This window comes from Hippopotamus amphibius, chromosome 13 (assembly GCF_030028045.1).
Source record: "Hippopotamus amphibius kiboko isolate mHipAmp2 chromosome 13, mHipAmp2.hap2, whole genome shotgun sequence".
NCBI classification, from domain to species: Eukaryota; Metazoa; Chordata; class Mammalia; order Artiodactyla; family Hippopotamidae; genus Hippopotamus; species Hippopotamus amphibius.
In genome coordinates, this window is record NC_080198.1 from 46311748 (window position 1) to 46383836 (window position 72089).

General features: G+C 40.8%; 1 protein-coding gene across 3 annotated transcripts; it reads left to right on the forward strand.

Moving 5' to 3' along the window:
- Positions 1-1881: 1881 nt before the first annotated feature.
- TCAIM (T cell activation inhibitor, mitochondrial) lies at positions 1882-47409 on the forward strand. 3 transcript variants are annotated; one of them, XM_057706553.1, is made up of 12 exons: positions 10423-10548; positions 11899-11971; positions 15986-16121; positions 18849-19002; positions 21919-22171; positions 31010-31132; positions 34221-34318; positions 34602-34693; positions 38801-39033; positions 39612-39743; positions 44205-44307; positions 45521-45674. In XM_057706553.1, exons 2-12 carry the CDS (start codon positions 11943-11945, stop codon positions 45533-45535), a joined length of 1368 nt encoding a protein of 455 aa, XP_057562536.1. In that variant the 5' UTR covers positions 10423-10548; positions 11899-11942; the 3' UTR covers positions 45536-45674. The 3 variants fall into 3 exon arrangements, with proteins under 3 accessions (XP_057562537.1, XP_057562536.1, XP_057562535.1); XM_057706554.1 differs by lacking the exons at positions 10423-10548; positions 44205-44307 and adding an exon at positions 1882-2055 and having other exon boundaries at positions 45521-47409; XM_057706552.1 differs by lacking the exon at positions 44205-44307 and having other exon boundaries at positions 45521-47409.
- The last annotated feature ends 24680 nt before the right edge of the window (positions 47410-72089 follow it).

Sequence of the window (72089 nt, forward strand, 5' to 3'; positions counted from 1 at the left end):
ACAGTGAAATAACATTGGAAAATGACTCAAACACTGAAATTCTAGAGTACCTTCTGAGTTATACCAGAAATTTTAAATTTTCCTTTACTGTATCTTAAAATACTATATGTATCTTGAAATTTTGTAATTTATGTAATTACATTAGGTATGACTAAAGAAATTAGTATTTTAAACAAATATACCAGAACTTAAATATCCAAACAAGAATTGTACCTTTCAAACCACCTTAGGAAGTTTAAACTCCTTTGCTGAAGCCATCTGCAGAATCTGTAGCAGTCATTTTCCAGAGTGGTCATCAATTTGATTTAGATTCGATACTTTAAACCATAATTTAAATCATTTAGAGAAATGTCTGAGTAAGGGGAGTAATAGAAGAGTAAGTGGTGACTAGGGGGACTGAAAGTATTTCTTAAAGGAGTTCCCAAAATATGATAATGGTAGCATCACTGGAATAAGTCTATAACTTCACAAGAATAAAAAAGTTAAAACCTAACACTTAGCAAAATGGCTTACTATGATAAAATGTGGAATGAATACTCTCGTGAATGGGGTATGGGAAGTAAGGCAGAAGCAGACATCAAGAAGGAGGTTCTTTAGTATGAACAAACTGGATGACTAACTGCCACTACTGAAATTCAGCACCTAGGAAATAAATTGGGTTCAGAGATTACCACTATCAGTTTGGAGGACAAGTGGAGAAAGGTAAGTGGGCAATTATAACCTTGTCTTTTCTATAGCTGATAACTGAAACTCAAAGAAAAGAAAGAAATATGAGACCATTTAGATGCTGGTGAAAGGATGCATTTGAAAGGATGAAGATGCAAAAGATGATAAATTAAGCTTTCAGGAAAAATAGGATTGGTTGGAACGGACCACAAATTGACCAGACTGTTTCTAATGAATGAGAAGTCAAGAACCCTTAGGGCTGGAACAAAGGGAGGTTGTTTTTGTGTGTGTTTTGCTTGTTTGTTTTTCCCCACCTCGGTCAGCAGTGCCAAAAAGTAGGAAAAGAGCGGTTATTGTATTTGCAGTTTAGGGGAATAACCAAAGTCACAGACGCAAAATACAGCTAACAGTAAAAACCCCAAGCTGATGGTGGAGAATGCCTAAGGTTTCAAAAGATCTAGATGTTGAAGGCGCTGAAGTCAAAACGAAAATGCAAGCCGGAGAAAATAAATTGTCTTAATTAGCTATGTTCATGTAAAGAAAGCCAAAGGATATACTTAATATGGGCCTTCAAAATCTGGATCCCTCAAAAAGACGCGTCCTAAAGCGTCACCTCCGAACGCTCTGCGGACTGATCTGCCAAGACAGCCTCCTCCCCTCCCAGGCGCCGGGGTCGGGGGACCGAGAGCGGGGCCGGCGCATGCGCGCGTTCGGCCGCTCGTCTTTCCTTGCTCTCCCCACCAACCCTCGGTCCGGGCCCGGCCACCTGCCGCCCAGTCATCTTCCTACTGCCTCCCACCTAGTCCTTCATATCCATTAGCGCTCGTTCGGGCCTCCTAAAGCTTCCAGCTGAGTGCGCGGAGCCCCCTCCGGGCCGGCGGGGAGAAGACGGAGGGACGGGGGCTGCCACACTGCGAGGAGCCGGGCGGTCACCTGGGTGCTGACGTCAGCTCGGGGCTGAGAACCGCTAGGGTGTTCACCCGCGTCCCCGGGCTGCGCGCAGGCGCCCCAGAGAGGAAGGCCTGGCACGCGTCAGCCAATGAGAGCGCGGCCTGCGGCCCAACCCCGAGCCCGGGCTCCTCTCGAGCGAAGCCCCGAGGCAGGCGCCGACGGCCGGGTGGAGCGGTACGCACCCAGCCGAGATTTCAGGGGTGGGGGCTCAGAGAGCACCGCGGGTAGGAGGCTGTCAGAGCCGGTCGTCAGGTGGGGCGAGGGCGGCTGGAGCGCCGGGCGGGCGGCGCGCGCGTGGGCCTGGCTGGCGGCCCGGTGCGCATGCGCCCCAGCGCGCCCCCGCACAGCCCCGCGAGAGGAGCGGCGGTCCTTCCTCCTGGTACCTGGTGGGAGGTGGAGCGGGGCCGAGGGTCCTCTCGGCGGACCCTTGCCAGAACTGTAAGGAGCAGGACGGGAGGGGCTCCGTTGGTGCTTTCAGGCTGCTCGGGGCCGAAGGAGTGGGGTCGGGGCGGGCAGCGCTCAGAGCCTCCTTAGCTCGACGTGCTCACTTTTCAACCCAGGCAATGCCAGGGACCGGAATACCCGCACGCATCGCATCTGTTTTAACTTCTTTTGAAATGAGAAACCTGAGACGACTTAGGTTTTGTTTCCGACTATCATATTTCCCCGAAGTCTTTGACTTGTCATAGGAAATTGTTATGATTCAAATCTCGTAGCAAAAGATTTACAAAGGGAAGCTTTAAAAACCTAGATAACTTTGCTTTGGTACAATATATTAATTTATCTAAAAGGCTTCCTGCTTTTGCTTTTTCTTTGCCTTTTTCCCGTCCCTAATAAGTATTAAACTGAAAAGCAATGAAAAATTGGCTTTTCTCTCTCCTTGATAGAACAAACTACTTTTTAAAACCTTACAAGGTAGTTACTAAGGAAAGTCACAGCTGAAATGAGAGTAGCCTGAGGATACTGTTAAAGTAAGTTACTAGGACCTCTGTGTGGCAAACGTGGTTTCTATGGAAGGTAATTTAAACAGAACTTATTAAACTACTCATAATTTGGCTTTTCCACCAATTTAGATATCTCTTTCTACCCAGTTTGATTTGAAACTGCCTAGAAGATTTAATGCCTCACTTTAAACAGCACAGAACTTGGGTTAAAGTCAGAAATTTTCATTCTATGAAGTAGAATAGCGCTCCCCAATCTTTTTGGCACCAGGGACCGCTTTTGTGGAAGACAATTTTTCCACAGGAGGAGCGGGGGCGGGATATGGTTTGGGGATGATTCAAATGCATTACATTTATTGTGCACTTTACTTCTATTATTATTACATTGTAATATTAAATGAAATAATTATATAACTCACCGTAATGCTGACAGGAGGCAGAGCTCAGGCAGTAATGCAAGCGATGGGGAGTGGCTCTAAGTACAGAGGAAGCTTTGCCTGTTCCACTGCCACTCACCTCCTGCTGTGTACCTGGTTCCTAGCAGGACCCGTGAAATAGAAGCTAGTATCACTATTAAGTGGACTCCAGCAGCCATTTAGAATGGTTTGTAAATGAATTGTGTGCTTCCTCATCTTCCACCCTCCATCCAGAGGATTACAGGCTCTGTGGAAAAGCCTTCCAGAGCCCCAGTATTCTGTGTGGCACCTGGGAGTTTCTCATGGTACTCTGTGCGTGACTATGTCATTTCATTTACTTCAGTGTTTTATAATTATCTGCTTGTGTCTGTTTTTCCAATCCCGCCCTCTCTCCTAGACTGTAAATTTTTTGGAGAGGTGGAATTGTCTTAACGTTTTTCTATTCCCAGTACTTGGATAGAGGCTGGCACATAAGTGCTTGGGTAAAATGCCTGTTGATGAGCTGGGTGAGTTAAGGCTCTTGAGTTTCTCCCAAGTGTGGTAAGACAGGGGAACCTTTTTAGTTAACTCTGTAGCATGCCTGAGGCCTTTTCGGAATGGAAGGATAGTGGGCCGGGAGGAATACAGACAGAACAGCCCAGGTATGATTTTTTTAAAATTAATTATGTATTTTTATTTTTTGGTTGTGTTGAGTCTTCATTGCTGTGCGTGGGCTTTCTCTAGTTGCAGCGAGTGGGGCTACTCTTCATTGTGGTACGCGGGCTTGTCGTTGCGGTGGCTTCTCTTGTTGCGGAGCATGGGCTTTAAGCACATGGGCTTCAGTAGTTGTGGCTCGAGGGCTCTAGATGCAGGCTCAGTAGTTGTGGCTCAGGGGCTTCGTTGCTCCGAGGCGTGTGGGATCTTCCCAAGCCAGGGCTGGAACCCGCGTCCCTTGCATTGGCAGGCGGATTCTTAACCACTGCACCACCAGGGACCCCAGGTATGAATTTGAAGACCACAGTCCTGCAGCTGAGTGGGGTGCCTCAGGCTTTTGGACTGTTTCTCACTTGCAAATGAGAGCACCCAGCTCTACCCTTCAGTCAGCTGAGAGTAATTTGATTTTCTGTGTGGCTGGTCCTGTAAGGAAAGGAGCCACAGATCTGAATATTCTAGTCGTCTTAGCAATTCTGTTTCTCATAGTAAATTTAAAAGTTGACATTGTATTTATCGGTTAGGCCCCTTATGTTTCATTTTCCCAGGGCCTGTTTATTTCTGGCTAAAGTGATAAAATTGGGTGCTTGGTCTTGAAAAGATGAGAACTGACCCAAGATCTGTGCCACCTGAAAAGACAAGCAGCCGTGCCTGCCAACCCGCCAGCCTTTAACCTTGTTTCCACTTAGTTGTTTGTTTTTTAATCTCAAGAAGTGGGTGAACCATACAGGAAGCAAAGAACAAGTTCAAGCAAAACTGAAAATCTTCGCTTGATTTTTAGCAAACAATTGAGTATATAAAGATCTTTCCCTAAAATTGTATTGAACAGGTATATTTAAAGACTTAAAGCTTAAAGGTTTCCTAACAGACCCCTCAATCCTGTAAGGTGATAAAATCAGGATTCCTTAAAGCAGTGGTTCTCAAACCCGAACTTTGAGAACCACTGCCCTAAAAGATGGTTCCTGTTTCTTTTTCTTCTCTTTCTTCCCTTCTTATCCCTTCTAGTTTTTCCAAAAATGGATCCTGATCTGATCACGCCTTCCCCCTCACTTAGTTCTCAGAACCCACTCTTAAAGGAGAGCTAATGGGAAATAATTTTTTTCCAGTGATTTAAATAGGAAATGATCATCTTAGAACAATAGATGATTGTATATCAAAATTTTAATTAATTAATTAATTTGGCTGCACCAGATCTTCCTTGCAGCATGCAGGATCTTTGTTGCAGTCTGTTTAGTTGCTGCACGCGGGGTCTTCAGTTGCAGCATGCAGACTTCTTAGTTGTGGCATGCGTGTGGAATCTAGTTCCCCACCCAGGGATCAGACCCAGGCCCACTGCATTTGGAGCGTGGCGTCTAACCCACTGGACCACCAGGGAAGTCCCTGTATATTAGAATTATTAAGTGAATATCTTTGTTATGTACATAGGCATTTTCCTGTAGAAATATGAATGGCCACCGTTGGGGAAGGGGAGGATTGTTGGCAAAAGGAAAAGAAGCCACATTCCCTCTCATATTGCCACTCCACCAAGTTGTGAAAGTCTTTAAAAAACCATGTTAATTCATAAAAGAGGCAATTCCCACAGCACAGTACGCTTTATTGTACCTACTTCGGTTCTTTTACATTTTGAAGAGAGAAATGCTGCTATCATGAAAACTTAAGTTTTTATTACTAAGCAAGTGCTAATTTTGTCTTAAGTGATAAAAAATACACAGCCATGCTTATTTGTTTGGATAGATTCAGTTTGTTCCCTAAAGTTGGTGAAATTAAATCATTCATTTGTCCTTTTTGACTTGTGTGTAGCCTTATACTGTATTTTTCAGACTTTTAAGCATTGGTCCCTTATTGCAATAACTCTGACTTTTCCAATCACAAAATTTGTTTTCAGGGAGAATGTTGCATTGAACTGTGTGTTCTGGCTCTAGGTAAGCCCTTATTAGGAGGGGAAAAAAAGAATTCTGCAGGTTTTTATACGCTCTGAATTATATAATAATAATAGTTGCCACTTTTATGAATTTTCTGTTTGCCAAATGTTGCTAAGTCCCGTATGTATATTATTTTACTTACGTTTCACAAAAATCCTGTCATATAGGTAGGATTTCATACTGATGTATGAAGGGATGTGCAAAAGTCAGATACAGGATTCCATATCCAGAGAAGTAAAAAGTAATTATAATGTTCTACATTTCACCTTTTAGAAGTCGTCTTTAATGAATATTTCCAGCATATTAAATGTCTTTCAACATGTTTTCTTAAATACACAGCCCAGCTAACTTCAGTCTAGTGAGCATCAGATAAAGGCTAACAATGCGACATGTATTTATCGTTTCATTTGTATGAAATGTGTTGTCCTTACTGCTAGTATTAGAATTGTAATTTTTCTTTTTTTACGAAAAGAAGACAAGTTTCAATAAAACGTTCAGTAACTGAGTAGACATTTTCTTTTTTTTTTTTTAATTGAAGTATAGTTGATTTACAGTGTTGTGTTAGTTTCAGGTGTACAGAAAAGTGATTCTTTTTCAGATTCTTTTCCCTTATAAGTTGTTAAAAAATATTGAGTAGAGTTCCCTGTGCTATACAGTAGGTACTTGTTGTTTATCTGTTTATATATGGTAGTGTGTGTATGTTAACACCAAACTCCTAATTTTATCCTATCCCCCCTCCTTTGCTCTTTGGTAACCGTAAGTTTGTTTTCTATGTCTGTGGGTCTATTTCTGTTTTGTAAATAAGTGCATTTGTATCATTTTTTTAGATTCTACATGTAAGTGATATCATGTATTTGTCTTTCTCTGTGAATAGACATTTTCTGCAACCAAGATAAATTTTCTGACTCAAGTACTTCTGCCTAGCAGACTATAGTATCGTGTTAGCTCAAAGTATTCTCTCAGTTAATGAAAATTTTTCTACTTCGAATTAAAGGACAGTTTGAAGTGACAGTACATGTTATGTGGGTGTTTCTGCTATGGCATTCACACATTCCTGGAAATATCAATATTCTGTAAGATAATACACTAACCAAGGTTCATGGGAAAAAATACCACACAAAACAAGACGTGGGAATCTCTAGCGTTTTCATCTGCACTAGCAGCTTTCCAGATTGTTTGATGTAGTGGAAAATGCAAAGGTACTTGAAGCCACTAACCATCTGCTTCTTAAACCAAAGGAAGGAACTACTGGAGGATTTTCAGGGGGTTTTTTTGTTTGTTTGTTTGTTGAAGGGCTTTATATATAACTAAAACCTTCTTTGTAATTGTAGAAAGCCCACCGCTGATCATTTCAAATCATTAACACGCTGGGGAAAAATGCATATGATACAAAAATCTCTCTCCTATTTACCAGTTGCACATAAGCTATGCTAATTCACATTAAAGAAACTTTTTCCTTTTGGTAGCAGAACAGACTGCTCTTGGACCATCTGTCTCATTTATTAGATGAGGAAACAGACTCAGGAAGGTGAAACAACTTGTCTGTGCTCACACAGCTAGTCAGTGATGGGGTCAAGATTTGAATACAGAACTTAGGGACTGCAGCCTCGCAACCATTGTGCAGACCGCCTTCCCCAACAGTGTCGTGTTCACTTAAATTTGCCTTGAATTGGCCTAGATCAGCACTGTCCAATAGAATTACAATGTGAGACACAGATATAATTTAAATTTTTCTGGCAGTAAATCACAAAAGACAGCTAAAACCAGGTTGTGTTTTTCTTTTTAAAAAGCAAAAAGAGACAAGTGAAATTAATAAGTTATCATTTCAACATCTAATCAGTATGAAAAATTATTAATGGGATACTTTGCATTTTCTTTGTGCTAAATCTTTAAAATCCAGTGGGTACTTTACACTTAAAACACATCTCAATTCATAGTAGCCACATGTGCTAGGGACTCCCTTATTGGACAGCACAAGCCTAGATTTGAATTCTCTTTACTGCAGTGTGAACCTTTTTAGGAAATAGCCGACTCACCAAAAAAGCAGGCAGAAAACACCTAACTCTTAACCTGTAGTAGCCTAATTTTTTTTAAATTCTTTCTAAATCTAGAGACCATGATTTAATATTCAGACTTGTATTTGAAAACATTTTATTTTCATCGGGAGAGTCTCTTGTCATACTTCCAAATACTAATGTCCTTTTTTAGTCATTTCTCAGTACTAAGTTTAGCTATATCCTATAAATACAGAGTGAACAATGAATGAATAATTTTTCTGGACAACTGAAGACCTGAACTTTTAAATATAGAAAGTTTTTTTTTTTTTTGCTTTGATTATTTTTGATGGAAACACTTCTAAAACATGCTCCATAATTCTCTGCACAACATACTTTATGCTCCATGTTTGAAAGGCATTGAGGATGCATTCCCTAATTTTGGCAACTTTGCTGTGAGTGACTCTTTGGAGACTAATTCTGAAGTAACACTTAAGACAAATCCTTTAGGTTGCTTTCTTTTCCTAACTTTTTTTTTTTGGCCACACCACACGACATGTGGGACCTTAGTTCCCCGACCAGGGATGGAACTAGGGCCCCCTGCAATGGAAGCACAGAGTCTTAACCATTGGACCACCAGGGAAATCCCTCCTGACAATTCTTATTTATAGATGTTTAGAGATGCAAATTCCTAAACAGTGTAACTTGGCTGCCTGCCTCTCAAATTCTTTGTGAATCAAATTGGAGACAGCCAATGTTTTCTAAATTGATTTCCAAAAATTTTATTGTCTTTTTAGTGTGCTTTAACTTTCAAACTTTGAAACATCTATTTCAAATCAGTGATCATGACAGTTCCTTTTCACTGTTCTATTTGTTTTGATGTCTTGCTTTGGAAAATGGAGAGTAGAGCATGACTTGAATCATCTACATTGCACATCAGAAAAACAGGTTACATCGTTGTTGCAATGGTAGGCCTAAGTGCTTTCCATTGTTCAGTACTTCTGACTTTTCAAGGCTTCTTTTAGGATCATTTTATGCTGAAAAGGATGATGGTTAGAGCTTGGCTGCATATTATTTCCATCTATTTCCCATTTGTCTTCTTGGGTGATCATATGCCCGTCGAGTATTATTCCTTGTTTCTTATCCAAGTTTTAGCTCATTTATTAGTATCTTTTCAGTTAAGTGGCATAAATTTTCTTACTGACATAAAAAATGAAATGTCATCATGTGTGAATGTGAAGGGCTGTTTTCTTCTTGAGCAAGATTGGGACCATAGTCCAGGGCTGTCACTGGGCAGATTTCCCAGGGCCAGGGGCCTGTCTTAAATACTGAATGAATAACACGTATTCCTGCTCTATTCCTTTTTGTTGTTTAATTTTGTATGCTAGAAGCATTGATTTTTTTTTTTTAAGAACATACTTCACATGTTCATTGTAAATAAACTAGGAAATTAAAAAAAAGTAAAGGGCTTCCTATCCTACCACCTAGAGAGAGCCAATTCTGGACTGGATATGTATTTTCTTCTGGTCTCTTCTTTGCAAGTTTCAAGCCTTGTACCTGTTCTATCTTAATTAAGTCGAGATTTTTCAGTTACTTTGTGGATGACATTTGGTAAGAATTCTGTCAGTCATGGGCAGCACTGAAACTTTAGTTGAAACATTTCTGTCTTCCTCATTGTATCTCCATTTAATCTCAGAAATCTTCCAAATGGTAGTATTTCTGGTATCAGTATTTGTCTCAAACAGAAGAGCAAGGTGAATGGTTAAATAAATTTACCTTTTTAAACATTTAAATGAGTACATAAAAACACATTCTGTATCCAAGAGGGTCTTGCCATACCAGTCAACCAGAAAATAAATGGAAGCAGCCACTGTTGTTTGCAAATGCACTTTTTAAATAGGTAATTCTTAATTTGTCTTTAAAATACATCTTCTCTTATCCTGTTAATGGCAGTTTTGCTTCATTACCTGGATTCAGATATAGTAACTGCATTACGAAAAATTTTTTTTAACTTTTTAATGCTTAAAATTTGACAGAATAGGACTTGAGCCATGTGGTGGTTTGTTTTGAGCAAATATGCTGCTGCACAGGTCTATAAGGGTGGACTAGTGGAGAAAGCTGAGAGCTTCATAAGCCGGAGGAAGAAAGGATTTTTTTTTAACCTGGTGATTATCATGTGAATAATATGGCATTTCAAGACTTTTATAAGAGATTGCTCATAGAATTTTTAAAATCACTTAGTTGGTTGACATGGAGACTATAGTATAGTTGAAGTTCTTACTGAAGCTCTAAATTATTGGAAAAATTCATGTGATTCAAATCATGTTCCCTCTTTTATCTGCTTAACCTTTAAAAAAAAAATAAGCTTTCTTTTTTAGAGCAGCTTTAAGCTCACAGCAAAACTGAGCAAAGTACAGAATTCCCACATACGCCCCCCCCCCCCCACCCCACACAGCCTCCCACACCTGAGTTGTACATTTCTTACAATCTGTGAACCTAACTGACACCTCATTATCACCCAAAGTCCATAGTTTACATTAGGGTTCACTCTTGGTGTTGCACATTCCGTGGGTTTGGGCAAATGTCCATGTATCTACCATTGCAGTAGTATCATTCAGGGTGGTTTCACTGCCCTAGAAGTCCTGTGTGCTCCACCTGTTCATCCCTCCCTCCCCTCCAACCCCTGGCAACCACTTACTATCACCATAGTTTTGCCTTTTCCAGAATGTCATATAGTTGGAATAATACAGTGTATAATCTTTCCAGGTTGGCTGCTTTTGCCCAGGAATATGCATTTAAATTTCCTCCATGTCTCTTCATGGCTTGACAGCTCATTTCTTTTTAGCTCTGAATAATATTCAATTGGCTGGATGTACTACAGTTTATCCACTCGCCTACTGAAGGATATCTTGGTTGCTTCCAAGTTTTGGCAATAAAGGATAAAGCTGCAGTACACATCCGTGTGCAGGTTTGTGTGTACACGTTTTCAGTTTATTTGGGTAAATACTAAGGAGTGTGGTTGCTGGATCATATGGTAAGAGTATGTTTACTTTTGTAAGAAGGCCCCAAACTGCCTTCCAGAGTGGCTGTACCATTTTGCATCCCCACCAGCAGTGAATGAGAGTTCCTGTTGCTCCACATCCTCACCAGGATTTGGTCCTGTCAGTGTTTTGGATTTGGCCATTCTAATAGATGTGTTGCAGCATCTCGTTGTTTTAATTTGTATTTCCCTGATGTCCTATGATGTGGAGTGTGTTTTCATATGCTTATTTGCCAACTGTATATCTTCTTTCATGAGCTGTCTATTTAGGTCTTTGGCCCATTTTTTAAATCAGGTTGTCCATTTTCTTATTGTTGAGTTTTAAAGGTTTTTTGGTATGTTTTGGATAGCAGTCCTTTGTCAGATATGTGTATCTTTTACAGATATCTTCTCCCAGTCTGTGGCTTGTCCTCTTGTTCTCTCTGCATTGTCTTTTGCAGACCAAAATTTTTAATTTTAATGAAATTTAGCGTATCAGTTCTTTCCTTCATGATTGTGCCTCTGGTGTTATATCTAAAAAGTCACTGACATACCTAAGGTCATCTAGGTTTCCTCTTAGGTACTCTGGTAGGAATTTTATAGTTTTCTGTTTTACATTTAGGTCTTTGATCCATTTTGAGTTAACATTTGTGAAGCGTGTAAAGTCTGTGACTGGATTAACATTTTTGCATGTAGATGCATCCAGTTGTTCCAGTACCATTTGTTGAAAAGATTATCGTTGCTCTACAGTATTGCCTTCGCTCCTTTGTCAAAGATAATTTGGCTGTATTTTTGTAGGCCTGTTTCTGAGCTCTCTTTTCTGTCCCGTTGATCTGTGTGTCTCTTCTTTCACCAGTACTGCACAGTCTTGATTACTGTAACTTTACAGTAAGTCTTAAAGTCCAGTAGTGTCAGTCCTGCAACTTTATTCTTCTTCAGTGTTGAGTTGCTTTTCTGAGTCTTTAGCCTCTACATATAAACTTTGGAATGAGTTTGTTGATTTCCATAAAATAACTTACTGGGATTTTGATTGGGATTGCATTGAATCTGTAGATCTAATTGGAAAGAACTGACATCTTGACAATATCGTCTTCCTATCCATGAACATGGACTATCTCTCCATTTATTTAATTCTTCTTTGATTTCTTTCATCTGAGTTTTACAGTTTTCCTCACATAGATCATATTTTGTTAGATTTATAATTAAGTATTTCATTTTGGGGGGTGCTAATGTAAACGGTAATGTGTTTTAATTTCAAATTCCGCTTGTTCATTACTGGTATCTGCTTAACTTTTTAAGTGATTAATGGATACCTGGAAGTTGACCTACATATATATTCAGAAATGTTTTGCCACCTGAGACCATTGAGGAGGTAAGCTTTGTGGTTCTCTCTGTTATTAGTATTTTGTGGGGGGAGGGGTGTGTGTGGAATATGTTAGGTGTTTAGCTGATTTCCATTTATTATAATTTATCAAATTCTAACTATTTTGTGGATATTGTGGAGGGAAGGAATAAAAAAAGAAACAGAAAATTCATGTGAACGTCCAGGTCTTTCTTGCAAAAGTCCATTCAGAGTAGAAGGTGAAAAGAATACCATCTTTCAAAATAGTTAAGTGTGAAAAGTTTAAGAGGAAAAAAGATAAAGTTTGTCCTTAGCACAGTTCTTACTGAGTCATCCTCAAGCCAATTGCTGTCATATGAAAAACCACTTTACGTTTAAATTGTATAGTAAGGTCATTTGACTATTATATTTGCTATTTATGTATGTATAGTCTACTTCAAGAAAGGATTTAAGGAGTTCAGTAAAATTTAATTGGCACAGTAATGGGCATATATAGGGTAATTGAAATGGAGACCAGATGCCCTCTAGAGAAAGGAGATCATTTGTTAAAAAAATAGAACCGATGAGACAATTATTCAAACATCAGATTTCATTCTGGCTTCTTGGTAGCCGAGTCAAAAAAGGTAAATAAAGTTTATTTGGCTCAAAGTATATAACCAAAATAAAATTGGATCTGATTACATAAATTTAGAAGTTTTAGATTTCTGAAACATATTTGGCAATAATTAGTACTTTTAAATAACTGTTATGTACATTAATATCTCACTAAATAGTCACTGTTAGAAGGAACGTCTTTAGGGGAAACAGATGTTTCCCACCAACTCAGTTTATGATGAGGATTATCCAATAAAGGGAGTCTTTTTCTGATTGAATTTATGACGTAAATTGTTTAAAAGAAGAAAAGAAAAAGAAGGAAACTGTGAGATACTAGACAATGTCCTAAAAAGCTGTTGGGCACATGTTGAGACATTCTTCATGCTGTGGTATCTTGATTATGTTCAGCTGTAGAAAACCAGGCTAAAGTGCTGTGTCCTCATACTCTGACACAAAGAGAGGCCATAGGAGCCTGGAGGGACGGGAGTTCTAACATCTCCTGGGCTGCTTCCTTCAGTGATGCTCACCTCCTCACCCCCGTGCCACCGACGGCAGTGAATACTAGGTGTTGTATATAGAGACACGCTTTTCCAGCTTTTTTGATCTCAGCCTTCAGAAGACTCTATTTTAATCCTAACCCATAAAAATAAAAGTTTCATAACAGTAGTTACCCTTGCCACACACAATATCCAGGAATATTTTCTGTTCTGGGAAATATTTTCTGGATTTTGTTTTTTGATTTTGTTTTTAATGTTGTGTTGGTCATGGTTTGCTAAGTTGATTTCACACCTGAGTTGATTCCACAGTCTGTCTGTGTAAATGAAGCTTTCTTCGCCCCAGCCTCATTCCTTCCTTTATTTCTTGCCTGTGGCTCGTTTCCCGCTGCAGCAGCAGTCACACAGTTGCAGCACAGACTGGGCAGCCCATAAAACCTAAAATGTTTACTTTCTGACCCTTTACAGAAAAAGTTTGCTGTTCTACGATTCCTTTTTCGAAAATGTAATCCTTTCCTAACATCCTTTTATAAATCCAAATGTTCGTGTGCCACACAAATAAAGCAACACAATATTGTTTGGGGTTTGTTTTCCTTGATTTGGTTTTTCTTGATCTGTTCATTTCCTTTCATTAAATACCTGCTATATAGTCATTTAATATATATTAGCAGTAGTACCTGTGCCAGACCCTGTAGTGGGAGCCACTGGGCTCTCCTGCCCCTCTGGGTCCACCACGCAGTTTGCCCTGAGGCTGTCAGTGGCTGAGCAAGTCACTCATTCCAGCAGGACACAGGATGCCCCTAGTGGGTGACTTGGGCTAAAGACTCCCATTGGCAGAGATGAACCCTTCTTGGGACTGGGCTGCAGCCCCAGACTTCCTCCCCAATGCTCCTCCCTTCCCTTTCTCCTTCTGTAGGTATCAGGCCTGAACTGTGGTCTGAAAGCTCTCCCTACCTCCTCCTCCCATTCCAAATAATTTTCTTGCACATCTAATCCTGTCCTGGCCTCTGCTTTTCAGCAGACCCAAACTAACAAAACCGACAAAACGTGTTTCCTGCCCTCAAGGATACAGTGGTAGTTGAGGGGGATGAATACATATCATTCCTACGTTATGGTATTCTGTTCCGTGTATGCGGGGCACACAGTTTGTTTTATTAGAGCTTAGAAGAGGGAAAGACTATTTATAATGAGGATACAAGAGGGAAGGTTCTGGGGGAAATGGGCACATTGCCTCCTGGCACATTAGTAGAAATGCAATAATTAGTGAGTACAATTTGGACAGGTGGAAGTGGGTGACGGGGAGAATGTATGAGGGCTTAGAAATTACGGAAAAGAGAGAAGGACAAGGAAGATCGTGGGGCGAGGGGGGCTGAAAGTGAGGGTTTCTGTCAGGAGTGCTTGGAGATCGAGTTGGAAAGACAGATTGGAAATTATAAACACCAGACTCAGGAGTGGATTTTACTCTACAGGAGTCAAAACACCATCAAAGGTGTTTCAGGAGGGAATACAGTGATAGTGGGATTTTAGGAACATTAACCCATCTACAGCATGGTTAGGGAAAAGAAACAGGAGAGTACTGATTAGAGGCTATACAGTCCAGTTTTGTGGTGGTCATTGGTGGCAGAGAAAATGGGAAGAAGGAATGATTTCAAGGGACAATATAAGGTGAGAAGAAACAAGACTTCAAGGCTGAAAATCAGGTGGGGTCACTGAGCTAGTTTGGGCAATGGTAGATCTGAGGGTTTTTGCACTGGAAGCATTGAGAAAGGAGGTACCTCAACAACAGAAATAAGAAAGGTAGTCCTGGATGGAACTAACTGCTTCCTTGCCTTTTGTATCCAGGCTGAAAGAAAGTAATGACCTCTGCTCCTTTTTTTAGACGTGTAAAATTTAAGAGGTTGGCAGGGTAGCTGAGTGTCCATCAGACATTTGGAAACAAGGACTAAAGCTCACATGGGAGGAAGTGGAGTAGTCACTAACATTTACTTCTCCTGTCTCCTATTAAGGACTTTCGTTGTTTCCTTTGCTGTTCAAACTCCGGTTATAGTCCTTAATGCACAGCCTGTTTGTTGACTTTATAAAAGGTTCAAGTCCATGTTAAAAAAAAAAAAAAAAGTAATCTGGAGATATGCTGGTGGTCCCCGGATTGTTTAAAAAAAAAAACTCCGGAAATGATTCTATAACCTCAATCATTTTGAAAGTAGGAAACTTTTCCAAAGACTCAGTGTACCTAATGTAGGAGACAAAAATGGATACAGTATTGAGAGACTTCTTTATAGCCCATTATAGGATGGAAAAGGTGAATTACAACATGAAAGAATAGATGTCATTGAAGTGCTTCCCAGAAACTGCAAATAATTTCATTTGGGTTTAAAAGTACTCTGTAAAAAAACACTCCTAGGTGAGTTATGCCAAAATTTAAGAATGAGATGTCAAGTTATCTAACTAGAAAACTGTAGCATGCTAGTAATGATGAAATGAACGAAGAGACATCTTGTATCTCTTTTTAAACATTAAAATTCTCAAAATAGCTTTCACCATAAAGAAAAGATGACATTATTAGATATTGGGATTTTTTTTTAATCTGAAGAAGGAAATGATACAGAAAATTTTCATCATTTGCAGTGAAGCCAGTTAACATTTCAAGGTAGGCTTTTGAGAGGAAATTTTATTCTTCTTCTTCTTCTTATTATTATTATTATTAAATATTATTTTCCAATATTGCATCAGAGGAATTTATGACCACTGTTTCTAGAAATCATGTGGCACTCACTGCTTTTAAAGCCTTTGTAGGTTTCAGAAAACCACAAAGTTTTACACTTTGGCTTCTGTCTTGTTTCTGTGGTATTTTCCACACACAGTAATCTTAATGTTACTATGCCTTTATACACGGGGGATCTGTGTCTGTGTCAGTGCTCTGGTGAATAATAAATCCATATCCGTATCTCTTAAAAAGGTTATGTCCAGGAAAGGTATTTCCGTACTGGTTTCTCTACTCAAGAGCCTTATCGGGAGCCGAAGCAGTCAATGCCTTGAGGCCATTCTATTTTGCTGTGCATCCAGATTTCTTTGGACAGCACCCCAGGGAGAGGGTAAACAATTTTTTTTTAATTTTTTAACATTTAGTCTGTGTTTCTCTTTAGTTTATTTACCTTTGCTACAATATAATACAGAGAGGTCTGTGCATTGGAGTTGTTTTGTCTTGGTATAATCAGTGCTTTGAACTATAGATACTGAAAATTGAAACAAACTATTGTTGGTTTGTTTTTATGAAAGCTGTCATATTTTATGTGGGCAATAAAGATATCATGTAAACTCTTTAGAGTATTAGTAATCCTGTTTTCTGTACCAGTTTTGCAAGTAAAATTGAGGGTTTGAAAGAAAATTTAAAGCCTCTGATACCATGATCAGTCCTTTTTTTTAAGGTTGATGCAAGGAGGGTTTTTCAATGTCCAGATTGTTTTTCCTTATGTTGCATGCCGCTAGTCCACTTCCCTATATCATCAGTTAACATCTGCTTAGGGAATACAAACTCAAGATAAACGTACTTATGAAGGTCACTGTTTTTTAATGTTAGATAATGTGTTACAAAGCCAGATGCTTTGGAATAATTTCATTAGTTCCTTTTATTTTCCTAAACATTGACACCTGGTTTAACATGAAAAGTAATTTAAAACTTTGAAAATTAGAGCATTATTGTATTGCTTTTTTCCTTTTGAGGGGGCGGGGGGGGGCAGCAGAGGCTTGCAGGATCTTAGTTCCCCAACCAAGGATCGAACCTGCACTCTCGGCAGTGAAAGCGCAGAGTCCCAACCACTGGACTACCAGGGAATTCCCGGTATTGCTTTTTTCTACTTAGAGTGGAAAATAAATCAGTTTTGCTTCTTTGCTTTAGGAAAATATTCTGATTAGGATAGTTGATATATATGTTGGCTATTCAAAGTCAGATTCTTTTTTACATAATCAGTAAATTGAATCAACAGAAAAATACTACCTTGGAGATGTAGTAATTTAATACAAATTATTGGGGATGTCATAAATTAATACAATTTAATTTAATGTTTAATAATTGAAAGTTTTTAAATCCGTGCGTAGAAAAATTAAGCTTAGTATTAGGTGAATGGTTTCCCTCCTTTACCAATGTATCTTTTTTTTACTAAAACTTCTACCTGCTGTAAAAGGTGAACTCAGCAGGTTTGGGTTGCTTGGTTGCAAAGAAATGCCTGGCTTCAGTACTGGCCCTTCACTGCCTCCTGGGAAATGAGCTTTGAGCCCCTAGGATATCCTTGCCTGATAAGAATGTTTTTGTGTGCCAGAGGCCTTGGGCCGCACCAGATAGTCTGTGCTAACAATGCAATTTATGCCTAGTGCCTGTTTTCTCCTGTCTGAGGCTCTCTGGGGAGGCTAGAAACTGAATAGCTAAGGTCAGCCACGTGGGCATGTAGTGCTCTGGCCCCCAAGGCTTGGATGAACTTCCTTGGTTGGCAGCACTTCTCATGTGTTGTCACACATCCTTGCTAGGGGCTTAAACATGTCTGTACAACTGCACTGGGAGAGGACAACTGGAACCTTGGGCTTGGTCTCTCCTGCACTCCACCCTACGTGCCTTTTCTTCCCTTTGCTGATTTTAATATGTATCCTTTTGCTGTAATAAACTGTAACTGTGACTTAACAGCTCTTCTGAGTTCTGTAAATCCTTCTAGTGAATCATCAGACCTCCAATACAATATAGCTGAGAGCAGTATATTATAATAAATTAAACAAACAAAAATAAATGGACTATTCCTAATTTTAGATCACACTGTTTCTGAGAAGCACTTATAGGGGTAAGAAGCACAGTTATTTACGCTGCTTCTTGGAGCTGTTCCTTCACTAAGAGACATTTCTTTTTTCAGTGAGTAGTATATCCTAGATATCACTCCATGTCCATTCCTAAATATTGTGTGTCACATTCTTCCCTTTTTCTTTCCTTTTGTCTGTGTAGCACTCCACTGAATGAAGGTACCATAATTCAACCAATCTCTGAAAGGGCATTTTAAGAACCCTTCATATAGAGAGAAATTAGCTCTTTGCTATGGAATAACTTGCAAATTGGGGAATTCCCTGGCGGTCCAGTGGTTAGGACTCGGTGCTTTCACTGCTGTGGGCCCAGATTCAATCCCTGGTCGGGGAACTAAGATCCCACAAGCCGTGCAGCACAGCCAAAAAAAAAAACACTTGCAAATATTTTCTCCCAGTCGGTTTTTCTCTGGAGACTGCTTGTGTGTGTGTGTCTGTGTGTGTGTGTGTGTGTGTGTGTGTATGGTTTCTTATGTGTTCTTTCAAGTTTTTTTTTTAATTGAAGTATAGTTGATTTATAATGTGTTAATTTCTGCTGTACAGCACAGTGATGCAGTTATACATATATATGTATTTTATATTCTTTTCCATTATGTTTTATCACAGGATATTGAATATAGTTTCCAGTGCTATATTAAGTTTTTTAATTTTTTTAATGTAATTGGATTCATCAATCATTCATTACTTGAGATATTCAGTCGTAGTTAGGCTTTTTCCACATCTAAGTTATAAAGGAACTCAGCCTGTTTTCTTCTAGTACTTATTTGGCCACATTATTTTTTACATCTCACCCCTGTGGAGTTACCTGTTGTGAGGTGTGGATCCAATTTTATCCTGTACCGAGGAGCTATGAAATCCCAACATTTTTTAATTCTAAATTCTTTAATACACTCAATAATGTGTTTAAAAGGTCAGGATATAATTTCTGATGTTTCCTTGTTCTATTTTGTGTATAAATGCCTCTTAATATTGTCTTCCAGGAAGTCAATGAAAATTCTCTTAAGAGATTAAGTGCCTACTTAGAAAACCTCCAGAAACCAGGCTTCAAGTCCTTGAAACCAACCCAGCTTATGTTTTATGTAAGAGAAACAGACCAGAATTCCTCTGATGGCCAGGAACACTTCAGCACTTCCAGTACGTTTCCTATTTCTCGTGTGTCCCTTGCAAGCTTCGTGTAATATGTGTTTGATCTGTCTAATGTTGCTAGAAGACCTTTGGATTGAAGGCTTGTCATAGAAAATAGGATCATTTAACTGAGTGTTTTCCTGGAGTTAGATTCTATTCCTGGCTGCATGTGTTTTATAAACCATTTTTTATGCTTAAACTTTTCTGACTAGAAAACCGAAGTGTTCCTATCTGTCCGCTTCCTATTTCAGTGCTGTTTTAAGTATTAAATGTGTATATAACAAATTATATTTTTTAAAAGTATAGCTTACATTTTTACTTAGTCCTCAAAGTACCCTGTGAGGTAGGTAGTATTTGCCCAGTTGTAAGTTAGTAATAATGTCCCAGGACCATGGGGACAGGATAGGGGTCTTGAACTCTTTAACTCCAGCCTCATGCCGTTTCTAAAACCTGATCAGTCTTCATGTTCAGCCTTCTGTTTGGCCCTTTGTCACTGTTTTAGCCGTGATCTAGTGACACTTTAAACTAAGGGTAAATATGGGTCTACTATTTCTCTGAACAGCCAACCTTTTCCTGATCCTTGAGGAAATTATTTTTAGAATGAACTTTAAAACAATTTAAATATTTACTAAGAATTTTCTGTGAATTAATGCCAAAACAAATAGCTGTAGTCAGCCCTGGCTGAGTAAAGAGAAAAACCCTCTACTTTCAGTTAATGGTTAACTTTGAACAGTTTATTAAATGAAAATTAAAAAAAAAATTAAAAATGGGGGAAAACATACAGCGTAAGTGACAAAAAGATAATGTTAGTATATAAGGAGTTCTTGGGAATCAAAAAGAAAACAGAGTAGCTTGGTTACAAAAATGGGCAAACACAATGACTAGACAGTTCAAGAAATAATACACGTAAATAGCCAATAAGCATATAAAAATGTTTAGCCTCAGTAATCAAATGCAAACTAAATTAATTAGGTAATAATTCCCAGTAAAGGGTATGTGCAGTCTGGCACAGGCATTCCACACTATAGAGCAGCCCTTACATTGGATTAAATAATTCATGGAACTGATAAATTAAGAGAGAAACTGAGATTTATTCCTTGACTTACGTCTTCTGAGGATAAACTATTTTTCCTAACCTCAGATGTAGGAATTTGGATTTTCCTTACCTCTTTCACTGACTAGAATAATTCTGTTAGTATTTCTCACTTTGCCATCAATGATTCATCGGAAAAGTCTGCTTAGTTTGCATGTTCTAGATTCCGTAAGTCTGTATGGCAGGAGCAGCAGGGATCTCTGAGAATGATTTAGATTGTGATGACTGTCCTTAGTGGCAAAGACAAGGAAACACATTTCAGTCTTGTATGGAATGGTGAAAAATTAAAAACAACTTTTGTGCCCATCAGTTTCAGAAGTGTTACATGAAGTACGCTGCGTACATTCTGTGGATTAGTATGGAGCTACTAAAAAGAAAGAGGGTGATGTACACATACAGATAGGGGAGAGTCACCAAGATTAAATAACAAAAGCAAGTTCAAAGTAATAGATCCAGACTGGTGCAGTTTATATGTTAAAATGGAATAATTCACACTGTGGGTGTGTTTGTGCAAACACATAAGCTTATATATCATGTATAACATACACACAAAGCACATAGAAAAGGTCTAAAGCAGTGCTGTCCAAGAGAACTTTCTTCGGTGATGTAACTGTTCTGTACGTGCGCTGATACAGCCAGCACCAGCCCCATGTGGCTGCTGAGCTCTTGAAGGGGGGCTAGTATCACCAGGAACTGAATTTTAAATTTTATTTAATTTCAATCAATTTAATTTTAAATAGCCACATATGGCTCGTAGCTACCATAATAGGCAGTGAAGATCTAATGCTTGTATACCTGAATGTTAATAGGGTTATGTGAAAGGGTGAGGGTGTGTGCCTGTCAACAGGAGACTTGACTTTATACATAAAATTTTACAATAAGGATGTACTTATATAATTTTCAAAACCAATTTAAAATATTTTTTTCAAAGAAGACGAAAGAGTCAGCATGCTATAATGGGGAAAATGCTTGGCTTGGCATCAGCTCAGATTTAAGCCCTCACTCCACTCTTCTTAACCTCCTTGAGCCTCTGCTTCTTCACATTTGAAAAGCGAGATCGTAATGGCACTGGAGGGAGTGTTGATTGAAAAGTTATGTAAGTTCAACTAGTGCCATGTTTAATACCCAAGAAAGGCAGAGAGAGGGCAAGAGTAGGTTTCCTATTGTTGACATAACAACTTAGATTACTAGCTGGAGCCCGATGACTGCTTGCATTAAAATCAGATTGTGAAGTGCTAACTTTTAAAAAAGCAGGGAATTTTGAGTCACTTCTGAAAATATTGAATCCCTAGCTAGTTGGATGGGGAAGTATGAGGACAGTCTCTTTCAACATAGAGAAAATTCGAGATGGGTTTCTGTGAGCACTGAGACTGGATTGGCAGGGCAGCCTCCCCCTGCCTCCACCCGCCTCCTGCCTCCGCCCGCCTCCCCACTCCCCCCGCACCTTCGTGCTTGAAACTCTCTTTGGTGGACACTTGCTCATAGGAGAGCTTTTCCCATCACTTCGACTGTAGAGACAAATTTTTCAGTGCTTTGAACAGCATTGAAAATATTCTGAGTCCCCTGCTTGGGCTGGCGTGGGTTTGGTCACTGGTGCTAAACTAGAAGACGGAGCCAAGAGTTGAAGGACTTCATGAAGATGGAGAGAGTGTGGTATAGTTTTGGAGAAGGGGTGTAGTTTTCCATTTACAGATAATTTTCCCACAGAATGAATTGTAATCAGTAATGGAGTGTTTTAAAAGATGTTGCTTCTATAAATGTTGTATGAAAAACTTTTTAAAGTAAAGCAAATAATCATCTGTATTAATTGTTTGGGGGATTATATTCTCTAGGATTTCGAGCAGTCAAATTTACTTTGCACACCAGAGATCTGCTAAGCACAGTATTGTATATTCTCAACTCCTGCAGTTTATCTATTGAACATGTCCAAAGCTTGAATACTAATGTGCATTCCCAGCCTCTCAAAGAGGCCAAAAGACTATCTGACAGGCCCATCAAATGGGACAAGTCTTATTACTCCTTTACTGGATTCAAGGACCCTGAGGAAGACCTCGAGCAAGTCTGGAGAATGGAAACAACCCTAACGTATGTAAGAGTTACTATTTAACTAACCTGATTGGTAGATCATGTTTAAAATTAAAGTCTAGAGACTTCCCTGGAGGTCCAGTGGTTAAGACTCCGTGCTTCCACTGCAGGGGGCATGGGTTTGATCCCTGATTGGGGAACTAAGATCCCACATGCCTCGAGGTGTAGTCAAAAGAAAAAAGAAATTAAAAAAATAAAGTAAAAATAAAACTGAAATCTAATTTTCCAGGAAAAGTAATGCTATCATTAGTAACCCAGTAACCATTACAGAAAAGATATTTCATGCTTCTTGCTTAAAGTTGCCAGAGTACTTCTAATTGTGTTTGAATTTTTGGCTTTTTGACACCAAACACACAAAGTCACTTTGTTTTGTTTAAGTTTTTAAAATTCTACTCCTCAGGTCACCCCTGGTATGTGGAGAAAGGATATACCTGAGACTATAAAAATTTTAAGCTTCTTCACGTGTTAAGCATTTCGTTTCCTCAGAGCCCAGTAGTGATGGACTTTTGTGTACTCCATAGTAGTAACAGTGCCTGGAGACAGCATTGTAAAATGTCATCTGGAACAGACTGAGAAAGAATTTATCATAAGAACCATATACAAAATATTTCTCTGTGATTTGTCTTGTTTGTAAGATCACCATTAATTTTTTTTGAGTCATTTTTGGACTCTGTAAAGACCCGCCACACTCTGTTCCTGTGGTTGTATCCAGGGAGTCTGGTGGCTCCCCAGAGGGTCCCCACTTCCTGCAGCATGGTAAATCCTCCTGAGTTACCCCCTGGCAGATGTCAGCTTTGTGGAGTATCTCTGCTAACTCAGGAATTCCTCCCTTGTTATCCAGGTAGAACCCAAATAAGGTGGAAGGGACAGGAAGTTTGCAGAGTCCAGTATAGAAAGGGAGACCAGTGTCTGTCTAAACGCATATGTGTTCGTGTCGGTGTATTTGTATCTGTGCTGATGATCTGTTTCTGATATGTCTGTATGTGTAACCGATAGAGTCTCCTCCCTAAATACGTGGATTGTAATTGTTCAAATTCTCTTCTGTAAATGACCCCGAGAGGAAAATGTGGCTTAGGGAATGATAACTTTAAGATACACTGGAAGTAATGGGACCGTAAGAAGTTGCAGTTGAAATTGAATAGCAGTCTTTGTGGGATCGAGATTGATAATTTAAGACTTGGTTTAGAGAAACAGAAGAGATGACTGAAGGTGCATTACACGCAGAGTCTGAGTGGGAGTTAAGCGGGTTGCTGTGAACGTGAGCTAGAAGAGAGGGTTAGCCTTGCGTGCACTGGGCTCCAGCCATGAAACTTCCACTTACTCCCTGAAGAGAGCGTTGCTCCAATTATCTCACAGTCTGTCCAGATGAACAAAAACTTGGTATGGAAAAAAAGTGGGATTGGGTAAGTCAAGGCATAAAAGCAAGAATGAGAGTTGTTGGCCCTTAAGTCCAGAGGCTTAAGAATAACATATTAAAGAAATTCCGAGAAGCAATTAGTCTGTGGTTCAGTTGAGAGTTTCATAGGGTACAATTTTGGTCTGAGCTGCCTGTGTAGCCATCATGAAAAGATTGCCCCAGGGACCCAGAACTCAGAGTTAGTCAGCTGACAAACGAAAACAGACTGGAAGTGTGAAAAGCCAGTTCACCAAGATAAGTGGTATTTCACTGGTTCCTTGTCCAAGCTGAGTGTTTATAATTTCCTTACTTGTATGTAGTTCATCCAGTAAAATTCTTCCGTCTTAATTAAAAGTAGATTCTCTTACATTTTGGTATAGTACAGTATACTACATAGTTTTTAAGGGTAGTTTTAATCATCTCTCTTTCTACTAATCTGCTTCATAGATTCATAAAACCTACCCAGCATTTTTATTACACTGAATTAAAGAACTGTTGAAAAAGGGAATGTGAAGTGCTGGAGGCTCAATGTGGAGAGCTCAAGGTTTAATATGGAAACGTCAAGTAGCTTAATACGGATGGTAGCAGTAGAAGTGACTCAGCAATGGATGGAGAGGGCCATTTTATTTATTTATTCATTTATTAATAAACTTATTTATTTATTTATTGGCTGCATTGGGTCTTCATTGCTGTACACAGGCTTTCTCTAGTTGCAGTGAGCGGGGGCTACTCTTCATTGTGGTCCATGGGCTTCTCATTGCGGTGGCTTCTCTTATTGCGGAGCACCAGCTCTAGGCACGTGGGCTTCAGTAGTTGCAGCATGCAGTCTCAGTAGTTGTGGCTCACGGGCTCTAGAGCGCAGGCTTAGTAGTTGTGGCACTCAGGCTTAGTTGGTCCGCGACATGTGGGATCTTCCTGGACCACGGATCGAACCCATGTTCCCTGCATCGGCAGGCGGATTAGTAACCACTGCACCACAAAGGAAGTCCCGAGTGCCTGTTAATTTCATTAGTGTTGCCTTAAAAGTATCTGCTGTTTTTAGCAAGAGACACATTGTCTTAAGGACAGTTTCTGAGTATAGGTGAATTGTGTTAACTGTGAATTCTTCATTTCCCCCAGATGTACACTTTCTTTTAGATTCGAGCTCTCATGTTGACAGTCACCAGGACAAGCTCAAAACATGTCATTTTGACTTGTCTGCTCTTAAAGAAGAGAGCGACATAAATTAAATAGACGACTGTTTTAGAAACTGAAGTCAGTGGGAATATAACTTTTTAAGTGATTGACCATTATCATCCAAATTCAGCTGTCGACAGTGACGCATCTTGTCAGACGGTGAAGTAAACCCGTCATTAGCCAGATGGAACCTTGGTTTTCTTAGCTTCACCAAGTGAGGTTAACAGTGATAAAGCACTACATGTTTTAGCCTTATGTATAAGAGATCTTGCGTTCGCTTTAAAACTGTGATTTAAAGTTAATATCGAATTGTTTTAAATGAAACAGACAGTATTTAGAGTTGCTTACAGAAGAGCTGGAATAGGGTTGTGGCTGGTTCTTGGTGTAATACTATTTTATATCTTTTACTTCCATATGCTTTTCTTGGGCTAGAGAATGTTGAGAGTTAACTGGTATCACTTTACATTTTCTTACTCAATGCTTCTCTTCTAAAATTGACCAGTTAGAGATTCCTGTTTTGTGTACTTTTTAATGCTTGTATCAGAGGTTCTTGGGCTGTATTTCTTAAACATTGATATCTTAGTGACTTATCTGAACCAGATCATCACGCCTCATAGAGTCTGAGTTTAGCTTACTAGGTATAATTTTAGAGCAGAGGGTCAGACGGGTAGGATATGAGAGGACAGCTCTGCACTGAAAAAGGCAAGAAAAGGAACACATGCTGCTATTTGGGCTGTTCGAGTAAATTGCAGTGTAGACTGAATGCTGCAGAAAAATCAGCATCCTTTAGGGTGCTGAAGCCCCAGTTATGACAGTTGTACGAATTTGGAAGATTTCGTATCTCTTATTTCCATAACCTAACCTGGTCTTGCTAGTCCATTGTGTTCACACAGGCCCAGGGTGCCTTCCAGCCAATCTTGACCTTTTGCCAAATATACCCAATTTGAAGGAACCACTGGTGGTTTCTTCAACGTTTTGTTTTATGTTAGTTTTTTCCAGTAAGGATTCTAGGAGCTTATATCATTAAAGCCAGAGTGATATCTATATAAATTTCTTGTTTCAGTTAATACTTTTTTTAATTTGAAATTATTTTGGAAATAAATATAAAATTGTTGAACCATTTGAGAGCTTTCAAGTCATACAAATGGAATGACTGTCCCATAGTCAGGAGATTTAGGGTACCTATAACTCAGGTAAAACTTGTTCACCGCCGTGGTCATTTTGGCCGTATACAGTTTGTTTTTATTTTCGTTCTCGTATTGTTGACCTCATCTTTATTATATGTGTAGGTTATAGAAGAGGACTCATAAGGAGCACATGCTGAATTATATAGTTCAGAGGGAGCATAACAATGATAATTATACAAATTTACATCAAGCTGGTCTTCACCTGATTTACAAATTACATTCACTTGATCAGATTTATTCTGGAAAACATGTAAAGATATTTCTAATATTTCAGAACATAATGTTAAAAAGAGAAAATAAAAGTTTTATTTAGTGTAAACTTTCAGTTATTTTGCTTTTGCTTCTGCGGAGACATGCAGGCTGAAATTGTCCCACTATTTTGAAATGAAACACAGAAATCATGAAAACAAATCAGTTGAGTTTTTAAAAACACAATATAGAATTATCAGATCATAAAAGCTCCATTTAATCGATTTTCTTATTATATCTGGTAATTACATTTCAAGCTACATTTTTGGACATGCCGTGTGTAATTTTTAATTTGTCAGCAAATTGTGCTTTATCTTACTGCAAAATCACTTTACTGTATCCTATACTATTTAAAAAGGATAATATGAAATGTTTAATACTTAAGGAATTTTTAATAATATACTATAATAAAAAGAATTTACCAGTCTAAAAAAAATTAGAAAATGCTACTCTGTGTTGTAGATTTTAGTATGTCCACATTTTGCACATATTCTCTGATTATCACATAATATTATAACAAAAATGTACTTTAATTATAGAAATTGTTTTTCGAAGGACCCAACAGGATCCACTTGTATCTAAACAAAATTATCCCGTATGTAATGTCTATCCCATTGAAAAAGCATGTTATTGAACTTATTGAACTGTAGAAGGACCACTGAAATGCTGTTCTGCTAACTACTGAGGTATCAGTAAATGTCAGACTTCCATTTTTTCTATCTTAAGTTCGCACATACAGTTTTATTTCACTTTACATGTCTAACTTCTGAATCAGTCTTGGTGTCCATGAAATGCCACATTGGACAACAACAGCATTGGAATTATTTCTGTAGAATATTTGGGGATTTTATAATCGTGCTTTAACTCATGTCATGCAGTTATTCACTCTTCCCCTTATTTATACACTAAGTCATTGTTTTTCAAATTATAAGTCATAACTTTAGTCTGTAGCCTCCTTTAATCTGGAATGGTTCCTCACTGTTTTCTTGTCTTCCATTACCTTGATGTTATTTTGTAGAATATCCCTCGATTTGAGTGTTTTGCGTTTATCTGGTATTTCTCATAATCAGAGCCAGGTTATTCATACTTGGCAGGAACACCCCGAAAGTGAAGGGTGTTGTTTTCAGTGGGTTATATAGGAGGCGTATGTTGTTGATTTATCCCATCTCTAGTGATATGAACTTGGATCATTTGATTAAGATGGTGTCTCTGAGTTTTTTCTCCCTGTAAAGGAATTATTTTTCCCTTCAGTTAGTTTCTGTTGAGGAGATACTTAGGGCTGTGTTGTCATCTTACTCACCACGCTTTTACCCCTCAGCCTGAATCACATTTATGATGATGGTTGCCAAATGGCAATTTTCTAACCTTATCATCCCCTCAAGCTGGCTCCCGTGTCCCCATCATTCTTTGAGACCTCTCTCACTGCCTGGCTCACCAAGGTGTTCCAGGCTCACCTGGACTGTCCCTGCCCCAGTGTTTGAGCTATTTTGCCCAGCAGCTCTGTTTCTTTCTAGGAGGGAGTGATTTTTAGAAACCAAGATCTGGGTGCTGCATGTGTTCAGTTGCTGCTGAACTTCTCAGTGGCCAGAGCTAGGAAACGTGTATCTTTATATCTACAGAGAGACCTAATATGTACACAGGTAGACAAATAGATATTTATCTCAGTGTTAAGACACAAAACACAAAAATTGTTAAACTGAATCAGTTAAACTTTATAAACTAAATGTAAGAATTCCAAAAATCAGGTCATGAATATATAATCATAAGATTAAATTTCAGTCTGTATTTTAAGACATTTGATCCCCAAACTATACATGGTATGCCATTTGGTAATTCATTTGTCAACAAATCATCCTTTCTCTTATGTAATTTAAGGTAAATTGATGAACATGTATTCACTTAATAAATGAGGAAAAGGTTGAAAAACTGTAATAGCTAATAATCATTATATAAAGTAAGATATTTCTACTTTTTATTTCTCACACACATGCAGAAATGACAAAATCTTTACCAGTATTCTTTTTTTTTAAAAAAGGGAAGTGATATTTACTTCTATATTACTCTTTTTCTAAATACTAAAGTTTTTCTAAATATTAATTTTTTTAATTCTTTTTTTTTATTTTATTTATTTTTGGCTGTGCTGGGTCTTCATTACTGCGCACGGGCTTTCTCTAGCTGTGGTGAGCAGGGGCTACTCTTAGTTGTGGAGCACAGGCTTCTCAATGTTTCTCTTGATACAGAGCACGGGCTCTAGATGCATGGGCTTCAGTAGTTGCAGTATGTGGGCTTAGTAGTTGTGGCTCACAGGCTCTAGGGCACTCAGGCTTCAGTAATTGTGGCTTGCAGGCCCGAGAGCACAGGCTCAGTAGTTGTGGCACACGGGCTTCGTTGCTCCGAGGCATGTGGGGTCTCCCCCAACCAGGGATTGAACCTGTATTCCCTACATTGGCAGGCGGATTCTTAACAACTGCGCCACCAGGCAAGTCCAGCTTTACCAATATTCTTAAAGGGGGAATGGGAAGAATTATTAATGACTGCACACAATCTGGAACATCTTTACCTAGAGGATAAGGGCCCAGTTCCTTAACCTGATGTGCAAGACCTTTTATGATCAACAGACACACACACACATCTCCCCGGTCTCATCTCACGCCCCTCCCCCTGTAGGCATCGCATGATCTGGCACGTTGGTTCATCGCACTGTTCCCTGTACACTAGTGTGGTTGGCATGCCCTTCCCTCTTACTAATACGTCTGGAAAAATCTGATCCATCTCTCAGGTTCCAGGTCACATATAACCTGCTCTATGGAACCTTCCAGGCAGCATTAATTAATTCTTCCTCTGTTCTCATAGAAGCTCATATATTCCCTTTCAATTGCTTCTCTTTCTATTCCTTACTAGGTGTATCTTATGTTCCCAATACAACACGCTGTTAGGCTTTCAGGATAAATAATTGCTGCATGCATAATGATTTGATTGGTTCTGAGAGTCTCAACTTGATAATTTTTTAAATGTTCTGGATCATAACATCTAAAACCTTTAAAGTAAGTATTAAGAAGAACCTTAAAAAGGTTTATTTGGCAAGCACTTTTAAGATAGACATATGAGCCCTTCTGCAATGTTATAACACCTGACCATCACTGACGGGTGTCCCACAGGGGGTGTCAGATGGCCTGGGGATGGGGTGCTTTAGACCATTTTTCCTCTACCTCCCTGGAGCTTTTTCTTGCACAGCTGTACCCAGGGCCCATTCCACCACTACCATCTTAGACCCGAAATGTTCCTCTGATCCCTGGGTCACCTTGCCATTCTGCCCTGCCCACTCCTGAAGCAGCCATTCGGCCTCCCAGGCAAGCCCAGGCCTCTCGTTTCTCTAGAGACCCTAAGCGACAGCCAGCATCCCTTGCGCCATTATAACACCAAGGAAGAGACAACCTTTAGAGGAGCCATGCTGCTCTATACAAGGCCGCCCTGGCTGCCTTCAGCTCTTTTCTCAAAAGCTGCCCCCTTCTAATCCTTATGCAGACTTTGATGTTTATTTTCTTTTTTAAGACTTCATTGAGGTAAATGTTCTAAGAAATGCAGAATTAAGAGAACGTCTTTCTGCTGAGCCTATGATATAGTTGCCGGGTAAAAAAATAAAGGCGGGGAGAGGTGAGACTAGAGCTGGGCATTTGCTTGGGTGCAAAGGAACCCAGGGGCAAAGAGAAAAGCAGGAGCTCCACCCTAGAGGAGCAGGTGGGCGGAGACTCAGAGACTGGTAAGGGCTGCCCAGTGGGAGCACCTGGACAGAGAGCTGAGGGGGTGAGCGGGGAGGGCTTGGAGTGCTAATAACCAAGATGAAAACAAAGGAAGAAACTGGATCTACCCAGTTAGAATCCACGAAGTTACCTTCGCAAGTTCCTTCATCAGGAAATACTGCCTTTTAAATGTCACCAGTACCGTTAGATGCATCTTCTGAGTTGACTTTTTCACTGTCTGGCTGCACTAGAACATCATCTGCTGATTTGCTGTAGTTGGAGAAGGGGTAGCCCTGCCCTCACCTGTAGATGACTGATGTAAGTGATGGTCAAGTATAGCCTGTTGAAAAGTGCAATAAACATAAGTGAGATTTAAAGTATCTTTAATTCTTTAAAAATCATCCTGTCTCTGGAAATCTAGCAACAGGCTTGGTGTAATTAAAATTTAATTTTTTTGGTAGACAAAGGACGTTGTCATAACTACAACATGATTTAACAGGTGCTGGCAGTTCTCCAAGAAACCTATTCTAGAAGTAGGGGATGGGGGGCTTCCCTGGTAACGCTCTGGTTAAGAATCCGCCTGACAATGCAGGGGACACGGGTTCGATCCCTGGCCCAGGAAGATCCCACATGCCGTGGAGCAACTAAGCCCATGCGCCACAACTACCAAGCCTGCGCTCTAGAGCCTGCAGGCCACAACTATTGAGCTCGAGTGCCTTAACTACTGAAGCCCGAGCACCTAGAGCCTGTGCTCTGCAACAAGAGAAGCCACTGCAATGAGAAGCCTGCGCACCCAGTGAAGAGTAGCCCCCGCTCACTGCAACTAGAGAAAGCCCGCACACAGCAACAAAGACCCAATGCAGCCAATAAATAAATAAATAAATGAACAAATAAATTTATTTTTAAAAAAAGAAGTAGGTATTCTAAAAGAATAGACTTGGCAGGAGTACTTATAATTTGATAAAGGTTTGATGGGAAACTCAGTTTACCTTGGGGCTGCTTTAAGGTAATGGAACGTGTCTTTCAATAGTAGAAATGTGTGCATTATAGTTAGTATTGCAAAATGTATATTTCTGTTTTTTCTTTCTAGATCCTGGTTAGATAACAATGGGAAAAGTGCTATTAAAAAGCTGAAGAATAGTTTGCCACTTAGAAAAGAACTAGATCGTCTAAAAGAAGAACTCTCTCATCAATTACAGCTCTCAGATATCAGGTAATGAAGAAGAGAAAACCTAATTTAGAGGTTAAAATAAACATGTATTACTTACTGGTAAAGGTTTCTAACAGTTAAATATTTGCATCTTTAATTATTCTGTTTACTATTCTTCAGTTATCTTCTTATGAAAGTAATAGAATGTTTATGTAAGAAAACTAATATGAATTTCTTGTTTAAAATAGTGCAGTAAGGTTTAGATACTGACATTTTTAGCATAATAGTTTTTTTTACATAATGAATTTGTAAGAAAAATATCCTTTTCCATATGCATATAATGTATAAAAGATAATTATTTCCCCCTCATGTAAGATTGGTAAGTTTAAAAGTTTAAAAAGAGAAAGGGAGAGAAAAAAATGAATGTTGTATTCTTCGGCTCTATGTTATATAGCATGACTTTTTTTTCTTTATTTCCTAATTGAGGTATTACTCACATATAACATTATATTAGTTCCAAGTGTTTTACATAATAATTCATTATTTGTATACATTGCAAAGTGATCACCACAATAAGTCTAGTTAACATCTGTCACCATACATAGTTACAAAAAATTGTTTTTCTTGTGATGAGAACTTTTAAGGTCTACTCCTTTGGCAACTTTCAAAAATGCAGTACACTACAGTATTATTAGCTATAGTCACCACATAACATGACTTTCTATTTATTTTTTTTAAGATTTGTTGATGGTGGACCCTTTTTAATATCTTTATTGCATTTGTCACAATATTGCTTCTGTTTTATGTTTTGGTTGTTTTGGTCCCGAGGCATGTGGGATCTTAGCTTCCCGACCAGGGATCGAACCTGCAACCCTGCATTGGAAGGCGATGTCTTAACTACTAGACTGCCAGGGAAGTCCCATAACATGACTTTTTAAATAAGTTTTCATAAACTTAGAAATCATAGTTATATAAAGACACACGCTGAAGTTTATTATAAAAGTAGATTTAACCATTGTTACAACTCTAAGGAGGGGGTGATGTGATTCAGGCATGGGACCCCCCATTACAAGAACCCTGAGATACTGTCATCTGGCCTGGTGCTTAAACTTCTTTTACTGTTTGCTGTGGCCTGTTTTGTTTTCAACCTTCATTATCAGGACTTCTTTCTGATATCAAACCAAATGATCATTTGGATATCAGATCAACACCTTTTTCCTGGGCTTGCAGAATACAGATAGTACTTATAGTTCTGTCCTTGTGTATTCAAATCATAGTTGTCTGAGATAATTCAAATTTCAAAGGAAAGTGTTTACACTTGGAGTGTGTAGAATGGGTTTGTGCTGATAGCTGCTCTCTTTTCATCACATCCAAGCTTTGATTATAGGGGGCCCTTCCAATTTCATAATCTAGTAACATAGACTTTGCTAACTAAAAACAAAATAATAAGATACTTTTTAAAGGTTTATTTTTAAAAAACACTTTAATATACATGAAAATAACTTTTTCTAATTTTTTTTTCTGTTATCTGGCCATGCTGCACAGCATGGGGGATCTTAGTTCCCCCACCAGGGATCAAACTCATGCCACCTGCAGTGGGAGCGCAGTGTCCAAACCACTGGACCGCCTGGGAAGTTGCTTCATAATAAATTTTAAAAGACCTGAGAAAGCAGCCTGGGGTTAGGAAAATAAAAGGATTTCTTAAACATAAAGAGAAATAAACATTATTTAACAAGATAATGGAGAAATTTCTCAGCTTGGATTCTTACTGTGGTAAATATCAATAGCTATAACCCACATAAACAAAAGCTCTGCGAGGTTCTCAGTTTTTAAGAGTACAAAAAGCGGAGCCCCTGGTGGTCCAGTGGCTAAGACTCCACACTCCCAATGCAGGGGGCCTGGGTTCTGTCCCTGGTCAGGGAACTAGATTCCATGTGCCGAAACTAAGAAGCTCGCATGCTGCAACTATGAGCCTGCATGCTGCAACAAAGGATCCTTCATGCCGCAACTAAGACCCAGTGCAGCCAAAATAAATACATAAGTAAATAAATATTTAAAAAAAAGAGAGTGAAAAGGGTTCCGAGACCAAAACATTTGAGGACCATGGGCTTGAGGGTTCTCCACTTACTCAGAAATTAACCAAGTCTCCAACAAAAGGAAGCATTGTGACTGATGACATTGCGGCTTAAAGGAATAATTTTAAAAGCTGATTTCACTTTGTCAGAAATGACATTCATCAAAATTGGTATTAGGATGAAGAAGGAACCTAAGTTTTTTGAGAGCCTGTTTGAGTGCCTTTCTCCTTCACATGTTCATCCCCTTTGATTTACACTACCTGTGCTGTTGGAAACGTCCCCACTTGGCATGTATGAAAGAGAAACCTTAGGAAGACTAGAAGCAGTAAGTTCAAGGTCACAGAGCTCGTAAATCACAGAAGCAGAATTCAGAGGTGGGTTTTGTGTTACCACTTAATACCAGTGCTCTTTACACTTACACAGCAGTGCCTCTGTGACATCATGTGAATATCAAGTTCCATTTTGTCACTGATATTTAGTGTTCATCTATAAAATGAGCAGATTACACAATGTCATGAAAATCATTTTCTCTAGGATACGATGAAAAGGATCTGATAAACCTAACTGGAACTTCTAGCTAGAACTTAAATCTAAGACAAAATCATCATCATTGAACAATGTGGAGAAGAAAAAGATCTTTTTCAAAGTCTTTTCCCATTTCATCCTTTTATTTTAAAAGAGAAACAACAGGGACTTCTCTGGTGGTCCAGTAGTTAGGGATCCTCACTTCCACTGCAGGGGGCGTGGGTCCAATCCCTGGTTGGGGAGCTAAGATCCCACATGCCCTGCCATATGGTCCAAAAAAAAAAAAAGAGAGAGAGAGACCAAACATAGTGTATTTGCTTGTTTTAAGTCTTTGGATAGCTGAATATGATGGTAAGATTTTTACCCTCTGGTAAACAATTCATTTTCCATTTGGTTGCTTCTTGAAAAATGAGTTACTTTGGAAACATGTTGTGTGTCTACTTGAGAAAGTAACTCCTCGGCTTTCACAGGAGTCAAGCAGGTGGGGGTGAGTGCGTGCCTGCCCCATGGGGTCGTGGGTGGTAACGGGCCTGTGTGCTCTGTTGGACCAGGTGGCAGAGGAGCTGGGGCATTGCCCACCGCTGCAGCCAGCTGCACAGTTTAGGCCGCTTAGCCCAGCAGAACTTGGAAACCCTGAAAAATGCAAAAGGTAACAAATTTCCATTCACTTTCAAAATCCATATCCCTTAACAGCTATACACATCTCTAAATTCTAGAGGAAAACTCTTAAAAGTCTTTGTATTGATAGATGTGACTTCACCTCAACTGAATTATTAAATCTGTTTTTTGACGAAAACACTGACATAAAATTAGCCTTTAAGCTTCTACCGAATTTAATCCTGAATTGATACATGAACTTTAATTATTTGCACAGTGCTAAAAGAATGAAGCCTCTCTGGACAGTGACCAAAGGGTTTGTGTTTTGTCATCAGGATGTACAATAATGTTCACAGACCGGTCCGGGATGAGTGCAGTGGGCCACGTGATGCTGGGGACGATGGATGTCCATCATCACTGGACCAAAGTAAGAAAAAGCATAAAAGCAAAAAATGTCTAATTTGTCATAGGCATACTTTTGTTTCAAACTATGCTAATATGTCCATGAACTGAATCATAGTTTCAGCTGTTTGCAGATCAGGTGCTTAATATTTTGTAGTTTAAATTCCTAGAGGACTGATTTTTAAGTTCATTTTTATTTGGAAATTTTATAGTCTTTTCTGAAGCACAGCCTAAAGGCCTGCATTCCGGTATTTTGTTTGTTTTGTTTTTAACAGATTTACTGTTGTATGTGACATACATGCGCACATTTAGTGGGTCTAATTTGATGAGACGTGACATGTAAATACCCTTGAAACCAGTACCAAAATCAAGATAGTGAACACATCTGTCACCCCCAGAAGTATGCTCATGTCCCTTGTAAACCCTCTCTTCCATCCCACCACCCCCTCCCCAGGCAACCACTGGTCTGCTTTCTGCCACTGTAGATTATATTTCTAGAGTTTTGTGTAAGTGGAATCACAGAGTTTGTGCTTTTGTGGTGTTTGAATTCTTTCACTCAGCGTAATTATTTTGAGACTCATCCATACTACTGTGTGTATCAATGTTTTATCCCTTTTTATTTCCATGTAGTATTCCGTCATGTGGATATGCCACAGTTTGTGCATCCATTCACTTATTAATGGACATTGGATTATGTCAGCTTTGGGCCATTAGAAATAAAGCTGCTGGGAATGTTTATCTACAAATGTTTATATGGACATATATTTCCTTTCCTTTTGGGTAAATACCTAAAAGTGGAATGGCCAGATATGTTAGGGTATTTGAACTTATTGAGAAACTGCTAATACTTGCTATGGTCATCTTTTTAATTTTAGCCATTCTAAGAGGTGTGTGGTTCTGTCTCATTGTGGGTTTAATTTGCATTTCTCTAATGATGAATGGTGGTGAGCATCTTTTTGTGTGCTCATTTGCCATCGACATATCTTCTTTGGTGAGATATCTGTTTGATTCAAATGTTTGCAGGATAGTAGAAAAATATTTGCAAATCACATATCTGATAAAGTCTTTGTATTTAAATATATAAAGAACTTTTAAAGCTCACCAGTAAAAAATAATAAACAATGCAATTAGAAAATGGGCAAAAGACATGAACAGATACATCACAGAAGAAGACATATAGATGACAAATAAGCACATGAAAAGCTGTAGGGAAATGCAAATTAAAACTGCAATGAGACATCACTGCACACCTGTCAGAATGGCTAAAATGAAAAATAATGACACCACCAAGTGCTGACGAGGATGCAGATGAAACTGGGTCACTCATCCATTCTTGTTGAGAATGTGACATGGCACAGGCACTCAGGAAAAGAGCCTGGCAGTTTCTTTTAACACTAAACACGTGCTTACCATGTGGTTTGGCAGCTGCCCTCTTGGGCATTTATACTAGAGAAATGAAAGATTACGTTCACACAAAAATGTTCATGATAGCAAAAAACCATGAAAAACCCTAATATCCTTCAGTGTTTGAATGGTTACACAAACCTTAGCACATCCGTGCAACACAACACCACTGAGTGGTAAGAAGGAATGCACCGCTGATACAGCCAACAGCTTGGGCGGCTTTCAGGGCCTCATGCTGAGTGAAAAAAGTCAGTCTCACAAGATTACATGCTGCACAACTCCATTTATCTAACTTCAAATAATAAAATTAGAGAAAGAACAGATTAGTGGTTGCCAGGGGTCAGGGAGTGGGAGAGCAGAGGTGTCCGTGGCTGTCGAGGTACAGCAGAGGGGATCCTTGTGAGGGAACTGTGCTGTGTCTCAACTGTGCTCATGTCACATGAATCTCCACGTGTGATAAACCTGCAGACAATTAAATACACACGAGTGCAAGGAAGACTGATGAAATCTGAACAAGGTTAGTGGACTGTAGCCATACGGTTTCCTGGCTGTGATTGTATATAATTTTGCAAGATGTCGCCACTGGAGAAACTGGGTGCAAGATGTATGAATCTACAGTTATCTCAAAATTAAAGGTTTTTAAAATGTAGTTACCATTTACACATGAATGACCCATTGAGAGAAAAATTGAACAGTAGGTAGTAAAATTGTTTTTCGCAAAATGTTAAAAGTATGTTATAAATCTGTAGGATTTTTATTACTGCTATCGCTTTTATTATTGCAGAGTTTTTGATGCCTTTTAACTCTAATATAACTGCAACTTTCTATATAAAATCTGAGTCCTTAATGTAGGACACAAGGTCCTTCCCTGACCCAGCACCACCTGCCTCTTCAACCTCGCCTCCTTCCACTTTGGCCACACATGCCACACTCCAGCCACACCAAACTCCTTGTTTTTGTTTTTGTTTTTAATATTTATTTATTTATTCTTTTGGGTCTTAGTTGTGGCATGCAGGATCTTTTTTCAGGCATGCAAACTCTTAGTTGTGGCATGTGGGAGCTAGTTCCCTGACCAGGGACTGAACCCAGGCCCCCTGCATTGGGAGTGTGGAGTCTTAGCCACTGGACCACCAGGGAAGTCCCCAAACTCCTTGTTTTTGAAACTGCTTTATCCCTATTGGTGCTTCCATGTTTCAACATGCTTTTTTCTTCCCCTGAAACTTTCCCACATGCAGCTAACCTTCTCTACTCCTTTTTTTTTTTTAATCGAAATAGTTGATTTACAATGTTGTGTTAGTTGCTGAGGTACAGCAAAGTAATTCAGTTATGCATACATATACATCATCTTTTTCTTTTCACTGATGGTTTATTACAGAATATTGAATATAGTTCCCTGTGCTTAAATAGTAGGACCTTGTTGCTTATCTGTTTTATATATAGTAGTTTGTATCTGCTACTCCCAAAGTCCTCTCCACGTCCTTTCCCCTCTGGTAACCATAAGTTTCTTTTCTCGGTCTGTGAGTCTGTTTCTGCTTCGTAAATATGTTCTGTCATATTTTAGATTCTGCATATAAGTGATATTATATGGTATTTATCTGACTTATTTCACTTAGTATGATCATCTCTAGGCCCATCCATGTTGCTGCAGATGGCATTGTTTCATTCTTTTCTGTGGCCAAGTAGTATTCCATTGTATATATATACATCTTCTTTATCCATTCATCTGTTGATGGACATTTAGGTTGTCTCCATGTCTTGGCTATTGTAAATAGTGCTGCTCTGAACATTGGGGTTCATGTATCTTTTCCAATTACAGTTTTGTCTGATATATGCCCAGGAGTAGGATGGCTGGATCATATGGCAACTCTATTGTTAGTTTCTTAAAGAACCTTCAAACTGTTCTCCATAGTGGCTGCACCAGTTTATATTCCCAGCAGCAGTGCAGGAGGACTCCCTTTCTCCACACCCTCCCCAGCATCTGTTTTGTGTAGACTTGTTGATGCTGGCCTTTCTGACCCGTGTGAGGTGGTACCTCATTGTGGTTTGGATTTTCACTTCTCTAAGAATTAGCAATGCGTCTAACCTTCTCTAAATCCTTTTTGTCTTTTCATATTGGTCACATTCCTTGGAAACCTTTGCTTTTCCCTCCAGTCCCTTCGCCCTGACATGGCACTGGGTACACTGGATTCTGATTTTGTTCCTCTGTACCCTGACCATGAGCCCCTGGCAAACAGGGACATAAACTCCTATCATCTCTGCACTCAGAGGACCCAGTTCAGTGCTTAGATGCGTGCGAGGTGCTCTGTCATTGAATTTGGTTGAATTAAGGGAAATTCTGAAGAAACAGACTTGGAGTTGAAATACGTAGACTTTATTTCTAAATCCCTTCTTTATTCTACCATTTAATGTGTCAAACCTAATTTAAGATTCCTACCTGAATATTAAATATTAGTACTTAGGACTTATTTTTATATGGAACATACATCTTTCTTTCTGCAACCTCTTCAATTCCTAGCTGAAAGTTCCTAAGATTTACAGTAGTTTGTTTCAAATATTAATATTTCCAGCATTCCACAGTTTTTTTCTTACCACTTACTTGAGCTTTCCTTCTAGGAAAATAATTTTCTTGTTAGAATTTCTCAATACTATTTATTGGCATCCTAAACTTGGGCTATTAAAGTACCGTAAAACTAAATATTTCTTCCATTTTTTTCTTTAAATACTATAGCTTTTTGAAAGATTACCGAGTTATTTTGACCTGCAGAGGAGGCTGATGCTTTTGGAGGATCAAATAAGCTATCTTCTAGGTGGCATCCAAGTTGTTTATATTGAAGAATTACAGCCAGTCTTGACACTTGAAGAATATTACTCTCTTCTTGACGTGTTCTATAATAGACTCTTGAAAAGTAGAATACCTTTTCACCCTCGAAGTTTGCGTGGTTTACAAATGATCCTTAACAGGCAAGTATCTAAAACAAGTACTTTTATTCATTCACTCAGATGGGTTGCATGTATACACGCATGAAATTGTTTTGTATTTCCATGTGTACCTCTTAGGAATTAAAGAAAGAAATGTCACCGCCTTTGTTGGCAACACTTTTTACACATGAGAAAAACCAACGTGAGAGGCTTGAAAAATTGAGTCTCTAGAACATTCTGTAACTATATTGCTACTTACAGGACAAATCAGTCCTGTGGAAAACTTTACAGGGTTAAACTAATGTGAAATCAAGAGTGTGCATATCAGGCACCATGCGTGGTACTGAAATGCATCCTCTCCTTAGCTCTCACACCCTCACCACGGAGGGGGTTACTACCCTCATCTTACAGGTGAGGAAGGTCACAGGGCCAGGAAGGGTGTGGTCATGCTGATGACGTGTGTCTCTTTGGGGACAGCAAAACTTCAGGTCAGCTTTGCTCTACTTTGAAGATGGATTTTCTTGAATTCCTTTTCTGTTACACTAATAAAATCGTTTCTTTGGGGGTGGAAGGCGGTGGAGGGCTGGCTGATTTTTCCTTTTACGTATGCTTTGTTACAGTGACAGATATGCTCCAAGCTTGCACGAACTCGGGCATTTTAACATCCCCATCCTCTGCGATCCAGCCACCCTCCAGTGGTTTATCCTCACCAAAGCCCAGCAGGCCAGAGAGAACACGAAAAGAAAAGAGGAGTGAGTGCTCTTAGCCCTCTTCCTGTCTTACCATTCAGTCTAATCTTGAAAAATACCCAGGTATTCAGAACTCAAATATGGGAAATTGAAACTGTGTTACACTTAGGATATTGACTGTACTAAACTGAATTTAACTTAGGAATAACATATTTATTTATTTATTCCCCACTTTGATCTGCCAGGGATTGGATGTGGCTGTTTCCTCAGTATAAAACCTCAGCTGTGTTACCACCACGTACCTCAATGTGAGAAGCAGGGCTTGTTAATATAAAAGTCAACTCGGGAGCAGAACGAAAGATAAGAATGTCAGAAATTGTGCAGGTGGAAAAGCGTGGCCACTGGGGGGAAACGTCCGTTATCACTGGATGAATAGGAATCGCCACTGTTTACAAATTTGAAAGCTGCCGATGGAAGGCAAGCCTCGTCTGCGTTGTCATTAAACTGAGAGGAAACGTTAAAGTGCAAATGGGTTTTGGTTCATAAGCAGCGCTGGCTCTGCCATTTGTGTCTCTGAAGGAATCCTGTTATATCTGTAGTTTTGTAGGCAGTAACATAGCACATGATGATGTTTCATGGATCTACTAGGAAGAAAGGGAGAGTCTCCCGTTCAGAACCGGGTGGTTTTCCTAAAGATGTGGCCTAAGGAGGTTTGGTTAGCAAGGATTCGTTCATTCCTGCAGCCGTCATTTGCTGTGACTGTTGGGGGTCGGAAGCTGTGCAAGGCGCCACTGGCAGAAAGATGAAGGCCTGGTCCCCGCCTGGTGGGGTTTGTTTCTGGCAGGAGAAGCAAGTGCTGTCAGCGTCTGGGGTGGTGGATGGAGAGGGGGCTCGCGTGAGAGGAGCCCAGGCTGACGATGTGGGAGGGGACCAGGAAGCGGAGGCTGTGGCCGAGGAGGACAAGGCTGACGTGTCTGGGGAGGAGGGCGAGGCAGGAGCCTGGTGGGTGGAGGACCGGGGTGATGGTCCCGTGTGCTGGTGGGGCACCCGTCTGGTTACTTCCCTCTCCCGCCCTGCTGCCCGTGTACTCCTCAGTCTACACAAACTGCTCGTTTAAAAAGCCAAGGATGTGAAGCAGACGAAGGGTGTTCACACAGGAGGGCCGTGGCCGTGACCCCTCTCACAGGAGATGATGGGGTCACTGTGTGCATCAGATAAGGGAAGGGGCCACGTATCTGTTTCACTTGTGGGATTGGTGTCAGTTCTTGGCCAGGTGCTTTCATATGAATAACCTGCTTCTTGACTGGTTGGAGAGCCTTTATGTTGTGATGTTAACTTTTCTAACCGTAAGTTTGTTTTCAAACGCTATGAGTGTTTCTGTGTTGTTAAGAAGTTCATTTGTATCATTTTTACTTTTAGAGTCCAGAAATAAGCGATATCAGTTGATAGTTCTCTTTCTCTGACTTTGTTTACTTCCTGTAGTCATCTCTGGGTCCATCCATGTTCCTGTAAATGGCGTTATTTCATTAGTTTTAATGGATGGCTAATAATCCAATGTATTAATATATATGTATCACATCTTTGTCCATTCCTCTGTCAGTGGACATTTAGGCTGCTTCCATGTCTTGGCTTTTGTAAATAGGGCTGCAGTGAACGTTGGCATCCATATGTCCTTTCGAATGATGGTTTTCTGTGGATGTACGCCCAGGAGTGGGATTGCCGGGTCATAGCAATGGTTTTGGTTTTACTAAACTAAAACTCTAGTTTTGGCATAGAGACAGCACTGCTTATGAACCAAAAACCTTTTGCACTTTAAGATCTCTTATCAATTTAATGGCAACGCAGAAGAGGCTTGCTTTCTACAAGCAGTTTTCAAAATTTTAGAAAGTTCTAGTTTTAGTTTTTTAAGGAACCTCCATACCGTTCTCCATAGTGGCTGTTTTCAGTTTCCCTTCCCACCAACTACGTAGGACGGTTCCCTTTTCTCCACATCCTCTCCAGCTACTATTGTTTGTAGACTTTTGATGATGGCCATTCTGACTGGTGCGAGGTGGTACCTCATTGTGGTTTTGATTTGCATTTCTCTAATAATTAGGGATGTGGAGCAGCTTTCTGCGTGCTTTTTTTTTTTAATACAGTGTGAGTAAAAGTTACCTCTTGGAATTGGCATCTTGAAAGTCTGCCCTGTTTGAATTCTCCTGCGATTACCTCCCCCAGGACATTTCTTGAGGGCACGTGTCAAGCAGTAACCCACCGGCCTTGTGACTGTCAGGTGCCCACCAGCACCGGTTTGTAAGTTGTTATGGGAAATGCCGCAAGGCGCCAGGATTTCTTCATGTCCAACCCTGGTGCCTCAGGTAACCAGAGCCTCAGGGAAAGCTCTTGTTCCTGGGTTGTCAGTTAGAGTGGAATGTGCCAGAATAAACACCCAAGGCTTGTTTCTCATTCCTTCTTTCCCCTTACCCTTCACCCCTGGGACAAATCCCAACCCCTGAAAATCCACTGCGCTGAGGGTGCTGTCCTCTGGAGGTGTGGCAACTCTCAGGAAGGAGGATGGAGGCGGGAACCCCACCAGCAGGAGACCAGGTGACTTTTCACAGCTCTTCTAGTCCAGAGGCTCCATCATCCTTTGGGTGCACTGGCCCGCCTGGATCTGGAGATTCTGGTCTCATGCAGAGGGGACCAGGCACTACAGGTCCAAGGGGGGCTCATTTGCTGGCACATCCTCCCCAGCTCCCTGGGACCCAAGCCTGCTCAGGATCCAGGGATGTGACACCAGCCAAGGTCATAATATTCACATGGCCCATGGGACTCTAAATGACACCTGCCCTCAAGAAATGTCCTGGGGTAGGTAATCGCAAATAATTCAAACAGGGGAGACTTTCAAGAAGCCAATTTCAAGAAGTAAGACTGTTTGAAAGATAAAAGCACATTGAAAGATGCTCAACATTGCTAATTATTAGAGAAATGCAAATCAAATCTACAACGAGGTATCACCTCACACCACAGTGGTCATTTTCAAAAAATCTACAAATAATAAATCTGGAAGAGGCCGTGGAGAAAAGGGTACCCTCCAATGCCATTGGTGGAAATGGAAATTGGTAACAGCCACTGTAGAGAACAGTCTGGATGTTCCTTAAAAAATTAAAAATAGATCTACCATATGATTTCACAATCCCACCCCAGGGCATAAATTCATAGAAAACCATAATTTGAAAATATGCATGCACCCCCAGCGTTCTTTGCAGCACTGTTTACAAGAGGCATGACAGGGAAGCAACCTAAATGTCCATCAACAGAGGAATGGATAAAGAAGAAATGGTACATACATGCAATGGAATATAACTCAGCCATACAAAAGAAGGAAATAATGCGATTTGCAGCAACATGAACAGGCCTAGAGATGATCATAAGTCAGGCAGAGAAAGACAAATATATGCTATCACTCATCTTTGGAATCTAATTTTTTTAAAATGATGCAAATACACTTATTTACAAAACAGAAACAGACTCAGACTTCAAAAACAAAGTTATGGTTACTAAAGGGCAAAGGCCAGGGGAGGAATAAATGAGGAACTTGGGATTAACACACACGCCTTACTATATATAAGACAGTTGACCAGCAAGGGCCTACTGTATAGCTTTGGGACCTCCACTCAATATTCTGTGAAAACCTGTGAGAAAAGAATATATACATGTATGTATACCTGAATCACTTTGCTTTACACCTAGAACTAATGCAACATTGTAAATTTCTCTACTCCAATAAAATCTTTAAAAAAGTAAACCCGGAAAGATAAACCAGAAATTAATGACTTGATTGTCTAACCCACCTTCCATTATCAGGGCTGATGATCTTCCTGCATCCTGTCTGCTGCTCTTTCTATTTTCGCTGTGGGCGTTCTGTAGCTTTGGAATAGTGCCCGTAGATTTTATGGAAGGAAAATAAAAGAAATACAATTCAGATAGGTCAGGTTTTAAATGATTCATCCCGCCAGTTGCTCAGGTAAATAAAATCCCTTGATTCACCTGGATTCCTGTCCTACTTCCTCACTCCCCGCTTCCCGGCCCGCAGACCTCTCGGCTCCACCCTCTGGATCTCCCCAGAGTCTCGCCAGGTCTCGTGTCCTTTAGCACCCTGCCCTGGCCTCAGCCTCCGTGATCCTGTGATGACGTGTCCGGTGCCCAGGCCTCCACACGCGCCCCCCTGCCCAGTGGATTCTCAGCAGAGCAGCCTGCACGAGTGCTCCTTTAAGAGCCCGGACGTGCTCATGCCTGTGAGGCCCCCACAGGCTGCCCTCACCCCTGCTTCTGCCGGGGGAGCTTCTTACCTTCCTCAAGGACACGCGCTCTTCCCCTGCCCGGAGCCCTTGTCCCCGACATCTTCTTCGGGCTTCGCCCCTTCCCCGCCCTCAGGTCTCAGCTCCCAGCCCTCCCAGCAGCTTCCCCTCCTCCCGCCCACCTGCCAGCCCTCCCCTCTGACACACTGTTTCCCTCGTTCCTTTATTGTCTGTTCCCCCCCAGACAGCACGGAAGCTTCATGGGGGCCGGAACTGTGTCTGTGTTGCTCCCTCCAGTGCCCGGCACACAGGAGGCCTCAGGCAACACTCACGGACTGGACCCACGGGTGCACATGCTTCCCTGGCCCCCTTGTGGCTCTGGGCTCCGGAGCCCTCATCCCTGCCCCCGTCCCCACGGGAGGGAAAGAAACCATTCACTGCTGGTCCCCTCGCGCCTGCCCTCTTGGCCTGGGCCCTCCACAGCCGGCTGTCCTCTCTCCTCTCCCCGCCCCGCGCGCTCCCTCCCTAGTCAGGCCGACGTGAGACAGGCCTTCTTCCTTAAACGAAGCCTGTTCTGAAACTGGTTTTCAGACACTGAGCTGCATCTCTCTTTATAGAGTGGATTCCCAAGTGGAAACGCAGTTTATAAAGTAAGATCAAGGTTGGCAGGTGCTCTAGCTGCAGAGGAAAGGAAGCAGAAGCCGCGCGTACCTGCGAGGGCCCTCAGAGCACCTCTGCACGACCCTTGGCTTGCTGAGCAGTTTGAAGACCACTGTGCTAAGCTGACATCTGGGTCCTGTCCTTCCCGCCCCTGCATGACCTCCAGGCTGTGTGTGTCTTGCCCTTGCCCAGTGGAAGGCAGAACCTGTGCCCTCCTGTGGGGAGAGAGTGGGGAGGGTGGCCTCCTCCAGCGCCTGGTCCTGTGGTTGTTCAGGAACCTCCAGAAGTCACTCCTGCCCGGGTCGGTGTTAGACTGTAGGGCCTCCTGAAGCTGTGGTCTTCTCTCATCTTCCTGCTTTTCTCAGCCACCAACAGCGGCTTGGGGAGGCAGGATAAGAGCCTTTTAAATTATGTATTCATTAGATAACAAGGACCTCCTGTATAGCAGAGGGAACTATACTCAATATTTTGTAATAACCTATAAGGGAAAAGAATCAAAAAGAATAGATATATGTATGTATAACTGAATCACTTCTCTGTACACCAGAAGCTAACACAACATTGTAAATCAACTATATTTCAATTTAAAATTTTTTAATAGAAATTAAACTTCAATAAAAAATAAAAAATTTTTTAAAGCCAAAAAAAATTATGTATTATCTTTACCCCATTACTGCTAAAAAGATGTAACAAATACTTAGAGATACATGTGGAAATAATAGGTGCTCCATGATAACTGTGGGCAAGTCTTCTGAGCATGTAATTTGGCCTTCGTGGATACCATTTTCAGTGTTGAGAGCAGAAAGTTATCGCCCAGTATACAAAAAGATTTTTTACATTTTATGTTCTTTTATTTGGTTATAGCTTGTGGCAATCATATGTTTGTTTTCAACATAACAGGTTGAAGGTCATTGAAAATGAATTGATGCAGGCTTCCACGAAGAAATTTTCTCTGGAAAAGTTTTATAAGGAGCCCAGCGTTTCTAGTATACAAATGGTGGATTGTTGTAAGAGACTTCTAGAACTATCACTGCCTTATCTACAAGGGATGCACCTCTGCGTTTCCCATTTTTACTCCGTCATGCAGGATGGAGACCTTTGTATTCCTTGGAATTGGAAGAATGGAGAAGGCATTAAATAACACAGAAATCTGTCTTATATTTTAAAGAGATAAGAAACTGTGAAACTTATTTAAATCCACAGTTTGTTGTAACACTATCATTTACATGTTACAAGAACAGAGTTTCTAACTGCTGCTTTAAAAGTAGACTTTTTGAAAAATTAATTTCTATTAGGGAACTTGTTTCAAAAAGGTTTTCTCTCCCAGTCTTATAGTGTTTCTTACCTCATTGGCAGGACCAGCTGAAAAGATGTTAGAAAGAAAACATATTTGCAGTGGTATGAAAATGGAGGATTCTACAGGATGAAAGATAGATACATATAGATAGATATGTCTATATATTTTTTTTTTCTTTTTTAACATGAGTGAATGTTGGTAAGTATAAACAGGTTCTCATTCATTATAGCTCTGGAGTCACAGCACTCATTTCCACCTGTAACAATTCAACATGCGACTTCATAGTTACATCACGTGTATCGATACACACACCTGTGTCTTGCGGCCAATTATGGACAGTTTGTCGTCCAAAACAGATGACCGATGGGTAGTAAAACTTCGTTAATCAAATTTTCCTATAGAGAGAGTAGATGGGAAAAAGCAGTTGAATGACTACATATTGACATTATCATACACCATCTGATAGAGTTTTGTTAAAGCATCTCCAGTAACAGAGAATTTAAAGTTTTCCTATGCGTTAAGATATTGTAACTGTTGGTAGCCTGTAACCAAGAAACAGTGAATTTTTTTGAATGATTGAATGAGGTGATTCACTTGTTTTCGGGGAACAAACACTATCCAGGAAAATCCTTGTTTCTCCAAGAGTTCCAGCAGGCAGGGTCAAGTCTAAAATGATTCGGACCACTCAGCATCTGTCGCTCCTCTCAGACCCCAGTCTTCCAGGGATGGGAGCGCTGGTTAAGCCTCTCTGAGTCACCCCGTGTCCATGGTTTTGTGGACTTTCCTGGACCCACAGCCCAGCCCAGCCTCACGCTCTGTAGACACAGGGCTTCTCTCCCTGCAGACATTTCCCTTAGGACAATACTTTGAACCAGATTCTAAACCTCTTCAGCTTGTTTCTCAAGATGGCAAGGTGAGTCCAGGTTTGTAACACCATTTTTGAGGCTGTTACTACTGAAGAAATAAGAAAGGAATTTTTTCCATAGTGCGTTAGAAAGGAAAAGAGATATTAAAAACGATTCTTGAAATATGTTTTAAATTTATCTAAAACAATGATTATTTGAACGCTTTAAATACAAATGTGTGTTCGAATAAATATTGATTCGTAATTATTATAGTTTGCACATATCACCCCTTTTAACCTGTGCCTAACAACTGCACTTAATTTTTTTTTTCTAATGTAAAAATGTTGTTGCCTATAAAGGTTTTCCAGAGCCAAATGATGGGAGAGAAAATTTCTTTAGAGGTACATAAGACTTCCCTGGCAGTCCACTGGTTAGGACTCCACGCTTTCACCGCTGAGGGCACAGGTACAATTCCTGGTTGGGGAGCTAAGATCCCACAAGCTACACGGCGCGACCAAATAAAAAAATTTTATGGAAAAATAGGTTTGGATTATGCCATTTCTAAAATCAACTAATATAGTATCCTCAGTAATATGTTTTGAATTGGACTTTGTCTCAGAACTAATTGTTACATAATAAATACATTAACCAGATCATTGTTTTCTCATTATTCATTTGTTAATAGTTTACAACTATTTCAACATGCAGGAATTTACCAAAAATTGGCCTGTTTGACTTCCTCTCCCAATCTAACATAAAAGTTCCAGAAAATTCTCTCCCACCACGCAAAACTAGGACAGGATCCAGCCCCTCTAACCTCGAAGCCTCAGGTTGCCAGAGGGACCTGAGCTTCAGCCCCAGGCCAGAGCTCTCCCAAGGAGAAACCAGGCCCTGAGTTCGCCTGGGGGCTGTACCCTCTGCCCATGCTGTCCAGTCAGGGAGGTGTATCTCCAGAGCCATGTCTGTCCACAGGACAGGTGTCTCCATATCCTACTTCCTCCTGTCTCTCTACAAAGCCTCTGCCTCCAGGCAGCCTCCCTGAGCTCATGAGAGGGGCTATGGGCCTTGAGGGCTGGACAGGTGGGCAAGAGGGCTGCTGTTTTGCCCAAAGCCTTACTTTCAGTCTCAAGATTCATAGGATTCACTAGCAAAATAACTGCTCTACACTTAGCTAAACAAGAATTTAGAGAGAGTTTATTGAATTAAAGATTACAGCCTACTAATTAAGAAAAGAATTAACTGGGCTTCCCTGGTGGTGCAGTGGTTAAGAATCCACCTGCCAATGCAGGGGACACGGGTTCAATCCCTGGTCTAGGAAGATCCCACATGCCGTGGAGCGACTAAGCCCATGTGCCACAACTATTGAGCCCATGTGCCACCACTACTGAAGCCTGTGCGCCTAGAGCCCGTGCTCCGCAACAAGAGAAACCACCGCAATGAGAAGCCAGCGCACCACAACGAAGAGTAGCCCCTGTTGCTCCACAACTAGAGAAAGCCCACATGCAGCAATGAAGACCCAACACAGCCAAAACATAAATTTAGTTAATTAATTTTAAAAAGAATTAACTAAAAAAATAGTAAAGACAGAGGTTGATACATCACCAAATTGGGGAAGCACCTACATCCAGATCCAAGTAGCGCTGGGAAGTCCCGAGTGACAGCAGTCTGGAGCCCCAGCTGGGGAGGTTCCCAGGCAGTGCATTCACTCCCCCGGTTAGACATCAGATTGGAGTTCTGGGGGCTCCTGCTTATAATTCCAGGCCGCAAACTGATACCAACATTTTGCGTGTAAAAATGCAGCTCTGGATTTATTTAAACAATGTTGTTGGTTTCATCATGTGAGTCACAAGATTCTCCAGACCCTGGGGACTGGCCAGGTCCCCAGGGCTCAAGAAATTCCCAAGACCCACTCCCTTTCTTATCACCAGCGCCGTTTGCCTTGCTAGCAGCAATGGTTAGGTGTGTAAGCAGGCATGCAGTCCAGGCAAGGACACAGGTCGGTCAGAGGCCTGTTTCTGTCTCTGAGGCCTGAACAAGACTGTATTACTAACTTCCCCAACAGCTGCCTCAGGAGCCAGCTCACCTTTGGAACTTCTAAACCCCCCGCCCCCTTGGCCTCAGTCCCCCATCTGTGAAAGGAGGCCCAGGGCATGTCCTTGGAGCTCCTCACCCTGAATGAGCAGGAAAAGAGAGTCCTTGGCCACCAGCTCAGGTGCCTCTTTCTGCTTAGCAGTTGGATGAGGGAGAGGAGGTGGAGCAGCCAGCGATTAGACATAGCAGACCCGGGTCAACGCCATGGGACCCTCCTCCCCCCACGCCCCTGCTACTACAGCCTTGTTCTACTGGTCACTCAAAACCCTTCCCTCATGGAGACATGCCTATTCTAGAGCACATTAGGGATTTTTTTCCCATAAGCTGACAAATGTTGCATATAGGGAAAATGAGGCCCAAATAGTGAAGAAACTTGCAAAAGGCCTTTCTGGCTGCTGCAGGCTGGAGAGGTGGCATTAGAACCCAGGCAACCCAAGGGCTGTGAGGCATCTGCGCAGGCAGGAGCACCCCCAGCTCTGGGGAAGTCCACCCCCAGGTCAGCGCCAGGGGTTGGCAGGACCACAAGTAAAGCCCTATGGCCCCACGGGGTGGGGACCATAGCAGAGACGGGGACCATAGCAGAGACAGTTACTTCGGGGTCAGGCATGTCAGTCCTGGCCATGATGGTGCACATGGGTCAGCAGGAAGCCAGGCTGACTTTGCCCCACTCTGGGGACTACTGTGAGAACCGGGAGGGGTGGCGCCCCTGCTTCTCCTCCTGAGTGACCTGGCAGTGGCCTTGGCCTTGCCCCTCCAGCCAGACTGCTCAGGCAGCCCCCACTGTCCCTGCTCTAGCCGGGCCACGGCATGCACTGGGCCCCCACCAGTGCCTATGAGTGTCATTCTGAAAGTAACATTTGCACACGTCTGCCCCAAAGTCCATCACAGCAGCTCACGTGGGGGAAACTGGCTCAGCACAGGGCACGGCCACACGGCAGGGGGCCATTGGATTTCACCCTCATAGTCTTCGGGAGACGGTCAGTTTTCCTTTCTGTCACCACCCAAGGCCCTGGCCTGCACCTGGTGTCAGCGGGCACAAGATGAGGCTGCCGAGTGAGGCAGAGCAGAGAGGCCTCAGGAAGAGCGTGTGACAGGCAGGCAGGCACAATACAACCCATGTACACAGCGGCCCTGGTAACTCACTTTATCTGCACCCAAAAAAGCAGGATTTTTAAACTTTGAGACAAAACTTTCCTAAGAGATCTCCTAAGATCTCTTCCTTTCCTATGAGTCATTCAGTTAGAACTTAGGCAGCATCACTGTGTGCAGGTCCTGTCCTTGGCACGAGGAACACAGCAGGGACCAAGCCTTGAGGCCCTGGGTGCCAAGCACCATGTAGCCTTCCCTGGTGTGTTAGCTTCCTGTGGCTGACATAAATTACAACCTGGGCAGAGCTTAAAACAACAGAAAGTTACTCTCTCACAGTTCTGGAAGCACAAGTCCAAAATCAAGGTGTCGGCAAGGCTACTCTCTCTCCAGAGGCTCCTCCCTTCCTTTATTTGTCTCTTTCAGCCTCGGGGGTCTGCCAGTGTTCCTTGGCTGGTGGCCACATCACTTCAGTCTGTGTCTCTGTGGTCATAGTGCCTCCTCTTCCGTGTCCTCTGTGTGTCTGTCTCAAAACACTCTTGCCTCTCTCATCTAAAAACGCTTGTGGGGGGGCATAGATCTAGATGCCAGAATAGAAGGAGGTACAGTTCATCTCCTCCCATAAATACATCAAAAATACAACCTACATGTGGAACAATTCTCACAGAATAACTACTGAAAGCTTCGAGAAGATCTAATACAACTAAGGCTGCAAGAAAAAGATTGCCACATAACCAGGTAGGACAATAGAGAAAAAAAAAATAGGAATCAGGACAGGACCTGCTCCCCTGGGAGGGAGCTATGGAAGAAGAAAGGTTCCCTCACCCAGGGAAGCCCCTTCACCGGCGAGGAGATCAGCCGGGACAGAAAGGGAGCTTCAGAGGCCCAAAGGAGAGTTAGAGCAGCCAGCTTGAGGCAGGCAGGACAGAGTCCAGCACAGACGGTCCTGGCCACTTTGCTGCACTCCCCAGCCCAAGTCACACATCTACTGGTGCACATGCGGGCTGGGTGCTGAAACTCAGGTTTCAACAGACACACCTGGAAAGAGAACTGGGGTTCACTGCATGGAGACAGCCTGAAGACACTAGAATGTGGGCCACAACTGGGGGTATGTGCAGGGCAGAGCCTGGGTCTGCCACAGAAGCCCCACAGTTAACATGCGTGCGAAGAGAGAGGATGTCGCTGCCAGAGCAGCCTCACTCCCAATGTGCTCACAGCAGGCACAGCTCTGCTTCTGTGAGCTCTGGGAGCACAGAAGCCCAGCAGATTGCCCACACATGGAGGTGGGGCTGAAGTCAGAGCCAATTCCCAGGGGCTGTTTGACATTGTAAGGACAGGGCCTGTGGGATATCTGCATGGATTACTGATGCTCCATGGCTGGGGCGGATCCGGCATTAGCAGCAGCGGGCTTTGCAGGCACACACGCAGAGGCAGGGGCAGGGTCTGGGCTGATTCCATAGCTCCCACAGCAGGTCCAAGTGTGTGACTACAACAGGTCTGATGCTGGACTTCAGCAGATCTGCACCTGCAGCTTTGTAAGCACAGTACCTGAAAAATACCTGGGCCAATTGCTAACATTCCCATGACTGAGGTGGGGCCAAGGGCAGTGCCAACAACAGCATCCTTTGTGAGCACAAGCAATGGGTGATGGGCATTGTAAAGCACACTTCCAGTGGACACCTATTGCAGAGGAATACTCAGCAGGTTCTCTCCCAGTGGGAGCACTCCAGTTTCACCTACCTCACACCACAGCTTAGAGACAGATCTGGAGGCTTCTACTCTGACAGCTGGGGAGCAGACCCTGCCTATGACAGGGCAGTGACAATCACAGAGCAAAGAAGAGGCTCCACTCAACATCTAGTGCATGCTCTGGTCATCACAAAACCATCATACCCCCTATGCACGGGATAATGGCCAGCAAACTCTGAGGAAAGATGTGGCAGGCATCCGTACTAAAAACAGCCCTCACACCAAAAACATTAGACTCATGCAGGCTACACAGAGATGCTCCCACATAAAGACAGCCCTTCAAGACCAGAGTAGGTAACTGTTACTCCTAAATTCATAGAGTCAAAGAAATAAGTAAAATGAAGAAACTAAGAAATCACTTCCAACTAAAAGAACAAGAGAATTTCCCTGAAAGAACAAACAATGAAACAGGCATCTCCAGTCTACTAGACCCCAAGTTCAAAAAGGAGATAATAAAAATACTGAAGGAATTATGAAAATCTATCAATAGAAATGCAGATCACTGTAACAAGGAATTAGAAACTATAAGGAAGAGCAAATCAAAATTAGAAAGCTCATTTGCTGAGATGAAAACTGAGCTAAAGGAATAGATAGCAAACTAAATAATGCAGAAGAACAAATAAGTGACCTGGAAGATAAAATAATGGGAATCACTCAATCAGAACAGACAGAAAGACAAATGAAAAAAAAAAAAAAAGAAAGCAGTGTGTGAGACCTCCAGGATAATACAAAGAGAGCCAACCTACACATAATAGGGATCCCAGAAGGAAAAGAAAGAGAAAGGGGATTGAAAATCTATTTGAGGAAATTATGGCTAAAAATTTCCCAAACCTAAAGAAGGAAACACATATCCAGATATAGGAAGCACAGAGGGTCCCAAATAAGATGAACCCAAACAGACCTACATCAAGATATATTAGAATCAAAATGGCAAAAGTTAAAGATAAAGGGAAGATTCTAAAGGCAGCAAGAGAAAAACAAAGAGTCAATTACAAGGGAACCCCTCCATAAGGCTATCAGAGGATTTTTCTGCAGAAACTTTGCAGTCCAGAAGGGAATGGCAAGATATAGTCAAAGTCCTGAAAGGGAAACTAGGATACTCTACCCAACAAGATTATCATGTAGAATAGGAGCAGAGAGAAAGAATTTCTAAGACAAGCAAAAACTAAAAGAATATAGCAATACTAAACCTATCTTAAAAGAAATACTGAAAGGTCTTCTCTAAATGAAAAAGAAGCAAGAATCTATAGGAAATATAAAATCATAATAGGAAAGTGAATCACTTAAATAAGCCAGTACATAGATTTTAAAAAGTGTGTGTGTGTGTGTGTGTGTAAATGATTACAACTACAATGAACAGCAAAACATGAAGATGTAAAAAAAGACCTCAAAAATCATAAAATATGGGGGAGGAGATTAAGAAAAGGTAGGTTTTTTTTCTAGATTGTTTTTGAGCCTATAAGACTACCAGTCTAAAGAAAGTAGATACAGCAATGGGTTAACATACTTGAAAACCAGGGTAACCACAAATCAAAAATATACAATAGTTTCACAAAAGCCAAAAAGAAGAGAACTCAAACAATACAAAAGAAAACCCTCAAACCACAAAAAGAAAACAAAAAGAAAACTAAAGGAAAAAAGAAATACAAAATCAATTGGAAAGCAAGGTTTAAAATGGCAATAAATACATATCTAACAATAATTACCTTAAACGTCAATGGACTAAATGCTCTGATCAAAAGACACAGAGTGACAGACTGGACAATAAAACAAGAGCCTACAATATGCTACCTATAAGAGACCCACTGTAGGGTGAGGGACACACATAGATTGAAAGTGAGGGGATGGAAAAAGATATTTCATGTAAATGGAAATGACAAGAAAGCAAGGGTAGCAATACTCACATCAGACAAAACAGACTTTAAAACAAAGGTCATAAAAGAAAGAAAAAGAAGGACACTATATAAAATAATCAATACAAGAAGAGGATGCTATAGTTATTAACATATATATACCCAATATAGGAGCACCTAAATACATAAAACAAATACTAACAGATAAAGGGAGATATTGACAGGAATACAACAATAGTAGGAGACTTAATGATCCACTAACATTAAGGGACAGAGCTTCCAGACAGAAAAATCAGTAAAGCAACAGAGATCCTAATTGACACAATAGGACAGTTAGACTTAACTGATATTTTCAGGACATTACATCCAAAAAAAACCCCGAATACAAATTCTTTTCAAGCACACATGGCCCATTCCCTAGGATAGTCCACATACTAGGATACAAAACAAACCTCAACAAATTTACAAGGATAGAAATTAATTCAAGCATCTTTTCTGACCATGAAACAAGGTATTAACTGCAGAAAGAGAAACAAGAAAAAAATTATTACGTGGAGACTAAACAACATGCTAGTAAAAAACCAATAGGTCAATGATGAAATCAAAGAAGAAATAAAAAGCACTCAAGACAAATGACAATTAAAACACAACTATACAAAATCTATGTGATACAGCAAAAGCAGTCCTAAGAATAAGTATCATAGTGATACAGGCCTTCTTCTTAAAAAAACAAAACAAGAAAAATCTCTAATACACAAATTAATCTATCACCTAAAATAATCAGAAAAAAGAAAACATACACAATTAAAGTCAGCAAAAGGAAGGAAATAATAAAGATCAGAGAGGAAGCAAATAGAGATTTAAAAAACAATAGAAAAAAACTCTATGAAACCAAGAGTTAGTTTTTGGTTTTGTTTTTTGGGTTTTTCTGGTTTTTTGTTCTTGTTTTTGGTTTGGCCACATGGCATGTGGGATCTTAGTTCCCCAACCAGGGATCAAACCCACAGCCCCTGCAGTGGAAGCACAGATTCTTAACCACTGGATCTCCAGAGATGTCCCCAAGAGCTGGTTTTTTGAAAGGATAAATAACATCGACAAACCTCTGACAAGGCTCACCAAGAAAAGAGAAAGGATCCAAATAAGCAAAACATGAAATGAAAGAGGAGAAGTAACAACCAATAGCCCAGAAATACAAAAACCAATAACAGAAATACATGCCAGCAAATTTGACAACCTAGAAGAAATAGACAAGTTTCTAGAAACATATAGCCCACCAAAACTGAATCAAGAAGAAATGGGTAATTTGAACAGACTGATCACTAGAAGTGAAATGGAATCTGTAATTTTAAAAAACCCTGCAAACAAAAGTCCAGGACCAGATGGCTTCACTGGGGAATTCTACCAAACATACAGAGAAATAGAACTTATGCCAATCCTTCTCAAACTCTTCCAAAAGATTGAAGAGGAGGGACACTCACAAAGATATTCCATGAAGCCACCTTCACCCTGATACCAAAACCAGACAAAGACATCACCAAAAAAGAAATTACACGCCAGTATCTTTGATGAATATAGATGCGAAAATCCTCAACAAAATATTAACTAACCGAATTCAACAACACAAAAAAAATTGTACACCATGATCAAGTTGGATTCATCCCAGGGTCACAGGATGGCTCAACACATACAAAATCAATCAATGTGATACACCACATCAACAAAAGAAAAGACAAAAACCACATGATCATCTCAATAGATGCAGAAAAAGCATCTGATAAAATTCAACATCCATTCATGATTAAAACTCTTATGAAAGTAGGTAGAGAGGGAACATATTTCAAGATAATAAATGCTATTTATGACAAACCCGAAGCCAACATAATACTCAACAGTAAAAACCTGAAAGCCTTCCTGCTAAAATGTGGAACAAGACAAGGATGCCCACTCTTACCACTTCTATTCAACATAGTATTCACAGTCCTTGCCACAGCAATCAGTTAAGAAAAAGAAATTAAAGATATCCAGATTGGAAAGGATGAGGTAAAATTGTCATTATACGCAGATAACTTGATACTATGTAAAGAAAACCACACAAAAACTACTAGAACTGATCAACAGATTCAGCAAGGTAGCACGATACAAGATTAACCTACAGAAATCTGTTGCACTTCTTTACACTAACAGTGAAATATCAGAAAGGAAAAGTTAAAAAAATGTATCTCTTTTAAAATTGCACCTAAAAAAAAAAAAAAGCCTAGGAATAAATCAAAGAGGTGAAAGACTTATACACTGAGAAGTATTAAAACATTGATTTAAAAAATTGAAGATGCTTAAAAGAAATGAAAAGATATCCCATGCTCTTGGACTGGAAGAATTAATATTGTTCAAATGGCCACACTACCCAAAGCCATCTATAGATTTAAAGAAATCCCTATTAAATTACCAATGAGATGTTTCACAAAATTAGAACAAATAATTCTAAAATTTATATAGAACCATAAAAGACCCAAAATTGCCAAAACAAAACTGAGGAAAAAGAAGGCTGAAGGCATACCCCTCCCAGACTTCAGACAATACTGCAAAGCTATAGTAATCAAAACAGTATGGTATTGGCACAAAAACACACATATGGATCAATGGAACAGAATAGAGAGCCCAGAAAAAAAACCCACATACCTATGTTAAATTCATCTTCAACAAAGGAGGCAAGAATATTCAATAAAGAAAAGACAGTCTCTTCAGCAAAAGGTGCTGAGAAAGCTGGATAGAGCCATGTAAATCAATGAAGTTACAACACTCCCTCACTCCATGCAAAAAAATAAATTCAAAATGACTTAGAGACTTAAATAGAAGACATAATACCATAAAACTCTTAGAAGGGAATATAGGCAAAACATTCTCTGACATATATCATGCCAATACATTCTTAGGTAAGTCTCCCAAGGCATACAAAATAAACAAATGGAACCTAATCCAACTTAAAAGCTTTTGTGAAACAAAGAAAACCATAAACAAAATGAAAAGACAACTTGTGGACTAGAAGAAAATATTTGCAAACGATTTGACTGAAAAAGGCTTAATTCTCAAAATGTGAAAATAGCTCATACTATTCACTAACAAAAAGACATGATAGCAAATCAACTCATTTACAAAACAGAAACAGACTCATAGACTTAGAAAACAAACTTATGGTTACCAAAGTGGGAAGGTTGAGGGGAGGGATAAAATGGGAGTGTGGGATTAATATGTACACACTACTATATTTAAAATAGATAAACAAGGACCTACTGTATAGAAAAGGGAACAATGCTCAATATTCTGTAAAAACCAAATGGGAAAATAATTGGAAAAAATAGATACATGTATATGTATAACTAAATCACAATGTGGTACACCTGAAAATAACATAATAATGTTAATCAACAATACACCAATATAAAAAAAATTTTAACGGGAAGAAAACCTAAATAGACATTTCTCCCGTGAAGAAATACAAATGGCCGATAAGCACATGAAAAGATACTCTACGTCACCAATCATTACAAAAATGCAAATGAAAATTACAGAGAGGTATCACCTCACACCAGTCAGAATGGCAATCATCAAAAAGTTAACAAACCATAAATGCTGGAAAGGGCATGGAGGAAAGGGAAACCTCTTACACTGCTGGGGGGAATGTAAATTGGTACAGACATGAAGGAGAACAGTATGGAGGGTCCTTAAAAAATGAAACACAGAGCTACCATCTGATCCAGCAACACTACTCCTGGGCATATAACCACAGAAAACCATAATCTGAAAAGATACATGCACCCCAACGTTCATTGCAGCACTATTTACAATACCCAAGACACGGAAATAACTGAAATGTTCATTGACAAATGAATGGGTAAAGAATAGAAGGTGGGGGCTTCCTAGGTGGCACAGTGGTTAAGAATCCACCTGCCAATGCAGGGGACATGGGTTCGATCCGTGGTCCAGGAAGATCCTACATGCCAAGGAGCAACTAAGCCCATGCACCAGAACTATTGAGCCTGTGCACCACAACTATTGAGCCTGTGTGCCACAACTATTGAAGCCCACATGCCTAGAGCCCATGCTCCACAACAAGAGAAGCCACAGCAATAAGGAGCCCGCGCACCACAACAAAGAGTAGCCCCCACTCACTGCAACTAGAGAAAGCCCAGGCACAGCAAAAAAGACCCAACACAGCCAATAAAATAAATAAATAAACAATAAATTTATTTTTAAAAAAGGAATACACAGTGGTAAATATATATACAGTGGAATACTACTCAGCCATAAAAAGAATAAAATCCTGCCATTTGCAACAATGTGGATGGAGCTAGAGATGATCACACTACATGAAGTATGTCAGAGAACCAAAGATATCATATGATGTTCCTTACATGTAGAATCTAAAAATTGATACAAATGAACAAATTTACAAAGCAGAAATAGACTCGAGTACTTAGAAAAAGACTTCTGGTTACCCAAGGGGAAAGGTGGCAAGGGGGGAGGGGGGAGATAAATCAGACCCTTGGTCTTAACATATACACACTAATATATATATATTAGTATATATATATATATTAGTACATGTGTGTGTATATATATATATATAAAATAGATAATCAACAAGGACCTGCTGTAGAGCAGAGGGAACTCTACTCAACACTCTGTAATAACCTATAGTGGGAAAAGAATCCAAAAAGAATGATTCAGTTATACATATACACGTATATGTATAACTGAATCACATTGCTGTACACCTAAAACAAACACAACATTGTAAATCAAGTATACTCCAAATAAAATATAAATTGAATTCTAAAAAAACAAAAACAAAAACAGACAGAAAAAAGGAAATGCCTACTATACACCCCTCAGGCCTGGTGACCTGGCCTAGTGTCACATCCCTGGAGCCTGAACGGCCTTGGGTCCCAGGGCTGGATGGTCCTGGGGCTAAGGGAGCTGGGGAGGATGTGCCAGCAAATGAGCCTCTAGTGCCTGGTCCCCTCTGGATGAGGCCTCAATCTCCAAATTCAGGCGAGCCCTCCTAAGCTACACCAAGCCCAGTGCACCCAAAGGATGGTGGACTCTCTGGACTGGAAGAGCTTTGAAAAGTATCCTGGTCTCCACGTGTCCTGGTGGTGAGGTTCCCACCTCCAACCTCCTTCCTTAGAGTCTCGCGACCTCCACTATGACAGCACCCTCAACATGGAAGTTTTGCAGGGGTTGGAATTTGTCTAGGGGGTGAAGGATAAGGGGGAAGAAGTAATGAGACACAAGCCCTTAGGTGTTTGTTCTGGCACATTCCACTCTCATTTACAACCCCTGGACATGACTTTCACCAAGGCTCTGGTTGCTGAGCTGGGCATGAAGAAGTCCTGCCTCCCTGTGGCTGTTTCCTATAACAACAACTTTAAAACTGTTTTTGATGGGCACTGAGCAGTCACAAGGACTGCAGGGTAGTAAATGACACCTGCCCTCAAGAAATATCCTGGGATAAGTAATTGAAAAAGAATACAAGACAGAACAGACTTTAAAGAAGCCAATTTCAAAAAGCATATTGTATTCACACTATTTTCATAAAAGAAAGCACATGAAAAGATGCTCACCATCCCTGATTAGGAGAGAAATGCAAATCAAAACTACAACAAGGTACCACCTCACACCAGTCAGAATGGCCATCATCAAAATTCTACAAATAATAAATGGGAGAGAGGGCAATGAGAAAAGCGAGCCCTCCTATGCATTTGGTGGGAACAGAAACTGGTAACATCCACTGTGGAGAACAGTATGGAGGTTCCTTAAAAAACTAAAACTAGAGCTACCATATGATCCGGCAATCCCACTCCTGGGTGTATATTCACAGAAAACCATCATTCGAAAGGACATATGCATGCCAACGTTCACTGCAGCGCTATTTAAAAGAGCCAAGACAGAGAGGCAACCTTAATGTCCACGGACAGAGGAATGGACAAAGAAGATATGCACATGTATAGAATGGAATACTATTCATCCATTAGAAAATAATGACATTTGCAGAAACATGGATGGGCCTAGAGATGATCCTACTAAGTGAGATAAGTCAGAGAAAGACAAATATCATATGATATCACTTATATGTGGAATCTAAAGGGAAAAAATGATACAAACAAACTTCTTAACAACACAGAAACACTCATAGAGTTTGAAAACAAACTTACAGTTGGAAAAGTTAACATCACAACATAAAGGCTCTCCAACCAGTCAAGAAGCAGGTTATTCATATGAAAGCACCTGGCCAAAAACTGACACCGATCCCACAAGTGAAACAGATACGTGGCCCCTTCCCTTATCTGATGCACACAGTGACCCCATCATCTCCTGTGAGAGGAGTCACGGCCACGGCCCTCCTGTGTGAACACCCTTCGTCTTCTTCACATCCTTGGCTTTTTAAACGAGCAGTTTGTGTAGACTGAGGAGTGCACGGGCAGCAGGGCGGGAGAAGGAAGTAACCAGACGGGTGCCCCACCAGCACACGGGACCATCACCCCGGTCCTCCACCCACCAGGCTCCTGCCTCGCCCTCCTCCCCAGACACGTCAGCCTTGTCCTCCTCGGCCACAGCCTCCGCTTCCTGGTCCCCTCCCACATCGTCAGCCTGGGCTTCTCTCACGCGAGCCCCCTCTCCATCCACCACCCCAGACGCTGACAGCACTTGCTTCTCCTGCCAGAAACAAACCCCACCAGGCGGGGACCAGGCCTTCATCTTTCTGCCAGTGGCGCCTTGCACAGCTTCCGACCCCCAGCAGTCACAGCAAATGACGGCTGCAGGAATGAACGAATCCTTGCTAACCAAACCTCCTTAGGCCACATCTTTAGGAAAACCACCCGGTTCTGAACGGGAGACTCTCCCTTTCTTCCTAGTAGATCCATGAAACATCATCATGTGCTATGTTACTGCCTACAAAACTACAGATATAACAGGATTCCTTCAGAGACACAAATGGCAGAGCCAGCGCTGCTTATGAACCAAAACCCGTTTGCACTTTGACATTTCCTCTCAGTTTAATGACAACGCAGACGAGGCTTGCCTTCCATCGGCAGCTTTCAAATTTGTAAACAGTGGCGATTCCTATTCATCCAGTAATAACGGACGTTTCCCCCCAGTGGCCACGCTTTTCCACCTGCACAATTTCTGACATTCTTATCTTTCGTTCTGCTCCCAAGTTGACTTTTATATTAACAAGCCCTGCTTCTCACATTGAGGTACGTGGTGGTAACACAGCTGAGGTTTTATACTGAGGAAACAGCCACATCCAATCCCTGGCAGATCAAGGTGGGGAATAAATAAATAAAAATGTTATTCCTAAGTTAAATTCAGTTTAGTACAGTCAATATCCTAAGTGTAACACAGTTTCAATTTCCCATATTTACGAGTTCTGAATACCAGGGTATTTTTCAAGATTAGACTGAATGGTAAGACAGGAAGAGGGCTAAGAGCACTCACTCCTCTTTTCTTTTCGTGTTCTCTCTGGCCTGCTGGGCTTTGGTGAGGATAAACCACTGGAGGGTGGCTGGATCGCAGAGGATGGGGATGTTAAAATGCCCGAGTTCGTGCAAGCTTGGAGCATATCTGTCACTGTAACAAAGCATACGTAAAAGGAAAAATCAGCCAGCCCTCCACCGCCTTCCACCCCCAAAGAAATGATTTTATTAGTGTAACAGAAAAGGAATTCAAGAAAATCCATCTTCAAAGTAGAGCAAAACTGACTTGAAGTTTTGCTGTCCCCAAAGAGACACACGTCATCAGCATGACCACACCCTTCCTGGCCCTGTGACCTTCCTCACCTGTAAGATGAGGGTAGTAACCCCTCCGTGGTGAGGGTGTGAGAGCTAAGGAGAGGATGCATTTCAGTACCACGCATGGTGCCTGATGTGCACACTCTTGATTTCACATTAGTTTAACCCTGTAAAGTTTTCCACAGGACTGATTTGTCCTGTAAGTAGCAATATAGTTACAGAATGTTCTAGAGACTCAATCTTTCAAGCCTCTCACATTGGTTTTTCTCATGTGTAAAAAGTGTTGCCAACAAAGGAGGTGACATTTCTTTCTTTAATTCCCAAGAATCACACATGGAAATACAACAATTTCATGCGAGTATACACGCAACCCATCTGAGTGAATGAATAAAAGGACTTGTTTTAGATACTTGCCTGTTAAGGATCATTTGTAAACCACGCAAACTTCGAGGGTGAAAAGGTATTCTACTTTTCAAGAGTCCCTTACAGAACACGTCAAGGGGCTTCCCTGGTTGCGCAGTGGTTAAGAATCCGCCTGCCAATGCAGGGGATGGGGTTCCATCCCTGGTCCAGGCAGATCCCACATGCTGAGGAGCAACTAAGCCTGTGAGCCACAACTACTGAGCCTGAGTGCCACAACTACTGAAGCCCACATGCCTAGAGCCCATGCTCCACAACAAGAGAAGCCACCGCAATGAGAAGCCTGCGCACCACAATGAAGAGTAGCCCCCGCTCACCACAACAGAGAAAGCCCGCACACAGCAATGAAGACCCAACACAGCCAATAAATACATACATAAATAAATAAATTTATATTTTAAAAAAGACGTACCTAATGGTGACATTTAAAGGCAGTATTTCCTGATGAAGGAACTTGCGAAGGTAACTTCGTGGATTCTAACTGGGTAGATCCAGTTTCTTCCTTTGTTTTCATCTTGGCTATTAGCACCCCAAGCCCTCCCCGCTCACCCCCTCAGCTCTCTGTCCAGCTGCTCCCACTGGGCAGCCCTTACCAGTCTCTGAGTCTCCGCCCACCTGCTCCTCTAGGGTGGAACTCCTGCTCTTCTCTTTGCCCCTTGGTTCCTTTGCACCCAAGCAAATGCCCAGCTCTAGTCTCACCTCTCCCCACCTTTATTTTTTTTACCCAGCAACTACCTCATGGGCTCAGCAGAAAGATGATCTCTTAATTCTGCATTTCTTAGAACATTTACTTCAATGAAGTCTTAACAGAGAAAATAAACATCAAAGTCTGCATAAGGATTAGAAGGGGGCAGCCTTCAGAAAAGAGCTGAAGGCATCCCAGACAGCCTTGTGCAAAGAAGCACGGCTCCTCTAAAGGTTGTCTCTTTCTTGGTCTTATAATAGTCATGGCACATGGATGCTGGCTGTCGCTCAGGGTCTCTAGAGAAACGAGAGGCCTGGGATTGCCTGGGAGGCCGAATGGCTGCTTCAGGAGTGGGCAGGGCAGAATGGCAAGGTGACCCGGGGATCAGAGGAAAATCCTGGGTCCAAGATGGTAGTGGGTGGAATGGGCCCTGGGTACAGCTGTGCAAGAAAAAGCTCCAGGGTTGTAGAGGAAAAATGGTCTAGAGTACCCCATCCCCCGGCCATCTGACACCCCCTGTAGGACACCTGTCAGTGATGGTCACAGTGTTACCATGATGCTGCAGAAGGGCGCATATGTCCATCTCAAAAGTACTTGCCAAATAAACCTTTTTAAGGTTCCTGTTAATAGTCACTTTAAAGGTTTGAGATGTGATCTGCAACATTTAAAAAATAATCAAGTTGAGAGAATTCCCTGGGGGTCCACTGGTTAGGACTCCCGCTTCCACTGCAGGGGGCACCGGGTGTGATCCCTGATTGGGGACCTACCATCCCGCATGCTGTGCAGTGCGGCCAAAAATATAATAATAATAATCAAGTTAAGACTCTCAGAACCAATCAAATCATTATGCATGCAGCAAACATTTATCCTGAAAGCCTAACAGCGTGTTGTATTGGGAACATAAGAAGATACATCTAGTAATGAATAGAGAGAGAAGCAATTGGGAGAGAAAATATGAGCTTCTGTGAGAACAGAGGAAGAATTAATTAATTCTGCCTGGAAGATTCTATAGAGCAGGTGATATGTGACCTGGAACCTGAGAGATGGATCAGATTTTTCCAGGCGGATTAGTGAGAGGGAAGCGCATGCCAACCACACTAGTGCACAGGGAACTATGCGATGAACCAACGTGCAAGATCACATGATGCCTACAGGGGGAGGGGCGTGAGATGAGACTGGAGAGTTACGTGTGTGTGTGTGTGTGTGTGTGTGATCCTAAAAGGTCTTGCACACCAGGTTAAGGACTTGGGACCTTATCCTCTAACTAAACATGTTCCACATTTTTTTTTTTTTTGGCCATGTGGCAGAGCTTGCAGGATCTTAGTTTCCAGAAAGGGATGGAACCTGTGCCCTCTGCAGTGGAAGTGCAGAGTCTGAAGCACTGGACCACCAGGGAATTCCCTATATTCCACATTTTTTTATTCACTGTGTGCAGTCATTTATAATTCTTCCTATTCCCCCTTTAAGAATATTGGTAAAGATTTTATCACTTCTGCTTTGGGTGTGAGAAATAAGAAAATATTATCTTACTCTATGTCACAATTATTAGCGATTACAATTTTTCAACTTTTTCATTTATTAACTAATACATGTTAATGAATTTACCTTAAATTATGTAATAGAAAGGATGATTTGTTGACAAATGAATTACCAAATGGCATACAATGGTTTGGGGACCAAATGTCTTAAAATGTAGACTGAAATATAATCTTATGATTATGTATTCATGACCTGATTGTTGGAATTCTTACATTAAGTGTATAAAATTTAACTGATCTAGTTTAATAATTTTTGTGTTTTGTGTCTAAACACTGAGATAAATATCTATTTGTCTACCTGTGTACATATTAGGTCTCTCTATAGATATAAAGATACATGTTTCCTAGCTCTGGCCACTGAGAAGTTCAGCAGCAACTGAACACATGCAGCACCCAGATCTTGGTCTCTAAAAATCACTCCCTCCTAGAAAGAAACAGAGCTTCTGGGAAAAATGGCGCAAACACTGGGGCAGGGACAGTCCAGGTGAGCCTGGAACACCTTGGTGAGCCAGGCAGTGAGAGAGGTCTCCAAGAATGATGGAGACACAGGAGCCAGCTTGAAGGGATGATAAGGTTAGAAAATTACAATTTGGCAACCATCATCATCATAATGAGATTCAGGCAAAAATAATCAATGAATACTAGAGCTAAGGGGTCAAAATTTAGTGTTAAAAGGATATTTACACAGCCCTAAGTATCTCCTCAAAAGAAACTAACTGAAGGGAAAAATAGCTCCTTTACTGGGGGAAAAACTCAGAGACAACACCTTAATCAAGTGATCCAAGTTCATATCACTAGAGATGGGATAAATCAACAACATACGCCTCCTATATAACCCACTGAAAACAACACCCTTCACTTTCAGGGTGTTCCTGCCAAGTATGAATAACCTGGCTCTGATTATGAGAAATACCAGATAAACGCAAAACACTCAAATCGAGGGATATTCTACAAAATAACATCCAGGTAATGGAAGACAAGAAAACACTGAGGAACCATTCCAGATTAAAGGCGACTAGAGACTAAAGTTATAACTTACAATTTGGAAAACAATGACTTAGCGTATAAATAAGGGGAAGAGCAAATAACTGCATGACATGAGTTAAAGCAGGATTATAACATTTCTAAATATCCTACAGAAATAATTCCAATGCTATTGTTGTCCAATGTGGCATTTTACGGACACTAAGACTGATTCAGAACTTACACACTGAAAGTGAAATAAAACTTTGTGTGCAAATTTCAAATAAAAAAAAAGTTTGACATTTACTATCTCAATAGCTAACAGAATAGCATCTCAATGGCCTTTCTGTAGTTCAATGACATGTTTTTCAGTGGGATGGACATTACTGTGGGATAATTTTGTTTACGTACAAATGGATCCCACTGGCTCCTTCCAAACGCAAATTCCATAACTGCAATACATTTTGTTATAAAAATTATTTAATAATCAGAGAATATATGCAAAATATGGAACTATTAAAAGCTACAACACAGAGTAGCATTTCCTAATTTTTTTAGAAAATGGTAAATTCTTTTAATTATAGTATATAATTTTTAAAAACCTTAAGTATTAAACATTTCATTATAGCCTTTTTATCACTATAAACTGATTTTACAGTAAGGTAAAGCACGATTTGCTGAGAAATTCAAAATTACACAGCATGTCCTAAAATGTAGATTGAAATATAATTCCCAGACATAAGAAGAAAATAGATTAAATGGAGCTTTTATGACCTGATAATTCTTCTATGTTGTGTTTTTAAAAGCTCAACATGTCTCTGAAGAAACAAAAGCAAAATTATTTGACGTTTACACTAATTAAAACTGTTATATCTTCTCTTTTTAACATTACATTCTGAAATATTAGAAATATCTTGGGCTTCCCTGGCGGTGCAGTGGTTAAGAATCCACCTCCCAATCCCAAGAACACAGGTTCGATCCCTGGGCCGGGAAGATCCCACATGCCGTGGAGGAACTAAGCCCGTGCACCACAACCACTGAGTCTGTGCTCTAGAGCCTATGAGCCACAACTATTGAGCCCACGTGCCACAACTACTGAAGCCTGTGCGCCTAGAGCCCATGCTCCACAACAAGAGAAGCCACCGCAATGAGAAGCCCGCGCACCACAATGAAGAGTAGCCCCCACTCATCGCAACTAGAGAAAGCCCGTGTGCAGCAACGAAGATCCAATGCAGCCAATTAATTAATTAATTAAAAATAGAAAAAGAAATATCAACCTGCTGTCAAGATTAAATTTTGATCAGGTGAGTGCAATTTGTAAATCAGGTGAAGATCAGCATGATGTAAATTTACAGAATTATTTTTATGCTCCCTCTGAACTATATAATTAAGCATGTGCTCCTTATGAGTACTCTTCTATAACCTACATATATAATAAAGATGAGGTTAACAATACGACAATGAAAATAAAAACAACCATATATGGCCAAAATGACCACAGTGGTGAAAAAGTTTTGTCCGAGTTACAGTACCCTAAATCTCCTGACTATGGGACACTCTAGTCATATGATTTGAAAGGTCTCAGATGGTTCAATGGTTTTATCAATTTTGCAAAATAATTACAAATTTAAAAAATTAGGACTTCCCTGGTGGTCCAGTGGTTAAGACTCTGTGCTTCCAATACAGAGGACACAGGTTCGATCCCTGATTGGGAAACTAAGATCCCATGTGCTGCGTAGCACGGCAAAAAAAAAAAAAATTAATAACTGAAACAAGAAACTGATACAAACACCATTCTGGCTTTGATGACATAAGGTCCTGGAATCCTTACTGGGAAAAACTAACATAAAACAGAATGTTGAACAGGGGCTTCCTTAGGTGGCGCAGTGGGTAAGAATCCACCTGCTAATGCAGGGGACACAGGTTCAGTCCCTGCTCCAGGAAGATCCCGCATGCTGCGGAGCAACCAAGTCCGTGAGCCACAACTATTGAGCCTGCGCTTTAGAGCCCATGAGCCACAACTATTGAGCCCATGTGCTGCAACTACTGAAACCCATGCACCTAGAGCCCATGCTCCACAACAAGAGAAGCCACAGCAATGAGGAGCCCGTGCACCACAACGAAGAGTAGCCTCCACTCACCACAACTAAGAGAAAGCCCGTGCACAGTAAAAAAGACCCAACACAGCCAATAAAATAAATAAATAAATAAATAAAAAATAAATAAAATACATTAAACTATTTTTTAAAAAAAACAATGTTGAACAAATCCTTCTCAAGGGTTCCCACAAACTGGGCAACATCCGTATTTGGGAAAAGGTCAGAAAGACAGGCTGAAAGGGGTGCTGGGCCTGTGTGAACACACTGGACCAGGGAGACTGCGTTAGGTTATGGAAATAAGAGATACGAAATCTTGCAAATTTGTACAACTCTCCTAACTGGGGCATTGGCCCATGCTGGTAAAGGCAACACAGATCTTTCCTGCAGCATTTAGTCTACACTGCAATTTACCCAAAGGATTCAAAGAGCAGTATGTGTTCCTTTTCTTGCCTTTTTCAGTGCAGAGCTGTCCTCTTCTAGCCTACCCAGTCTGGACCCTCTGCTCTAAAATTACACTTAATAAGCTAAACTCAGACTCCATGAGGTGAGGTGATCTGGTTCAGATAAGTCACTAAGATATCAATGCTCAAGAAATACAGCCAAGGACCTCTGATGCAAGCATTAAAAAGTAAACAAAACAGGAATCTCTAACTGGTCAATTTTAGAAGAGAAGCATTGAGTAAGAAAATGTAAAGTGATACCAGTTAACTCTCAACATTCTCTAGCCCAAGAAAAGCATATGGAAGTAAAAGATATGAAATAGTATTACACCAAAAACCGGCCACAACCCTATTCCAGCTCTTCTGTAAGCAACTCTAAATACTGTCTGTTTCATTTAAAACAATTCGATATTAACTTTAAATCACAGTTTTAAAGCGAACGCAAGATCTCTTATACATAAGGCTAAAACATGTAGTGCTTTATCACTGTTAACCTCACTTGGTGAAGCTAAGAAAACAAAGGTTCCATCTGGCTAATGACGGGTTTACTTCACCGTCTGACAAGATGCATCACTGTCGACAGCTGAATTTGGATGATAATGGTCAATCACTTAAAAAGTTATATTCCCACTGACTTCAGTTTCTAAAACAGTCGTCTATTTATGTCGCTCTCTTCTTTAAGAGCAGACAGGTCAAAATGACATGTTTTGAGCTTGTCCTGGTGACTGTCAACATGAGAGCTCGAATCTAAAAGAAAGTGTACATCAGGGGGAAATGAAGAATTCACAGTAACACAACTCACCTATAGTCAGAAACTGTCCTTAAGACAATGTGTCTCTTGCTTAACAGGCACTGTTTTTTAAAAAATGGCCCTCTCCATCCATTGCTGAGTCACTTCTACTGCTACCGTCTGTATTAAGCTACTTGACGTTTCCATATTAAACCTTGAGTTCTCCACACTGAGCCTCCAGCACTTCACATTCCCTTTTTCAACAGTTCTTTAATTCAGTGTAATAAAAATGCTGGGTAGGTTTTATGAATCTATGAAGCAGATTAGTAGAAAGAGAGATGATTAAAACTACCCTTAAAAACTATGTAGTATACTGTACTATAACAAAATGTAAGGGAATCTACTTTTATTAAAGACGGAAGAATTTTACTGGATGAACTACATACAAGTAAGGAAATTATAAACACTCAGCTTGGACAGGGAACAAGTGGAATACCACTTATCTTGGTGAACTGGCTTTTCACACTTCCAGTCTGTTTTCGTTAGTTTGTCAGCTAACTCTGAGTTCTGGGTCCCTGGGGCAATCTTTTCATGATGGCTACACAGGCAGCTCAGACCAAAATTGTACCCTATGAAACTCTCAACTGAACCACAGACTAATTGCTTCTCGGAATTTCTTTAATATGTTATTCTTAAGCCTCTGGACTTAAGGGCCAACAACTCTCATTCTTGCTTTTATGCCTTGACTTACCCAATCCCACTTTTTTTCCATACCAAGTTTTTGTTCATCTGGACAGACTGTGAGATAATTGGAGCAAAACTCTCTTCAGGGAGTAAGTGCAAGTTTCATGGCTGGAGCCCAGTGCACGCAAGGCTTACCTCTTTCCTGGCTCATGTTCACAGCAACCCGCTTAACTCCCACTCAGCCTCTGCTGTAATGCACCTTCAATCATCTCTTCTGTTTCTCTAAACCAGTTCTTAAATTCATCAATCTCGATCCCACCAGGACTGCTATTCACTTTCAACTGCAACTTCTTACAGTCCCATTACTTCCAGTGTATCTTTTTTTTTTTTAATTTATTGGCTGTGTTGGGTTTCGTTGCTGCACAGAGGCTTTCTCAGGGTGTGGTGAGCAGGGGCGACTCTTCACTGTGGTGCATGGGCTCCTCATTGTAGTGGCTTCTCCCGCTGCAGAGCACAGGCTCCACGCGTGTGGGCTTCAGTAGTTGTGGCACATGGGCTCAATAGTTGTGGCTCACGGGCTCTAGAGCACAGGCTCAATAGCCGTGGCACACGGGCTTAGCTGCTCAGCGGCATGTGGTATCCTCCTGGGGCAGGGATCGAACCCGGGTCCCCGGCATTGGCAGGCAGATTCTCAACCACTGCACCACCTAGGAAGTCCCCCAGTGTATCTTTAAGTTATCATTCCCTAAGCCACATTTTCCTCTCGGGGTCATTTACAGAAGAGAATTTGAGCAATTACAATCCACATATTTAGGGAGGAGACTCTATCGGTTACACATACAGACATATCAGAAACAGATCATCAGCACAGATACAAATACACCGACACGAACACATAGACAGACACTGGTCTCCCTTTCTGTACTGGACTCTGCCACCTTCCTGTCCCTTCCACCTTATTTGGGTTCTACCTGGATAACAAGGGAGGAATTCCTGAGTTAGCAGAGATACTCCACAAAGCTGACATCTGCCAGGGGGTAACTCAGGAGGATTTACCATGCTGCAGGAAGTGGGGACCCTCTGGGGAGCCACCAGACTCCCTGGATACAACCACAGGAACAGAGTGTGGCGGGTCTTTACAGAGTCCAAAAATGACTCAAAAAAAATTAACGGTGATCTTACAAACAAGACAAATCACAGAGAAATATTTTGTATATGGTTCTTATGATAAATTCTTTCTCAGTCTGTTCCAGATGACATTTTACAATGCTGTCTCCAGGCACTGTTACTACTATGGAGTACACGAAAGTCCATCACTACTGGGCTCTGAGGAAATGAAATGCTTAACACGTGAAGAAGCTTAAAATTTTTATAGTCTCAGGTATATCCTTTCTCCACATACCAGGGGTGACCTGAGGAGTAGAATTTTAAAAACTTAAACAAAACAAAGTGACTTCGTGTGTTTGGTGTCAAAAAGCCAAAAATTCAAACACAATTAGAAGTATTCTGGCAACTTTAAGCAAGAAGCATGAAATATCTTTTCTGTAATGGTTACTGGGTTACTAATGATAGCATTACTTTTCCTGGAAAATTAGATTTCAGTTTTATTTTTACTTTATTTTTTTTAATTTCTTTTTTCTTTTGACTACACCTCAAGACATGTGGGATCTTAGTTCCCCAATCAGGGATCAAACCCATGCCCCCTGCAGGAAGCACGGAGTCTTAACCACTGGACCTCCAGGGAAGTCTCTAGACTTTAATTTTAAACATGATCTACCAATCAGGTTAGTTAAATAGTAACTCTTACATACCTTAGGGTTGTTTCCATTCTCCAGACTTGCTCGAGGTCTTCCTCAGGGTCCTTGAATCCAGTAAAGGAGTAATAAGACTTGTCCCATTTGATGGGCCTGTCAGATAGCCTTTTGGCCTCTTTGAGAGGCTGGGAATGCACATTAGTATTCAAGCTTTGGACATGTTCAATAGATAAACTGCAGGAGTTGAGAATATACAATACTGTGCTTAGCAGATCTCTGGTGTGCAAAGTAAATTTGACTGCTCGAAATCCTAGAGAATATAATCCCCCAAACAATTAATACAGATGATTATTTGCTTTACTTTAAAAAGTTTTTCATACAACATTTATAGAAGCAACATCTTTTAAAACACTCCATTACTGATTACAATTCATTCTGTGGGAAAATTATCTGTAAATGGAAAACTACACCCCTTCTCCAAAACTATACCACACTCTCTCCATCTTCATGAAGTCCTTCAACTCTTGGCTCCGTCTTCTAGTTTAGCACCAGTGACCAAACCCACGCCAGCCCAAGCAGGGGATTCAGAATATTTTCAATGCTGTTCAAAGCACTGAAAAATTTGTCTCTACAGTCGAAGTGATTGGAAAAGCTCTCCTATGAGCAAGTGTCCACCAAAGAGAGTTTCAAGCACGAAGGTGCGGGGGGAGTGGGGAGGCGGGTGGAGGCAGGGGGAGGCTGCCCTGCCAATCCAGTCTCAGTGCTCACAGAAACCCATCTCGAATTTTCTCTATGTTGAAAGAGACTGTCCTCATACTCCCCCATCCAACTAGCTAGGGATTCAATATTTTCAGAAGTGACTCAAAATTCCCTGCTTTTTTAAAAGTTAGCACTTCACAATCTGATTTTAATGCAAGCAGTCATCGGGCTCAAGCTAGTAATCTAAGTTGTTATGTCAACAATAGGAAACCTACTCTTGCCCTCTCTCTGCCTTTCTTGGGTATTAAACATGGCACTAGTTGAACTTACATAACTTTTCAATCAACACTCCCTCCAGTGCCATTACGATCTCGCTTTTCAAATGTGAAGAAGCAGAGGCTCAAGGAGGTTAAGAAAAGTGGAGTGAGGACTTAAATCTGAGCTGATGCCAAGCCAAGCATTTTCCCCATTATAGCATGCTGACTCTTTCTTCTTCTTTTAAAAAAAAATATTTTAAACTGGTTTGAAAATTATGTGAGTATTACATAAGTACATCCTTATTGTAAGATTACGTATATAAAGTCTCCTGCTGACAGGCACACAACCTCACCCTTTCACTAGACATAACCCTATTAGTATTTAGGTACACAAGCATTTAGATCTGCACTGCCTCATATGGTAGCTATGAGCCATATGCCATATGTGGCTATTTAAAAATAAATTAGTTGCCAACGAAACAACGGACA

What these genes read in the sequence shown, in the direction of transcription:
- TCAIM (XM_057706554.1), top strand. Translation starts at nt 11,943, where the DNA reads ATGTTTTGCCACCTGAGACCATTGAGGAG. An exon ending in GGAACACTTCAGCACTTCCA is followed by an intron (nt 19,003 to 21,918) that starts GTACGTTTCCTA and finishes TATATTCTCTAG; the next exon opens with GATTTCGAGCAGTCAAATTT. An exon ending in AACCCTGAAAAATGCAAAAG is followed by an intron (nt 34,319 to 34,601) that starts GTAACAAATTTC and finishes TTTTGTCATCAG; the next exon opens with GATGTACAATAATGTTCACA.